Source organism: Pecten maximus, chromosome 14 (assembly GCF_902652985.1).
Source record: "Pecten maximus chromosome 14, xPecMax1.1, whole genome shotgun sequence".
NCBI lineage: Eukaryota > Metazoa > Mollusca > Bivalvia > Pectinida > Pectinidae > Pecten > Pecten maximus.
The window spans coordinates 16,890,449-16,962,537 of NC_047028.1; the positions used below are offsets into that span (position 1 = coordinate 16,890,449).

The following is a 72,089-nucleotide window of genomic DNA, read 5'->3' on the forward strand; positions in this document are numbered from 1 at the left end:
ACGAAACTTCCGGTTTTTAGAATGAAGAGTACCCAGATCGGATCAGCGTGATAAAATAACCTCAAACAGATGCATTTTCTTTATTAGATGGGTATGTTATTGAGTTGTTAGATACATATAATTACTAACAATAAGATCGAACATAACTTCATACTTAACTTCTCATTTTTGGTACTAACTCGAGCGATTTAATGTCACGATTGATTGATCATGTTTACTGATTCATTTCCGGTTGGCCTCTGCCCTGCAGGTAGGGCGTAAGAATTTAACCTGCTGCCCCATTGCATGATCGTAAGAGGCGACTAAATTTGGGATCTTATCTTTTCTCTTTCTTAACAACTTTCTTCTTCCTAACGTCTCCCTCGACACTGCCTCACTTTTTGGCCTTTAGTTGAGCGTTCGCCCCTGTGAGGAAGGCTTCGGGTTCTGTCCCCTCGCCGAGACATACCAGAGTCTTTAAAAATGGTAGTTGCTGCTCCTGCTTAGCGCTCAGCATTTTGGGAGTGGTTTGGTTTGGTTTATTTTGTTTAACGTCCTAGTAACAGCTAAGGTCATTTAAGGATGGCCTCCCGATGACATGCTATGGCTGAGGAGTCATGTGATAGACATCTAGGGGAAGAAGCTATATTGTAAGTTCATAATTAGTTCTTGATTCAACATTGATCTGACTTAATGTTTGACAACTCATCTGTTTTACACCAAAAACAATTACAACAAATTCATTATGAAGTCATAGTGATTGTGATGTCATAATGGTATTATTAGTTTGGTTTGGTTTGGTTTATTTAGTTTAACGTCCTATTAACAGCTAAGGTGTGGTGAGTGCGTATGTGTGTTTTGGGAGGCTGCGGTATGTTCGTGTTAAGTCTCCATGTGATAGGCCGGAACTTTTGCCGATTTAAAGTGCTACCTCACTGAAGCATACTGCCGAAGACACCCAGCAGCACACCCCACCCGGTCACATTATACTGACAACGGGCAAACCAGTCGTCCCACTCCAAATATGCGGAGCGCTAAGCAGGAGTAGCAACTACCATTATTAAAGACTCTGGTATGTCTTGGCTAGGGGACAGAACCCAAAGCCTTCCTCACAGGGGCGAACGCTCAACTAAAGGCCAAAAGTGAGGCAGTGTCAAGGGAGACGTTAGGAAGAAGAAAGTTGTTAAGAAGAGAAAAGATAAGATCCCAGATTTAGTCGCCTCTTACGATCATGCAATGGGGGCAGCAGGTACAATTCTTACGCCCTACCTGCAAGTATTATTAGAGACATGACCAATATAGCATGGAAGAACAGACCAGTTATATGATAAAGTGTGTATGTAAATGACTAGATTTTTTTCAAACAATGTGCAATATTTGATCATTTTTAGGGCTGAAGGAGATGTAACTGCCAGCTTCGATGGTGCATGGCAAAAACGAGGTGCAGGCAGAGGATACAACAGTCTAACAGGTTTTTATTTGTTTTTATATTCAAGGTATATACTTGCAAAATGAATTGTTACTCTGTCAAAGGCAAACGCTGCAGATGTTGCACAGCAGCAAAAAAGAAGGGAGTTCCCCCTAGAAACCACAAATGTAGCCTCAATTGGACTGGCTCGGCCAAGTCTATGGAACCTGCCATGGCATGTGAAATGCTTCACGGAGTTATCGACAAAGGACAAAGGGTATATCATAATCTTAATTTTCTTTGAGTTAAATACAATCAAACCCAGTTATGTTGAAACACTCTGGGGAAGTCAGATGCTTGAAATTAACTAGGATTTCAAATTAACCAGAGAAAAAATTCAAAGAACAATTGGAACAGGGATTTTATTTTCTTTCAAATTATTCAAATTAATCAGTATTTCAGTGTATCGGAGTTTAAATTGTATCAGAGTTCACCATTGATAAAAAAAATAAACAACAACAAAAGTGCCAGTTAATACACATGTGATGGCGAGGTCAATGTAGGTTTTATTTTAATATAAAGACATTGTTGAAAGAAACAATAGAATCAAGAACTGAAAAAACTGATGTTAATCCAAATTTATATGTAAATGTGTTATATTTTCAGGTAAAGATATTGGTTATGGATAATGACTCTACTACAATTGCTAGAGTAAAGGCAACAGAAGATGCCACACAGCTTGCCACAGATTTGGACAGGATAGTTCCACATTTATATGGTAAAAATAACAATCCAATAAGAAAAGACAAGTATATGTACCTGCATGTAGAACATAAAAATGAATTGAATTGTCTATAGAACTGTTTTTACCCAAATGATACTGAAAAGACACAGAAGTGTGCTTACAATGTATATTAATTCTACATTTCATAATTACATTGTAAGATTAATGGATTTTCACCCTATAGTTGCAATTGTAAATATTTCATTTTGATTAAAATATATATACATTTACTGCATGATTACTTTCAGGTGAACATGGACAGTATGGAACATGGTGCAAGAATAAAACATCTTATAAGCCAAAGAATTTACCATATGGTAAACCACTATCAAATAAACAACTACGTTGCGATTTAGAAATCCTGCTCAGGAAATATGCAGCAAAGGCAAATGAGTTGGAGTCTTTGGGCTCAACGCAAAGCAATGAAAGATTCATTCATATGGTTTCAACCAAGGCTCCAAAAAGATTGTAAGTATCATATATTCAATGCTTGGATTGATGTTTGATGCTTATTTTTGATAAAATATTTGATTAATTTTTCTCCTATATAATGAATTAACAATTAATTTATTATTACCAGTGACATTGGTGATGTCACAATTACAATACTATATACTAATGAGTAGATGGCATTTCTGGTGTAATTTAGGCTGCAGTGCAAATGTAAGTTTACATCACATTTCCGAGTGAAACAACAAGCAATAATGATTCAAACAAATTGAATGGAGGTTCATAATGTGCCAAAAGAAAAAAACAGAAAGATCACAGATTCAAATGACTTTCAAAATAAACTTGGATTCCGTTATCATTAGAAAACAAGTATTACTATTTATTACATTTTTACCAGTGAAATATCAAAATTATTCATTCTATAAAAGTGATATTTTTCACTAGTGAAAAATATCACTTTTGATGATTTGACCAATCAAATTAATGATTAGAAAATACCAAAATAATTGACCAATCAGAAAGCCCGACATATATGTCAGCACCTGGACAGGGGGAACTACTTTTTTTGTTTATATTAGGCCTAGCTAGCATACGGGGTAGGTTTTTCGTTGATAAAAAATGTAATAAACATGCGCACTCGTGAAAAATATCAAAATATTAGCGACACTGTTAGATATCCTCTATATTTTATGATTATGACAGATTTTATGGAGGTTCAGAGAGTTTAAAAACAAGAGTCTCTGCCACTGTATGCCAAAAGAATGAAGGTTACAAATATGTTTCAGAGGTATAGCATGCATGGATGGCATTTGGTGGTTTTGATTTATTAGTTTGTTCCTGCAATTATCTGTTTATTTTCAGTCTGATTTTTTAGCCCACCATCATCAGATGGTGGGCTATTCAAATCGCCCTGCGTCCGTGGTCCGTCGTCCGTCCGTCCCTCCGTCCGTCCCTCCGTCCGTCCGTAAACAATTCTTGTTATCGCTAATCCTCAGAAAGTACTGAAGGGATCTTTCTCAAATTTCATATGTAGGTTCCCCTTGGTGCCTAGTTATGCATATTGCATTTTGAGACCAATCGGAAAACAACATGGCCGACAGGCAGCCATCTTGGATTTTGACAATTGAAGTTTGTTATCGCTATTTCTGAGAAAGTACTGAAGGGATCTTTCTCAAATTCCATATGTAGGTTCCCCTTGGTGCCTAGTTATGCATATTGCATTTTGAGACCAATCAGAAAACAACATGGCCGACAGGCAGCCATCTTGGATTTTGACAATTGAAGTTTGTTATCGCTATTTCTCAGAAAGTACTGAAGGGATCTTTCTCAAATTTCATATGTAGGTTCCTCCTGGTGCTTAGTTATGCATATTGCATTTTGAGAGCAATCGGAAAACAACATGGCCGACAGGCAGCCATCTTGGATTTTGACAATTGAAGTTTGTTATCGCTATTTCTTAGAAAGTGATGAAGGGATCTTTCTCAAATATCATATGTAGGTTCCTCTTGTTGCCTAGTTATGCATATTGCATTTTGAGACCAATCGGAAAACAACATGGCCGACAGGCAGCCATCTTGGATTTTGATAATTGAAGTTTGTTATCGCTATTTCTCAGAAAGTACTGAAGGGATCTTTCTCAAATTTCATATGTAGGTTCCTCCTGGTGCCTAGTTTTGCATATTGAATTTTGAGACCAATCAGAAAACAACATGGCCAACAGGCAGCCATCTTGGATTTTGACAATTGAAGTTTGTTATCGCTATTTCTCAGAAAGTACTGAAGGGATCTCTCTCAAAATTCACATGTAGGTTCCACTTGGTGCCTAGTTATGCATATTGCATTTTGAGAGCAATCGGAAAACAACATGGCCGACAGGCAGCCATCTTGGATTTTGACAATTGAAGTTTGTTATCGCTATTTCTCAGAAAGTACTGAAGGGATCTTTCTCAAATTTCATATGTAGGTTCCACTTGGTGCCTAGTTATGCATATTGCATTTTGAGACCAATCGGAAAACAACATGGCCGACAGGCAGCCATCTTGGATTTTGACAATTGAAGTTTGTTATCGCTATTTCTCAGAAAGCACTGAAGGGATCTTTCTCAAATTTCATATGTAGGTTCCCCTCAGTGCCTAGTTATGCATATTGCATTTTGAGACCAATCGGAAAACAACATGGCCGACAGGCAGCCATCTTGGAATTTGACAATTGAAGTTTGTTATCGCTATTTCTCAGAAAGTACTGAAGGGATCTTTCTCAAATTTCATATATAGGTTCCTCTTGATGCCTTGTTATGCATATTGCATTTTGAGACCAATCGGAAAACAACATGGCCGACAGGCAGCCATCTTGGATTTTGACAATTGAAGTTTTTATCGCTATTTCTCAGAAAGTGATGAAGGGATCTTTCTCAAATTTCATACGTAGGTTCCTCTTGTTGCCTAGTTATGCATATTGCACTTTGAGACCAATCGGAAAACAACATGGCCGACAGGCAGCCATCTTGGATTTTGATAATTGAAGTTTGTTATCGCTATTTCTCAGAAAGTACTGAAGGGATCTTTCTCAAATTTCATACATACGTTCCCCTCAGTGCCTTGTTATGCATATTGCATTTTGAGACCAATCAGAAAACAACATGGCTGACAGGTAGCCATCTTGGATATTGACAATTGAAGTTTGTTATCGCTATTTCTCAGAAAGTACTGAAGGGATCTTTCTGAAATTTCATATGTAGGTTCCCCTCAGTGCCTAGTTATGCATATTGCATTTTGAAACTAATCAGAAAACAACATGGCCGACAGGCAGCCATCTTGGATTTTGACAATTGAAGTTTGTTATCGCTATTTCTCAGAAAGTACTGAAGGGATCTTTCTCAAATTTCATATGTAGGTTCCCCTCAGTGCCTAGTTTTGCATATTGGGACCAATCCAAAAACAACATGGTCGACAGACAGCCATTATCGCTAAATCTTAAATTTTATATATAGCTTCCCCTTGTTTGAAAAGTACTAGCTATAAAGGGCTGTTTCTGAATTTACACAGATTAGTAAGACTTAGAAGAAGGGAAAAGTAGAGAAAAGATCAATCTGACATGGAACCTATGAAGATCATTCAATGGTGGGCGCCAAGATCCCTCTGGGATCTCTTGTGACAATTGAAGTTTGTTACCGCTATTTCTCAGAAAGTACTGAAGGGATCTTTCTCAAATTTCATATGTAGATTCCCCTTGGTGCCTAGTTATGCATATTGCATTTTGAGACCAATCGAAAAACAACATGGCCAACAGGCAGCCATCTTGGATTTTGACAATTGAAGATTGTTATCGCTATTTCTGAGAAAGTACTGAAGGGATCTTTCTCAAATTTCATATGTAGATTCCCCTTGGTGTCTAGTTATACATATTGGATTTTGAGACCAGTCAGAAAACAACCTGGCTGACAGACAGCCATCTTGTATTTTGAAAATTGAAGTTTGTTATCGCTATTGTACAGAAGGTACTGAAGGGATCTTTCTCAAATTTCATATGTAGGTTCCCCTTGGTCCCTGGTATCGCATTTTGGGACCAATCGGAAAACAACATGGCCGACAGACAGCCATTATCGCTAAATCTTAAATTTTATATATAGGTTCCCCTTGTTTGAAAAGTACTAGATCTAGAGGGCTGTTTCTGAATTTACACAGATTAGTAAGACTTAGAAGAAGGGAAAAGTAGAGAAAAGATCAATCTGACATGGAACCTATAAAGATCATTCAATGGTGGGCGCCAAGATCCCTCTGGGATCTCTTGTTTTGTCTCGTTTCAGTTTTGTTGATCATTAACACATGACATGTTCATCACTAATATGATACTAATACATAATTAAAATTTCTATGTTGAAAGTCAAAATATATTTAACTTTTAGGCATAATAGGGCCATATTAGATAAATATTGTATTTACAGAAAACCTCCTTCCAAAGTACAAGACTTTAATATTGTGCTTTAACCAGATCAGTGGATATTTCATTTGTGCCAATTTCAATTGGCCTAGCCATCCGAAACATGTTTACGGTTTACGGAATCCTTTGTGTTGATGCTCCATCCCTTATCTATTTGTGCCAAATATGAAAGATTCAACTTAACTAAACGTATACAGTGTTCAGTTAAATCTTAAATAAGGTAATTCACTTGATGAGCACTCAATTTCCTGTATATAATAGTTTGTTAATTGATTTTTCTTCAGCTGAACAAAAAATGTCGGATTTCCACTGTGAAGTATACCATTAAGTTTACCTCTAAGCTTATGCAGTCATTAAATAAAAGAAGAATGAAGCAGTCCCAACGTGAATCCAAACGTCGGCGCCTTGAGCTCAAACATGAGAGGTCATCAAAAGATGCCACTCAAACAGTGTTAGAAGGTACATATACATGAATGATGTTATATTTGTTTAATGACCTTTTGTAAAAACAAAAATTAAAATGAAAATTTATTTTACCATTGCAATTGCTGATGTATATTTTTTGCAACAACATAACTTCGCAATTTAAGATTCAATTCTTAATTTTCTATTTAGGGGATTCTTATGACTCAAAGATAGGCCTTGAACTTGACGAAGAAAGTGTTGACCTTGAGGACTTAACCATAAGTCAACCTCAACTTAAAAAGGAAAGACCTCTGATTTTCTTTGACCTTGAAACTACAGGATTGGGTATGTTTTTTCAGAATATAACAATAAATGGGTTCCTCTGACACCACCAGGTAAATGGTATGGTAGCACTGTCAATAATGTATATAATATTTGTATTGAAACAAAATGAAGCCCACATTTATGGCTTATATTATTAAGAAGGAAACCTTAGGAAAAGATGAATTTCATTTCAACAAATTTTATTTCTCAAAGAAGATATTTCTGAAAGAAAAAGGATTGAACAACAGGCATAGCCTATGTAAGTTCTCTCCATTTAGTAACAATGAGTATATACATGTTAACATCATTCATATAATATATAATATAGTGAGATATCAGTTATGTAGGGACAACTCTGAATCGAGTATAATTTGTCGATTTTATTTAATATATTTCATCCAGTTTATTTTTATAAAAAAAATTTAAAATCCTGTCATCCACTCATAAGCTTTGGGGACCAGTCATGGATACAACATTCTGAGTTTTAATTTGATAATGACAGTTAAGAAAGGCAAAATTAGTTAGATAATATATTTAGTGGATTCCGTAAGGTTGCATAGTTGGAGAGTGATTACTTGAATTTGATAGAAGTACGATTGAGAAATGATTATAAGAAAAATAATTAATATAGGGCACGATTATGAGCAATAGAAATATATAAGCAGTAAATATGCAACCAATTTTAATCCACTAATTAATAAGGTTGTCCATACTATATTTCATCTAGTAAGTGTACTAATTCATAACATTCATACTATCATAATTATAATATAAAATAGAATAAATAATATACGTCCATCGGATGGGGGGGGGGGGCATGTAGTAAATAACTATAACTATATACTTGCTTGCCGGATAAATGTATATATATGGATGAAAGACAAGTATTTTCAATTTTAGGGTTCAGAATCTATTAGTATCTCTGATATATTCAGTAGTAGCTTCAAAGATAGATAAATTAGTTTGATGATCACACTCACCACAGCCTGATAAGAGTATGTCAAGGCTAAAGTGACTGTGATCTACATCAAACAATTTTTCTTTAAGGATATCTCGAGGTTCACTGTAGTTCCTACAACTTAGAAAAAAGTGAAAAACAGTTTCATATTCATTCCCACATGTACATGATGGTGAATCAATAAGATGATCTCTGTAAAGATCAGAGTTTATATTGCTAGACGAGTTTCGAAGCTGACAAAGTAAGATATTATATTTTCTATTACCTGCATTAATATAAGCAGGGTTTTGAGCAATGTCAAGTGGTATATCACTTACTGTGTTCGATAAAATTTGTTTAAATTGGTACAGCGATGTGATATTTGTCAAGTCAACCCTTGCTGCAAGTTTATTATAGTCATTAAGTGTTGCTGGAATAAAGCTTTTGGCATATATATTTGTTCTACTCATAGGAGTAGTGAAGACTCTTTGATTTCGTAACATGTACAAGTCATTCATATTGTTATAGTGTGGTTCTACTAATTCATTTAAATAATTTGGGGCAGTGCCTGTAAGAATTTTGTAAAGAAGAATAAGTCTATGTTTTTTCCTCCTTGCAGCAAGAGTGTCCCAACCAAGTTCATTATATAATTTATAATGTGAGGTTCCTCTACGCAGTCCGGTAATGGTTCGAGCCGCTTCTAATTGAATAGATTCAAGTAGAGTAGCCTCTTGCTGAGTACAATTATCAAAAATGATATCACCATATTCCAATATAGGCCGAATATAGGCTGTATATATAGTGTTAAGTGTTTTACGGCTCATTTTATATTTTACAGATTTCAATAAGTTTATACATTTATAAGCTTTTGTATAAATATAGTTAATATGGTGATGCCATTTACCATCTTGCGATAAGAATACTCCAAGATGCTTATGATTTGGCACATTTGATATTGTTTCATTTTGAAATATGATATCTGGACATACTATATCCCTTTTCCTGCTAAAGGTTACTGATTCTGTCTTAGAAGGATTGAATTTAATATCCCACTTTTTGGACCATATATTTATGTTTTCGAGATCACTAGCTAGACTATTAGCTGCATCAAGTGAATTGGTTTGTATTACCTTAGAAATTGAAGTATCATCAGCAAATAGCCGTTTCTCATTTGTTATACATTCAACAATATCATTTATATAAATTAGAAACAGAAAAGGACCGAGGACTGATCCCTGGGGGACACCGGCACTTACCTGTCTATACGTGGAGCTGTAACCTTCTGTCATCACTCTATGTTTACGATTACTTAGATAACTCTTGAACCAATTAAGTAAAAGATGAATGTTGTGAAAAAATTTCAAAATTATAACATATTCATATATATCTATTTGGATTTTAAAATAAATAAATGTTATATGGCTGCACAGGATTTAATGACATGTAATGTCATAATTTTCAGCACGGACTTCTGATATCATCCAGATTGCAGCTGTTTGTGGTAAGGAGCAACTGAACAGGTATATGGCTCCAACCAGAACCATCAGTTTGGAGGCATCACAGGCAACTGGTTTAACATATATTGGAGGAACCTTGAAACATAATGGTCATGTTGTACAAACCACAACTCAAAAGGCTGGGCTAGAAAATTTCCTTAAATTCCTCAACAAATTCACAGACCCAATTTTGATTGGACACAACATACAAAATTTTGATATTCCGATCCTGATCAATCAGTTGAAAAAGTATGATTTGGTTTCAAAACTGAACACTAGTGTCTCAGGATGTATTGATACCTTAAAACTAGCAAAAAAGATCTGGAAAAAAACCTTAATCAAAAACTACAAGCAGGAAACACTTGTCAAGTTGTTTTTTTTTAGAATTGGACTACGAGGCACATAATGCTATTGCTGATGTCACATCATTGCAACAACTTTTCGAAGAAAATATGTCATCTTCATGCATGCCTGTTGATGTATTTGATATGTTCTATTACAAATGTAAAGCATCTTTAGAACCACTGGTGAAGACGAAAGTCATTTCAACTTTGACAATGAAAAAACTTGTCACTTGTTCCCTGAGTCTAAAAAAACTTCAAGTAATCCATAAGCGTGACCCACATATTGGAATATGGCATGTGTTCACTGAATCATTGGAGGGATCAAAGATTCCTCGAATCACAAAATCAAAAAAAATAATTGGAAAGGTTGTCGGCTATCTGAATAAGTAGTCAGTATAGTCAAACGACACATCCATTGCTGAAAGCTATATCCTTGTGATTCATATGTTTGTATAAGCATACTCATCCTTCACCCATGGGCAAATTACAACCAGGTTTGTTGTGAAACTTCATTGTGGGAGACTATAGATCATACCTTATATAATGAGACTGAAATTTTGCTTCAATTCATACTCCTTTTAAATATAACAACTAAAACATGTGCTGACCAAAACTTCTATGGAAATATATTCTTTGTTGCATTTTGCTAAAAGGTTGATAAGATGACATTTTTCACTATTTGGTCACCTATACAAAGCAAGTCAGATGGCCGTCAAGACCCTAAAATAGCATTCTCATAAATATTATTTTATGATTATTCGATATCTAATTTGGCTTTAAACTTTAATGTCAAACTGAATTTGAATTTATTTGAGAGTAAACGATTGCCATGCTTGTTCAAATAAATGCATGATCACAACCTTTTTGTGAATTGACTTGAATTGTTAAATTATCGAATTACATTGTACAATCAAGTGGATGAGTGAGAAAATAAAATTAGTCTAAATATGTAATCAACACAATATTGGCCCACTTTCATGATAGCCTAGTAGGGTTATAAAGTATGTTAAACTGTTTATAGAAACAAATTGTTCTATTAATTAAAACAATGTTCATCACTCCTATTTAACAAAATGAAATGCATTCTAATGTAAAATAATATTATGCAAAATTTGGTAATTTGTGTTATTTTGTTTGTTGCAATCTATATCTATCTTTGTTATAATCATTAGTAAATGTACACTACAGTATGACACCACATGTACATGTAATTCATAATTTTCTTCTATAAAAATTCTTGATAATATTCCGCTGAAGTTGTATTTTTGTATGTTAATATTTTATCATCAATATGTATATAGACTGGCAAAGAGACTTGTGTTCCTCACAGTACCATATGTACAATATGTAGGTGCTTTGAGGACATGACATATTCTTTTTTATGTAATGCTGAATCATGCATGTGAAATTAAGATTTTTTTCATCTATCTATGTAGACGCAATACTTGCCATAATGCTTGTCATCCAATCACTTGTTCCAATAAATTTTGTTGAAATGAAAAAATGTCTTTGAAAGTTCATTGTGAACGTTGGAGTTTATAGGCAAGACATTGATAAACGTGATAAACATACATTTTTCTTTGTAAAGTATACATACGTGTCGGTTTACAACTGGTCAAATGGGAAATAAATTCCTTCAAAATCAAGAACAATGACGTTAAGCTCGCTGGTTATTGATAGCTACGTCAATGCAAACAGTAGAAGTGTACCAGAAAGGTACTGGAATGATAGTGTCGTTAATTAGCTAGGTACGGCATAGATGCTTATAGCACGTTATAGGACTTATAAACGTGTTATAAGCACCTAGGCTATGGGTACGGTAAGTCCGAAACATATAAGTCTACAACTAATACCAGTCATGTAATGACAGTAAGCGCGGAAGATATGAGACTTACATCACCACAAATACTACACTACCACATAGGTTGGAACGCTCGACACTCGAGCAACAACTCACAACGAAGGTCATGTTGTGCACACGGATTCTGGCATTCTGTATCACCGATACGCTTCGTTTGACATGGCGTATTAGAAGCAAGCGTTTGAAGGACCGTTAGTGTAATGTTCTAATTTTCATCCGGAAAAGAGGAAAATATCCGGAAAATGATAATCGTGTTTGGGAAATCAAACAAATAAAATTCTTAAAAAAAAAAAAAAAAGCACCAATAACATATTACAACATAATTTAGGAAGGAAAATGGTAAAGATTTAACAAAAAAATTCATCAATCTCAGAATCCAAAAATAACTTCTCTAATTTGGTAATTTGAGCCATACTTGAAGCAAAATGTTTGGGGTACCGGCAAAGTAAACGGCCATAGTGTGAAAAGTAATATGGTGAGGGGTTATTTTTATTTCTTAAAGCATACATATGAAATTTTTAATTAAGCAAAAAAAAATGGGTCATTTTTCTGTTCATTTTTTCAGGAAAAAAATAAAAGTGTATTTTTTTAATCAATTTTTCACTAAAAATAACAGTTTTTTCGTATAAAAATAGCCATATTTTGTTAACCACCCAAAGAATCTTCTCTTTTTTTGATAATTATGAATGATATTGCTCATACTGATGATATAAGTAGGATATGAACTTCTTTTTATGCTTTAGGTAAATATTATCGGGGAAAGATAAAATCTACCAAAGTCCTTAAAAATATGGTTCAGCTATTAATTAATACGTATCTTTATGTGGCCCTGGTAGTAAAACGAACGTGGAGACATATGTTTTTTTATGTGCTTTTTGTGATAAGAGCATAATTAACAATGAAATAAAAATAAAATTAAGGAGATCTATCAGAGGAAACCCGAAGGGTCGGTCTACCTTAAGAAAGAGAAAAGATAATATCCCAAATTTAGTCGCCTCTAACGATCATGCAATGGGGGCAGCAGGTACAATTCTTAAGCCCTACCTGCAGGGCAGAATCTTTTTATCAACATTTTCGAACATAAAATATTTCAAGATGTAAATCCACACATTTTCTGAGAATTTTTACTTACCAATATCATTCTTTTCATCATTGTTTGATTTTATTACCTTTGATTAAAAAAAAAGGTGCTTCCTGAAATTGGTATAAAATGTCTGCTAAAGCTGTCAGGATGATGCCCTGGTTGACCAGTGAATGGCCACGGACAAACTGTCCACATGCATGTGAAGAATTATTGATTATGTGTACCTGGGGTTTTCTCATGGAAATGTTTGGGTGCCGTTTCAAAAATCCTCTGTACCACTTGTCTGATGGTCCACTTGAAGATATTTTCATATTCTTGCGCAATGCAATTTCCCTTGCAAATTCCTTGACTATTTTCCTTGTTAGGGGAAAACCTGTTTCGTTGCAATAATCAATGTAAGCAACCAGATATTTTTCCTCATCCGAGAAAAGCCTTCTGACTGGTGGACCTGTCATGCTGATAGACATGTGCCGATGTATAACGGCGAAAGAAATGCTGTGCTTTTTGGCAGCCTCTCAGGGACATTCCCATTCGAACATCTATCAATGCCTTTTCAAGGTCATCTGGAGTATATTGTTTGTATTTCACTACAATAAAATATCATAAACATATTGCTGATCATATTTTTTGTGATTTTATTTGCTTATGGGTGACCAATGCTTTAACTATTTCAGACAGGCTGAATATTTCATTCTCGAATATACATGAAAGATAAAAATATCATCGAACCATCTTGTCTCATGTATAGCTTCATTGCTGTAAAATTTATGAAAAAAAAAATACAAATGACATCAAATTACAGTTAGATATTAACCTTTTTCATTTTGGTATGACTTTTTTAAGAACCGTTGATTATTATTGTAATATGTGTGTGACAAAATGGTTTGTAGCAATATATATTAAGTTCAATTCGGCTATTCAAAACACAAGAAAAATGCAAACAAATATTTTGTTTTTAAATTAATCTTTTATTATTATTTATTTAAAAACTATTTAAAACACGTTTTAATTTTCATTTGAAATCGTTTGGAAAGGGGGTAACATGATAGAGGGGAAATAACTCGTACAAGACGCACACAAAAATCCGGAAAAGTAATGCCCGATTGACATGCGCAATGAGCAAGGCGTCCCAAGTTTAAATGAAAAATGCCGGCAGAAATGAAAAGCTCCCTGTCCCACTGCTCGAAAAAGGTATGAACTGTAATATTTCAATCGGAAACTTCTCAAATTGATATCAAAACCTCATTTGGGATATTACTTAAAATACAAAAAAATGCCCTGTGGTCAATGAACCAAAACAATGGCTACTTACCCATTTCGAAGTCTTCTTTCCGGCAAAAACAGGTCGATGACTGCTTTGAAAATCGGTTTCTCTCACGAGTTTAATTATGACGTCATACACGCAAAATTTCCCATTTAAAGAGCACGCAATAAAAAGCCATTTTTCGAATCTGTGATCCGACTTGGGTACTGATCCGATTTGGGTACTGTCACATTTGAATCCCTGGAATGGACAAAACATTGACCACACCATACAGGTCAGTCTGATGGCATGGTTGAGCGAGCAAACAGAACAATAGGAAGCATGCTCTCCGCATTTGTGGCAGGCAATCTAAGAGACTGGGACGAACAAATTAACCTTTCTTATGATGGCTTACAGGTCATTTTCCATGAATCCACCGGGTTCTCTCCTTGTGAAATGGTGTTTGGTCGAAATATAAATACTGTATCTCGCAAAGATGCTAAACATCCCAACTGTGAGAATAGAATGACATCAATTACAAATAGGACTACGAGGAGTTTATGAAAGGAAGGGCCAAAAAGGTCAGATTATTGAGAAAGGAAAGCAAAGGAACATTTAGTAAGAAGGACCAGTCACCGTGTAAGGATGTGACCAAGAGGAAGAAGACAGCACTAATGAAACCCCATATTTAAAAAGAGGAAAATGGCTAGTATCGAGGAGGGAATATTAACAGCTACAGATGAGATGCAGAAGGATAAGCCAAAAGTAAGCCAAACAGGAGATCTTCCAAGATGGGACAGGTGCGCCATTCCCTGGTAAAAGAAATACATTTATCATCATCATCTTCATCCTCCTCCTCATCAAGTGAAAGTGTATCTGGGAAAAAAACCGTATACCATCAATGAAGGGCTATCTAGTAGAATGCATATCGGTAGCATCTGAATATCACGTGACAATAATCGCCGACGGACCTATCTACAAAGCAGGTACAGGTATCAATGAGACAGACACGAGTGTTGAGGACAGAATATAATTAGGGAGCAACAGAACACCAGAATAATGTTGTGAGCGATACGAACGTGCCATTATCATATTGCAGAATGATGTATCTGGATTGTTAGCGTGGGTAATAAGCAAATCATCAGTAGTGAAGCCATACGACAACAAGCATTTATTTACATATTCCATTGACCGAGAAGGACATTTCAAATATATCTTGAACTATTCATGGAATATCAACAATGAAAACCTTGGACGCGCCGTAGGAGATAATCATATCTTCTTACACCAACTTCATTCTGAGGCAGATTTCTTGGAGTTGGAAGGACTGGTCGAGATAGTCAGAAGCAGATTAGGGATTTGAGCTGTGAGTTGTGAACAGAAATAAGTGCAAAAGGACAAGTGATTAGAGAACATTATCAATATGTGTAGACTAATTTGTATATAGTGGTAACAATGTAGATGAAGACTAATTTGATGAAATGTTTTATTTACTTGATGCATTTTGGAATTGAAAGAAGTGCAGTGATCAGTTATATCTATTTTATAAATATAGATTTTTTTTTAATTACTTTTTTTATATTACTATTGGAAATTTAATTGCTATGGATAACATACTAGTAATATATAAAATTATGAAATTAGAACTTTAATTCTCTGTCATTTTTAGCATAAACAATGCATTGAGTAAGCGAGTGAACAAATGGTTGGAGATACATTTTGACAAATTGTTTGAAACTTCCCTAACAATGGTCAGTTGATGGAACACTGATATGTCAATTGGTTCAAACACCCGATAATAAGTTAGTTGTTACTCCTGCTTAGCGCTCAGCATATTTGGAGTGGGCCAACTGGTTCGCCCGTTGTCAGTATAATGTGACCGGGTGGGGTGTGCTGCTGGGTGTCTTCGGCAGTATGCTTCAGTGAGGTAGCACTCTAAATCGGCAAAAGATCCGGCCTATCACAAGGAGACATAACACAAACATACCGCAGCCTCCCAAAACACACATACGCACTCATCACACGCATACATGTCGCACGCACGGGAGGCCGTCCTTAAATGACCTTAGCTGTTAATAGGACGTTAAACAAAATAAACCAAACCAAATCTTTAAAAATATGTATACTTACCTGCATTTCCATTGCCTTTTCCTATTATGGTGCACACAAAATTTAAAATGTACTGTAAAAATCAAGTGCAACATTGACAGTAACAAAGTCAGCTTATGTAGTGGCCACGTACATGTATACATTGTACATACACAAAATTTTCCGATATGTTTGGGGAATGTAATTAAAACTTCGTTTCCTAAAGGCTAGGTATCAGAATTAAGTTATAATCGGTTTATATCATTCTATAAGATCTTACTGTCCTTATGCATGATCTATCTATCTCTCTCTCCCTATATATATATATATCGTATTTACTTACCTATTAACACTGAATGCCACCGCATCCCATGCAGCCTGTTTTGTCGTATGGGTCACTACGGATGCCCTGCAGGTAGGGCGTAAGAATTGTACCTGCTGCCACCATTGCATGATCGTAAGAGGCGACTAAACTTGGGATCTTATCTTTTCTCTTCTTTCTTGATAACTTTCTTCTTCCTAATGTCTCCCTTGACAATGCCTCACTTTTGGGCCTTTAGTTGAGCGTTCGCCGCTGTGAGGAAGGTTTTGGGTTCTGTCCCCTAGCCGAGACATAACCAGAGTCTTTAAAAATGGTAGTTGCTACTCCTGCTTAGCACTCAGCATATTTGGAGTGGGACGACTGGTTGGCCCGTTGTCAGTATAATGTGACCGGGTGGGGTGTGCTGCTGGGTGTCTTCGGCAGTATGCTCCAGTGAGATAGGCCGGAACTTTAAAGTGCTATCACAAGGAGACTTAACACGAACATACCGCAGCTTCCCAAAACACACATACGCACTCACCACACGCATGCATGTCGCACGCACGGGAGGCCGTCCTTAAATGACCTTAGCTGTTAATAGGACGTTAAACAAAATAAACCAAACCAAACCAAGGGTGTCTTCGGCAGTATGCTTCAGTGAGATAGCACTTTAAATCGGCGAAAGTTCCGGCCTATCACAAGGAGACATAACACAAACATACCGCAGCCTCCCAAAACACACATACGCACTCATCACACGCATACATGTCGCACGCACGGGAGGCCGTCCTTAAATGACCTTAGCTGTTAATAGGACGTTAAACAAAATAAACCAAACCAAACCAAATCTTTAAAAATATGTATACTTACCTGCATTTCCATTGCCTTTTCCTATTATGGTGCACACAAAATTTAAAATGTACTGTAAAAATCAAGTGCATCATTGACAGTAACAAAGTCAGCTCATGTAGTGGCCACGTACATGTATACATTGTACATACACAAAATTTTCCGATATGTTTGGGGAATGTAATTAAAACTTCGTTTCCTAAAGGCTAGGTATCAGAATTAAGTTATAATCGGTTTATATCATTCTATAAGATCTTACTGTCCTTATGCATGATCTATCTATCTCTCTCTCCCTATATATATATATATATCGTATTTACTTACCTATTAACACTGAATGCCACCGCATCCCATGCAGCCTGTTTTGTCGTATGGGTCACTACGGATGCCCTGCAGGTAGGGCGCAAGAATTGTACCTGCTGCCCCCATTGCATGATCGTAAGAGGCGACTAAACATGGGATCTTATCTTTTCTCTTCTTTCTTGATAACTTTCTCCTCACTTTTGGCCCTTTAGTTGAGCGTTCGCCGCTGTGAGGAAGGTTTTGGGTTCTGTCCCCTAGCCGAGACATACCAGAGTCTTTAAAAATGGAAGTTGCTACTCCTGCTTAGCACTCAGCATATTTGGAGTGGGACGACTGGTTGGCCCGTTGTCAGTATAATGTGACCGGGTGGGATGTGCTGCTGTGTGTCTTCGGGCAGTATGCTTCAGTGAGATAGCACTTTAAATCGGCTAAAGTTCCGGCCTATCACAAGGAGACTTAACACGAACATACCGCAGCCTCCCAAAACACACATACGCACTCACCACACTCATACATGTCGCACGCACGGGAGGCCGTCCTTAAATGACCTTAGATGTTAATAGGACGTTAAACAAAATAACCAAACCATAACCAAATGGGTCACTACGGACCTACGGAACTTGCCGAATAAGACATCCTCCCTTTTTCACAACTTCCTCCACCAGGATCACCTTCTTCTCTGTCCAATTCACGGCTCTTTTTGTTGCCATTATCACTACATGTACACCAGTGCAGACGAAAACTGCAGACGTCCGTTGACAGGAGTATGGGGAAAATAGTGATACGAAAAATAGCGCGACATGTCTTTTCCACCTCCATTACAAAAGATCTACTTTCACTTTCAAAAACAGTCGTCTCAGCTGAGACCGGACTAAAACTGAGTTGGGATTTTTCGTGAAAGCCATATTTGAGAAAATCTCGAGTGAGAAAACTCAAGGATTTGAGATTGATTTGAGTTTGAGATTTTGCTCAGTTTGAGATGTTTTGTGCAAGCGGGGCCAGATCCCCACCCCATAACCATATATATATATAGCATTACTGGGCATCAAGAGATGAACACAGCCCTGATGTAACAATAAGGCCAGGCCCCGCTTGCACAAAACATCTCAAATTGAGATTTGAACTCAAACTCAATCTCAAATTTGAGTTTTCTCAACTTAGCTTTCACAAAGTACTAATTGCAGCTGAAGTTTTGATTTTTTTTCTCAAATATTTGAGACAGCTCAAGTGCCGTTTCAAATCCAAGATGGCGGTCGCCTACGCGTTAAGGAGACTACGAATGCGCCGGGATTACTGTACGTTCAGACCGCGTTTGAGGGTGAATTCATTCTGTGACCGGGAATATTGGGCATCAGCTGTGGAGTTGATACAGCAGAGATTGGTATGTTAAATGCACAATTCTTATTCATATGGTTCTTAACATTATTGTAGTAGAGCTGTTGCTATACCTCCAAGGTGTCCATATCCTGACATGGTATTAGTTATAAGTAATTCTAAAGATGAGGGTTCTATAATATGGTTTTTGAATCCACACCACAAGTTGTTGTGCATGATATATACATGTATATCCAGATTAAGTGAAACTCCAATTGGCCATAATACAGAAAAAATGTTCAAAAAGCACAGACATTGCATGACTGCATTAGCTCACTCAGCCCTTCATAATTTCTTAAAAATAGCCTTAAATAAAAAAAAATAAAAAAAAGGCAAAATCACCACTGGTTTATTTAATTATAGACCAAGTTGTGTAATGCAGTCAAATGAAAGACTGTTTACAAACTGTATATTGCAAATATATATGTGTGGAAATTATCACCATATTCACAAGACTATTATCAATTGAGAAAATCAAATATAGCCTATTTTCTCCTTTATTAACTTTTAAAGTATGTCCTAATTTTAAAGTATTTTTAGATTTGGGTACATAGTTATTCATGTTGTGATTTCATAGACAGTTGCGTGTTATCAGTGCCCTGCAGGTAGGGCGTAAGAATTGTAACTGCTGCCCCCATTACGTGCATTACGTGACTGCCCTGCAGGTAGGGCGTAAGAATTGTACCTGCTGCCCCCATTGCATGATCGTAAAAGGCGACTAAATTTGGGAACTTATCTTTTCTCTTCTTTCTTAACAGCTTTCTTCTTCCTAATGTCTCCCTTGACAATGCCTCACTTTTGGCCTTTAGTTGAGAGTGAGGAAGGCTTTGGGTTCTGTCCCCTCGCCGAGACATACCAGAGTCTTTAAAAATGGTAGTTGCTACTCCTGCTTAGCGCTCAGCATATTTGGAGTGGGACGACTGGTTCGCCCGGTGTCAGTATAATGTGACCGGGTGGGGTGTGATGCTGGGTGTCTTCGGCAGTATGCTCCAGTGAGGTAGCACTATAAATCGGCAAAAGTTCCGGCCTATCACAAGGAGACTTAAAATGAACATACCGCAGCCTTTCAAAACACGCATACGCACTCACCACACGCATGCATGTCGCACGCACGGGAGGCCGTCCTTAAAAGACCTTAGCTGTTAATATGACGTTAAAACAACAAACCAAACCAAACCAAACCAAATGGGTGTTATCATTATAGTCAAAGAATGTTCATCAACTCTAATGCTCTTTCTTCAACATTTCTTGTACGACAGTTAGCTGAATTGTACCGTTCTTCTTGACCTGGTCCTGGATGGTTAATAGGGGTCATTAGCCGCTCCTTTGAAGGATAACCATAATCTCCCAACAACCAGCTCTGGTAAAAAAAAAACTGTTTTGTAGGATATATGCATCAGGGGTAGATCATGGAAACTTGCACACATCATTTGTAAATCTGCAATTGATAGATATGTAGTCAATTCTTTTTAAGCCAATGAAAGTGTTTGTTACAAGCCAGATTGACTTTGATCGTATGTAGATATTAACCTAAAAATGTTTGCTGCCATACCCTAAGTCAGCCCTTGTACATTTATGGAGTGAAAATTATTCCGGCATATGTATACGTGCTCACCAGCCGATGACATTGCTTGTATAGGGATCTGAGTACCATCTATAGCACCAACCACATTTGGAAATCAAGCTGTTTTGTGAATTCCTGCCTTCACTCTTCGTATACCATCTACACTGGTGGGGAATTCAATGTCCCTCAGGTTGTCACAAATAGAATTCATCACACGGTTGATGATAAAACAACCAGACGACTTGGATATACCGTGAATATAGTCTCTGAGAGGTAATCTCCTTTAGCAAGGAATATCAGACAGGTCAATACCTGAAATTGACGATGCAGACTTAATGTGCGTCTTTAATTATATTAAAGCATCGATTGTTTTTACTTAAATACATTTCTCTGATGTCTGGGAAATATATCCTCAAATTTATACATTCCATATTGCCTAAGGATAGTTTCTTTCTCTCATTTGTATTATCATAATTGAATAGATGTACTCAAGCCATGACTCAAAAGGAGAAAAAACAGCCAAAAATACACAGTACACGATACATGGTACGGAATACACGAAACACGGTACAGTATACATAGTACACGATACATGGTACAGTATACATGGTACAGTATACACAGTACACGATACATGGTACAGTATACACAGTACACGATACATGGTACGGAATACACGAAACACGGTACATACAGTATACACAGTACACGATACATCGTACAGAATACACAGTACACGATACATCGTACAGTAAACACGATACTAGGTTTGGTTTGGTTTTATTCGTTTAACGTCCTATTAACAGTTAAGGTCAAAATACGATACAAGGTACGGGATACACGGTTCGGTAAACACGATACAAGGTACGATTCACGGTTCAGTAAACACGATACAAGGTACGATATACACAATACATGGAACGAGATACTTTGGTTTAATTTGGTTAATTTTGTTTAACGTCCTAGTAACAGCTAAGGTCATTTAAGGAAGGCCTCCCGTGCGTGCGACATGCATGCGTGTGGCGAGTGCGTACGTGTGTTTTGGGAGGCTGCGGTATGTTCGTGTTAAGGAGATTCAACATGGCTGCCGAGTAGTGTACACACTGCACTTTCTTGCTCTTCATTTTTTGGATTGGTGTATGTTGATTTTTGGCAAGCAGAAGAATTGTTATCTCAATAACAGGTTGAGGAACTTGAATTTCTGGATTATTTCGTGAAATTGTGAATTTGAGAAACTTTTATTGTGAATGTTGAAATTGTGAAAACTGTTCACTGGATTAACATGGTTTACATGGCTAATACAGCATACCTGGACCCTATAGGCTAGACTGTGACTGATTAGTATTACAGAAGAGTTTACTCACTGTTTGGAGATCTCAACAATGCAGTCTACAGGAATGAGTACAAGAAACACCAAGCCTGTAAGTTTCACCAGCCACAGTGGTAGAAAGCCATTTACCAACAGACACGGGGCTAGATGAGCAAATAAAGACCGACATGGAAATAATTTTTAAGCAAGAACTGGATAAAGTTGTGAGTAAAGAATACTTGAAAAAATGACAGCAGAATTGATGAAAAAATCTGATGTCAAAAAGATGGTGTCAAAATAGCAGCAGAGATTATGGAACAGCTTAGGAAGGACATTATGAAGGACATGGAAAGACAGATTAGTTCTAAGACAGCTAAATTGAGAGAAGAGATGGACATTTTGAACAATAAAAACTAAAGATTACAGGAGTAGCTTAGAGACTGAGAGAGAGAGACAAACACTAAAACAGGAACAGGAACATACATGTAAAGAACTAGATGCCAAGAGGAACGAACTGGAGAAAGTGAGGTCTTTGGCTATAGAAGGAGTCAGGAAAGGAAACTACAATGAACAATATAGTAGAAGAAATAACTTGAAAGTTATGAATATGAAAGAACTATATTCAAGAGAGAAAATCAAAGAGATCTCGCAAAGGATTTATGTGAAGCCATTAATGGCAAGGTATCGGGAGGAAAAATAAGCCCGGATGATCTGGCTGCGTTTCATAGAATACCCGGAAGAGACCCCAGTAGACCTAGACCAATTATAGTTAAGTTCTGGAAAAATGACGAGAACTTTTGTAATGAGACAGAGGAAAAACCTGTCAGAACTCAGAATTGTGGACGATATTACTAGAGACAATGTCTTACTGATCAATTCCCTGAAGGAAAATCCAGAAAGAGACAATTCATGGTACTTTAATGGGAAAGTCTTCGCAGAAAAGGGCGATGTGAGACATCCAGTTGACTTATTTGAACGTGTGGAAAATGTGTTCAAATAGTCAGTAAAATGTGGGACGGACTGACCGTACTCATATAATGTATGGTATTATTCCTGGCAATATCTGTAAGAATAATGTGTAAATATGTGTTTGTGTGTATAGTTTAAGAATTTCTGCTGTTTGAGTGGAATGGATATAATAATGGCAGACTACCGCATTATGTCCCCTGGTAATTGCGACTTAGTCAACTAGATGGCGCTGGCTGTCTGGGTATACACAGACCAACCACGCCATATTGATACAACTGTTTAGCCTTTGTCCAAATTAATCTTCTAATTTTACATTTCTATTGCCACGTTAAATATGCCAGATGGATGATCAGATAAAGACGAAAGGTAAGTTAGTTAAGTTGTTATACCGCTTGACTGTCTGTAAAAAGTAAGATAAAAATGTGCGATTCCAGCCGTAAATTACGAAGCTGGTTTTGTTGTGCATGGCAGACCACGGCATTGTAACGATTGAATAACTGCCTCTACATGTCTAATAATATCAGTTAATACTTGCTTTGTTCGTTTTTACTATTGCTAACATTAAAAAAAGGACATTCATCATGAAGACGATTTTATTTGAAGTTTGTAAGCATGTCGCCTATTGACCTATTTCCACGCTGGTCAATTTTAAAGGCGATCATTAGTTTACGTAAACAGTTGTTGTTGGCAACCAGTATCCACCTTTAGTCCTATAGTATACAGACAGCACATTTATGAAATAATTTCGTTAATTTTCTTAGAATTTAATAACAGACGTATATTATCTCTAATATACGTCCCTGTGTTGTTTAATAATTTTAGGTCAAATTAAACTGGTTTTCATAAAAATTATATTATCTTTCCAGTTTGAGTGATATCAGTACAGAGTTAGCAGAGCTAAATGATGGTCTGTTATCATTGGAGGAATTAAATTCCTGGTCAAAGAAAAGGTTACAGCAGTGGCTGATCAGGAATGGCCTTGAAAAAAACGGGAAAGAAGGAGGTTCTGGCCAACAGGATATACCGCGCAGAACATTTCGGTGAGAGTGACATTTCAAGTTCTGATGAGGGCGACTCCGAGCCTGAGAAAGATGAACTTCTTCCGATTGCGAGTGAACAGTCATCATGGGAAGATTTGACAATGACAAACTGTCCCCCTATTCGACATGAAGATGTTGAAAATTATTTTCTCTTTGAGAAAATCCAACAAACGGCAGAACCAAAAACTGCCATCGCCAACTCCGTAAATCAAGAAATATTTCAAATGAACATTATGTTGGAAATATTATGTACAGTGAAGTGGATAAGTCATCGTTGTTCTGTATTGTGAAAGCTATGTGTAATCCTAGCATGAGAATAAAAGTTTCAGTTGAAGATGGTCATATCCGAAGTTATTATAGCCTTTCTGTAATCCTTGTAAAACAGACTGGTAAAGTAATACAAGGTTCTTGTGACTGTAAAGCTGGGATTTCTGGTGTGTGCTGTCATGTTGGAGGGCTGTTATTAACATTAACGAAAGTCAAAAAGTGCATGTACTTCGAGCACTTGTACATGGTTACAACCTAAGGCTCTGGAGGTTTGAGCACTTGTACATGGTTACAACCTAAGGCTCTGGAGAAACCTCCAAGTCCAAAGCGAATTGGTTATATTACCTTTAACTATACCGGTACGGAGGAAGTGAAACCTACAAAGCCATTTCCAAATGTATATCAGGCTGGACCATGTAAACAACCTGATGTATTTTTTGCAGATATTTTAAAAGGACTAGCCTTAGTGTGTCCGTCATCTGTCCTGTACAAAACACTATGCGAGTCGTCAGGCAATATTTCTGATATATTGTCTCGGTACGTTCCGGAATATATGATCACTGATGATACCTGTGATTTGTCATCATTTGTGTTCCAGACAAAATTTATAGAATTTACGAATAAATTCACCATATCCGAGGAGGAAATAGAAACTTTAAATAATGCGACTAGGGGTCAGTCCAACAACAATAACTGGAAGGAAATGAGAAAAGTTATTTTGACAGCATCCAACTTCGGACTCGTGTGTAAAAGGAAAGAAACTACTCCTCCAGAAAACTTAGTAAAACAACTTCGTGGGTACATGCGTATTCCAGTTACATGGAGTTTACGACATGGACAACGGAATGAAAATCGTGCTAAAAGAGCGTATGTGCGACATCATATGAACACATGTTCCACTGATGTCAGTGTTAAAGATATGGGAGTCTTTGTTTCTAAAGAGTTTCCATTTTTAGGAGCTAGTGTGGATGGATTGATTTCTTGTGCGGTTTGTGGAGATGGTGTTCTGGAAATAAAATGTCCTTTTGGAAGTAAAGGGGACAAGTGGCGGATGATGACGCCAGAGACATGTGCACAAAATAAAAAGTTTTGTTGTAATGTAATCAATGGTAGTTTACATCTTAGACCAACCATAATTATTATCACCAGGTTATGGGACAAATGGCTGTACTTGGTCTGTCGTGGGTGGATTTTTTTATATGGACAAAAAAGGGATTTTCTGTTCAACGGCTACGTTTCGATGATGGATTTTGGACCGGGGGTATGCTTCATAAACTTAAGGACTTCTACAGTCATAGTTTTGTTGCCGAATTACACACTGAAAGAGTGAAACGAGGAGAGATGCTCTACCGCGGTGATTAACTGTATGGCTGCACGATTATTTGTATTTTGTTTGTTATAACCGACCAGAAATTACTTTTTTTATATATGTCACAGGAAGAAAATGCGGGACATAATAACAAACTCCCAAATTCCTGCTGGTTCTTTATTTATTTACTAACCGGAGACATTTCCAGACGTACAAACATAAAAAAAAACCTGAAACAAAAAAAAACAGCCGGACTAAGTACAATGTATATACGGTATATATCAATAATACTACGTGCATACGAATACGCGCTTAATGTTGATATTCAATTAATATCTATTACACGGTAAATATCTATTCTGTATAGTATATATACCTTCCAAGACTTCAGCAGTCTGGTGAAATAGTGTCACGTCGTATACATACATCGTAAGGTAGTAGTTGCTGGACCCCGGAGGATACGTCTCAGCCAACGGTTAAATGGCAACTGCGATGATTCGCGCGAGTTATGGAGTTTTATCTAACGTTCTCTCACTCTTGCACGCTTTTTCACACTTCCACACCCTAATTTACATATAAGACATAAACAAGACTAAATAAGGACAATCACGAGACGACCACCTGAACTACAGACAAGATACAGACGTTACTATAAATAGACAAGGTACTTTCCACAATACAAGTAACTCGACGACACATACATATTTGTAAATCATATAAACAAATATTGAATTAGCCCCATACTTGTACCGGTGACATTCTCTCCCTGTCGGGTAAATGTCCCGGCATTTCACCTAGGAAACTGACAAGTAACCTCAATTAATTACAAAAATATCAAAATTAATTCAACTCTGAAACAAAGTCGAAACAATTATCTAGTTAATGAAACCCTGAAATTTCAGAAAGAGATCAAAATACAACAAAATATGAATGCTGTAGTATCCAATGAATCAATACTTATAAATGTAGTGCAATTAATCAAATAATTGTCAATACTTTGCTCCCAAGAAACCTGAAACAAAACAAGATTAAGTCTGTATGGTTAAATATCCTGAAATTCGTAAACATTACTTTGTATCAACACATTTCAATGTATTAAAGTCAAATCTGCAAGGAAACTCATAATGATTAATAAAACCAATAAGGGATATTCAAATATTCAGACGACCACCTGAACTACAGACAAGATACAGACGTTACTATAAATAGACAAGGTACTTTCCACACAATACAAGTAACTCGACGACACATACATATTTGTAAATCGTATATACAAATATTTAATTAGCCCCATACTTGTACCGGTGACATTCGTATGTAACCCTGGTAAATACTAGCTGCAATATACCGCTCGGCTAGAGAGATTTTCTCTTCAGCTCGATCGGTTGAGCGTAAGACTAGTAAGCCAGAGGTCCCGGGTTCGATTGCAGTGATTTAAATTTAATTGATCATGCGCTCTGTTACATATATATTACATTACCCTCAACTTGTCTCGAGTGTCAGAGTCAATGTACAGAGTACAAAGACAGTAATTAAGTGGATGTAATATTGTGTGTCGTTTACTAAAAAAGTCATATTTGATTCCTTATAGGAAATTCATTATATACCGTGTACATCAGCTTCATTTATATATGACATTGACATTTCACAATGATGTTGATTATAATTACCATCAGATTAGAATTTCATTTATTTTAAATTAATTATATGATTTAATTTTGTATGATGCACATATTTTTATGGACCTAAAAAATTATGGTCCAAATCCATGATAAGTTCCCTAATGTTGAGCTTTATAACATCACTTTTTAATAGCTGATGGCTTTGTATAATACATATTTACTGAAAAGTTAAGTTACAAAACAATAAAGCACACTCACTGGACAAATCATTGCAAATGTGTTTTCTTGCTTTATGGAAGTGAAGTATCTTTGTGAAGTATCCATTGATCAAAAGACAAAGGCAGTGTTTTGGGGGAAATATTTTACCAGATCCTGGTATTTTTGCTTAAAAACTTCGAACTTTTATGGAAAAATTATAAAATTAAATCAAACACTCGGCTATATATATATCAATAAATACAAGAGAATAAATGAAAATAAAACAAATTTAATATTGCAAAATTTCATTCCATACATGTCCGTTATGAATGTTAATAAAAACTGTCAATTTTTTAATGCTTTGTGTATTAGGCCAAAAAAAATTTCTTTAAGGTTACATGAGCAAATAAACTAGGTAAGGAAGGTCAGGTTTTTAAAAAAAAAAAAATTATACATCATTGCATCATTGACTAACACTTAGAACATGTTATGGAGTATATATAAAACCACATTATATGGGGAAAAAAACTGCATTTTAAAACAATTTAAATACAACTAAATATGTTTTGTCTATTTAAAGCCTTAAGCCATTCCAAACATGTTTTGCATTATTTCTGAATATTTTTGGAAAAGTAAAAGTTTAGGGTCGGGTCAGGGGGGGGGGGGGGGGGTAAAAAAGCTAGGTAGGGTCAGGAAACCTTAAACAAATATTTTTTTGGCTTTAATATCACACCTTATGGGTATTAAAATCAAACAATTCTAAGTCATTGGTATGTGTAAAACAAATTGTAAGTGCATTTTTATGGACAGAAGGAGCTAGAGGAAGCTTCTATTGATTTAGTTTATTTACATATAATCAATATGATCAATATTTTAATTAGTTTTTATTTATAATCACTTATAATTACAACGTCACACCATTATTCTGTCGTATCGCTCACATGATTCTGTTCAATCTAGTGTTGTTACAATCGGTTAAAAAATGCCAACCGATCATCGGTTAGAACTGGATGGCCTTAATAACCAAATTTCCGATTATAATCATGATCAGTTAGTAATAAAAAACTGAGCAAAATTAAAGCATAATTATCATGTACAAATGCTTCTTGTCATCAATATTGCTTAATTTAGACATTTTGAATACTTTCAGATAAGTTTCCACTTCAAAATCCTTAATTTCAAGCTTAAGTAAACACATTAAAACTCTAATATGAACCACATACATTTATAACAACACCAGCTATGCCAAAAACAAAATTCTGCTGGTTTTGACTTCAAATCACCGTATGATGTTAGTAGAAGCCTGCAGGAAAACAGACATACTATATATACCTATGAATTAATTTGTAGTGGACAATAAGTAAAAATTGTAGTCAATAAATAAATTCATTTCAAGAGTGGTTCATATAAATTTGTCATAGCACAGCAAATCATAACCATTTGTTCAGCTAGATGAACTTCTGTAAGGGGTAACACTGCCTGAAGAATTTTGAAATTTTTAATCTGCTCCATTTTCATTTCGACCACTATTCGTGGTGCAGCAATTAGTTTTTTCTTAAAAAATTCTTCAGATGACATCTGACCTGATGCACTTACAAATGGTGGCATGTTGAGACCAATGTGGGCTGGTAAAAGGTCACCCACAGTAAAACCTTTGTCGGCAAGTATAATGTCACCACTTTCTAGTCTGGGCAAAAACATGTCGCCATCTTTCTGGACAATGTGTCGATCAGAGGTTCGTCCACCCCAGAGACGTGACACAAATGTGACCAAACCACTAGTAGATACACCGATTAAACCTTTGAAAGTGTTGTGGTGTTTATATTCACTCCAGGTGAGATATTGTGAAACTAGGCTGTCGCATCAACCACTATTCTAACTTGTGACATCTCTGCGAAATTTTTTGGTAAATTACTGAGAATCTGTTCTCTACTCGGCCACGGAATCAGGGATTGAAAATGATCATACATAAAGTTTATCCATGTGTTCATGATTCTAGACACAGTCATAACGGACACACGGAAAAGATCAGCTAAAAATTCCTGTAGGACACCGTGTCGCAGTCTAAAACATACCAAGAAGAATTCATCCAATGGCCGCAGTGTACGTCTCTTTCCTGGTTTTTCCACATATGGATCGGTATACTTTCTATCCACTGCATCTTTGGTTGTTCGTTTTTCGCCTTCCCAATAGGTCGATTTGTTTGCACCATGCTTTATTAAAGTATCAAAAAATAATTTAAAAGTACCATAATTTGGAAAGCCGGTATAGAACCGTGTTTTTTCATCATTGTTCTATATGTCTTCTGGTTTAAATATTGTTAAAAGTGTTTGAGTTGATGAAGTTTTGGTTTCACCTGGGGTAAAGTTTGAGTAATTTCATTTTTTTGACTTATTGGAGTTGATTCACACTGCACAGATGCAGAACATGTACTTACTACTTCTGTCTGTGTCTCTCTGTCCTTGGCACTCTCGATCTCGTCTACTGGTGTAGTATGTTCAGAATCATTATTCTTGGCCAGTATAACTCGATTTAATGGTCGACGTGGTAAACAAACTGGTTTTTCAATGTTCAAATTTAAATTCGATGGAATTGAATCTTTGGTACATATATTATTTTCGAAATGGCGATTGCAAATCCGTGTATCAGATCCTGTTGGGGCATTGGGTCGGACTAATTTAATGCGCTGTAGCCAAATGGAACGCCTTTTTTTTCTGGTCTTGACTCTCACCGGAAGGAATTCTATGAAAAGTTAATTTTGTAACACCATCATCCAATGTCTGTCCTTCACGCTTCGAACAAAGCACACAAAATCTTTTTCCTCCTCTCGCAATCTGACTCATTTTCGAAATCAACTGTAACAAAAAATAATCTGCTTTATTAAAATGTTGAACAGCTTTGCAGAGGGTAAGGGGTAACACTGCCTGAAGAATTTTGAAATTTTTAATCTGCTCCATTTTCATTTCGACCACTATTCGTGGTGCAGCAATTAGTTGTGTCTTAAAAAATTCTTCAGATGACATCTGACCTGATGCACTTACAAATGGTGGCATGTTGAGACCAATGTGGGCTGGTAAAAGGTCACCCACAGTAAAACCTTTGTCGGCAAGTATAATGTCACCACTTTCTAGTCTGGGCAAAAACATGTCGCCATCTTTCTGGACAATGTGTCGATCAGAGGTTCGTCCACCCCAGTAACAATAAATAATCTGCTTTATTAAAATGTTGAACAGCTTTGCAGATCTACATCTTTATTTATTGTTGATAATGATATTGTAAAAGCGGTGGGTTCTTTTAGATTCTATTAACATAAATCGTAAGCCTGTACAAATAACAGATCCGATAAAGCATGTAGGTATGTGTCCAACTTCTGTCGTTTGTTGGGGAAGGGAGGAGGGGGGGGGGGGGGGGGAGGTGGCTTCGTGTGCAATTACAACATGATAAATCTAGCCGTCGATTACCGAATAAATATAATCTTCATTTTATAACAAACTTGCAAGGCATCATTTATCATTAAATCATAAAAAAAAATGTATATAATGGCAGGCATTACGAGAAAACTCGGCGGTCTAACGCATGTAATATGATCAGGTAACCGAGAGCACATGCCCCGTGCTTTATTTTTACTGACAGAATACAATATGTTATCGTAAATCTCCTGGATACATTCAAATCGTACTTACCCCAAGTTATCATGATGTTCATCATAAAGGCTTCTCACATTTTGTTATTTCTCGTATCATTCATAAAACTCGTATTATTTTGCTTCAAAGAGGCACTGTTTCACTGTCAGTTTGTTTATAATCAGCCGCGATCAACCGGAACTACCCAGCCAAAAAATTCCGTGTTTCGTTGTAGCGCCACTTGTAGGATTAGTGTTCAGGGGATGTAATCCGGTAGTCTCCCATTCACTGCGGTGGAAGGTGAGTCAAAAATGTTCAATTATTCAATTAAATTATTATTATTATTATTTTCCCCTTTCTTTTGTGTAGAGATATATTCTGAAATAGTACTGAATATATATAATACATATTAAAATGAGGCCGTAATAAGTGTAAGGTATAATTCCGGATATCCGAGACAGTAGTTCTATTTTCTGAGACGCTAGTAGTTATACGGCTCGCACTTCTGGTTCATATCTCCGGCCTCAAGCAGAAACGTGGTATCATGTTTATTAAGCTGTAGACATTCATGTTGAGTAGCGGTTTACCTTTTTAAGCAAGGATAAGTGAGTAGGTAAGTATGTAAATTTTAACAACCCTCCTAGAGGTAGAGGGTATTGGATCAGGAATATATCGAAAAGGTAAAGATATGTATTTATGAGTCAATAGATGAATACTCTACATCAGATGACGGGGGAAATTTGGATGAATTGACTTTTAGAGTAAATGACCAAATGTTCTTTGAAATTTTGAAAATGAAACTCAGAACCATGACTATTTCTTACTCAATTGCCAAATCCAAATTAAGTAAAATTCAAGAAAAAAATTAGAATCTGAAATAGAACAATTAGAAGATAGAATTAATAATGAACCAAATAACACAGTCTTTGAAATTCTAGAAGAGAAGAAGATTCACTTAGAAAACTTTCGTAGACAAAACCCAGAGGGTCTTATTTTAAGATCCAAAGCAAAATGGTATGAATTTGGGGAAAGAAACACAGTATTTCTGTAATTTAGGGAGAAGGAAGTATGTAAATAAAACAATCAATGAGTTGATATCTGATGATGGTAATGTATTAGATCAACCAGAGAATATTTTACATCAAGAAGCATCCTTTTATTTAAAAAAAACTATATTCCTCTAATGTGTATGATTCGGAAAGACTAGATAATTCTACATTTTTGTCAGCACAATATTATGTTAAATGAAGAGCAAAAAGAGCTGCTTAGCGCTCAGCATACAAGGAGTGGGACGACTGGTTCGCCCGTTGTCAGTATAATGTGACCGGGTGGGGTGTTCTGCTGGATGTCTTCAGCAGTTTGCTTCAGTGAGATAACACTATAAATCGGCAAAAGTTCTGGCCTATTACAAGGAGACATAACACGAACATACCGCAGCCTCCCAAAACACACATATGCCCTCGCCACACGCATGTATATCGCAAGCACGGGAGACCGTCCTTAAATGACCTTAGCTGTTGATGGAACGTTAAACAAGTGAAACCAAACCAAACTGTTTTCTTAAATTTTACAACCTCTTTAACCTTCTCAATGGATGCATCCCTCCTTTCAAATTTATTTTTTTTCTGTCAATTCCACAACTTTGTCCCTCCTTTCATCTATCATTCTAGTTACACTTTCCAATGTAGATGTTTTTGGAGTAATAGGAATTTGATGAGCACCATCCGGTCTGACTTACGTTGGTGTTGAAGTTGAGCATGGTACACTAAACCTTTCCATTTTATAGTCAAATTTGTAACTTTTTCGTTTACTTTTAATATTTTTTTGAATGCAATATATCTTGGATGCGTGCATTGTGGTTAATGTCGGGATTGTTAGTCAGTTCTCTTACAATTGAAGCAGTCAGTTGTTTCATAATTCAGGGATTTGCAAAAATTCCAAATATCTAAAACACCACCTATTGTGATGAATTTGGTTTGGTTTGGTTTATTTTGTTTAACGTCCTATTAACAGCTAAGGCTTGTTTCCAGAGAGTTAAAATCAATTTTTTACAAAATTCTGACATTTTCTAGTTAAAATTTGAAATACAAGTTAGAGCTGTAGGCCAGCAAAGTTCCAACAAGGGCCCAATGGGCCCAAATCGCTCACCTGCAATGCAGTGATCTTTTCATATATGGATCCTGCAGTTATTTGAAAGCATGCTACAGGACCAATATAATGTCTCTCTGCACTTTGGCTTTTCACTAAAAGTCATTTAAAGATTTAAGCATACTTGATCGACGTGACCTTGAATGAAGGTCAAGGTCATTCATTTGAACAAACTTGGTAGCCCTTTACCCCAGCATGCTACAGACCCAATATCAACTCTCTGGGACTCTTGGTTATTGAGAAGAAGTCGTTTAAAGATTTTAGCCTTTTTGACTCCTGTGACCTTGAATGAATGTCAAGGTCATTCATTTGAACAAACTTGGTAGCCCTTCACCCCAGCATGCTACAGGCCAAATATTAGGTCTCTGGGACTCTTGGTTATTGAGAAGAAGTCGTTTAAAGATTTTAGCCTTTTTGACTCCTGTGACCTTGAATGAAAGTCAAGGTCATTCATTTGAACAAACTTGGTAGCTCTTTACCCCAGCATGCTACAGGCCAAATATTAGGTCTCTGGGACTGTGGGTTATCGAGAAGAAGTCGTTTAAAGATTTTAGCCTTTTTGGCCCCTGTGGCCTTGAATGAAGGTCAAGGCCATTCATTTGAACAAACTAGGTAGCCCTTCATCCCAGCATGCTACAGACCCAATATCAACTCCCTGGGACTGTTGGTTATTGAGAAGAAGTCGTTTGAAGATTTTAGCCTTTTTGACCCCTGTGACCTTGAATGAAGGTCAAGGTCATTCATTTGAACAAACTTGGTAGCCCTTCACCCCAGCATGCTACAGGCCAAATATTAGGTCTCTGGGACTCTTGGTTATTGAGAAGAAGTCGTTTAAAGATTTTAGCCTTTTTGACTCCTGTGACCTTGAATGAAAGTCAAGGTCATTCATTTGAACAAACTTGGTAGCCCTTCACCCCAGCATGCTACAGACCCAATATCAACTCCCTGGGACTCTTGGTTATTGAGAAGAAGTTGTTTAAAGATTTTAGCCTTTTTGACCCCCGTGACCTTGAATGAAGGTCAAGGTCATTCATTTGAACAAAATTGGTAGCCCTTTACCGCAGCATGCTACAGACCCAATATCAACTCCCTGAGACTCTTGGTTATTGAGAAGAAGTCGTTTAAAGATTTTAGCCTTTTTGACTCCTGTGACCTTGAATGAAAGTCAAGGTCATTCATTTGAACAAACTTGGGAGCCCTTCACCCCAGCATGCTACAGGCCAAATATTAGGCCTCTGGGACTCTTGGTTATTGAGAAGAAGTCGTTTAAAGATTTTAGCCTTTTTGACTCCTGTGACCTTGAATGACGGTCAAGGTCATTCATTTGAACAAACTTGGTAGCCCTTCACCCGAGCATGCTACAGACCCAATATCAACTCCCTGGGACTCTTGGTTATTGAGAAGAAGTCGTTTAAAGATTTTAGCCTTTTTGACTCCTGTGACCTTGAATGAAAGTCAAGGTCATTCATTTGAACAAACTTGGTAGCCCTTCACCCCAGCATGCTACAGACCCAATATCAAGTCCCTGGGACTCTTGGTTATTGAGAAGAAGTCGTTTAAAGATTTTAGCCTTTTTGACTCCTGTGACCTTGAATGAAGGTCAAGGTCATTCATTTGAACAAACTTGGTAGCCCTTCACCCCAGCATGCTACAGACCCAATATCAACTCCCTGGGACTGTTGGTTGTTGAGAAGATGTCGTTTGAAGATTTTAGCCTTTTTGACTCCTGTGACCTTGAATGAAAGTCAAGGTCATTCATTTGAACAAACTTGGTAGCCCTTTACCCCAGCATGCTACAGACCCAATATCAAGTCCCTGGGTCTTTTGGCTATTTAGAAGAAGTCGTCTAATTTTTTTTTAGCCTTTTTGACTCCTGTGACCTTGAATGAAAGTCAAGGTCATTCATTTGAACAAACTTGGTAGCCCTTCACCCCAGCATGCTACATGCCCAATATGAGGTCTCTAGGCCTTTTGGTTATTGAGAAGAAGTTGCTTGAATGGAAAGTTGACGCCGGACGGACGGCCGGACGGCCGGACGGACGACGGACGGACGACGGACGCCGCGCCACGGCATAAGCTCACTTGCCCTTCGGGCAGGTGAGCTAAAAACGGTTGTTCTGGTCGACTTACTTCTTCCGCTCACCAGTTCAACATACATCAAACAGTTAGTTTTAGTTATGACAATCCCACAATTTCAGTTTGTGTGCTATGGTGTCTTATTCTTCAACAAAGGCACACTAAACAGTCTTGCCAACTGAAATGAATACAAGGTAGACAATTTCGCAAATAAAACAAGAGCGGTCAGCTGATACGCATGTGAGTTCCGTTTGCAGCATTTTATTTTGTTTTGTAAATTTTCCCAGTGGTCCAGGAGAAGAATTTATCTCATGACGAGAGTCATGACGGAAAGCAAATGATAATCAACAATAATTTCATTATCAAATATTGGAGTTGACTAAATGATCTACAGTTAAAAGTGCATTTGTTATTAACTCTTACTTTAGACAAAGATAGTTTCTATTTTTTCTAGGCGGGCTTGGGGTAGACACCTCCTCATACTCGCTGACCCATTCAAATGTATAATCCCCAGACTTTTGGCTGTGTTGTGGTCGCTAGGTCTCATCCGAGTCTGAAGCGGACTGTAGGAAATAAAAGCAAAACAATTACATTTTACGTTTTTTCTTCTATCTTTAAAAAAAAATGTAATGCATAACAAACTGTTGTAAATTGTATTTATTATTTTAACCTTTCCATATATTTTCTAAACAATCTTTGTATGCATATGGTAGTGGAAAAGGAATTTTTACTTATAGTAATGAAATAGCACACTCCAAAATTGGGCAAAAATACTAATTGATTTAAATAATTATTATAAATTATGATATTAATATAATCCTCACCCAAATGCAGTGCATAATGCTCATTGCAGTTCATTTTCATTAAATTATTTTGATAATAGGATATTGTACAGTTAACTGTGTCTTCCACTGTCTTGTCAATATGACAATAGACGCTAAGACGGCCTTGGTAATTTTGTATTCAATATATATCTATTATTATATAATTCAATACTGACGAACCACACACTAGTAGGTTTACAAGTTTCCATTCTGATAAAAATACATTGGCAACTATATATACAGATGTATAGGTAGCACACCACAGTAAGACAGCCTGGCCATGGGCAATTTTTTTGTTAAGCAAATAACTCCTGTATTATGATATGCATAAAAAATGAAAAAATAAATGTACACTATAATTGGTATATTCAGTATGAAGTAGTACATACAGGCTTCACATTTATTAAAACAAAAATCAATAAATTGGTTCCGGATTTTAAATATCCGGATTTTCCGAACGTGTGTTTACACAGGAAATTTAGTTTTGCCTACAGCGCAAAATGGAAGCCCACAGAAAAGGTAAGATAGCGGAAAAACTTAATTTACAACATATGTCCAAACAAGATTAATTCTGTCTTTGGGATAGAGATATCTAATTTTAAATAGGTTTCAGAAAAAAAATTGTGTAGAGAATTGTGCCATTTTGGGTCAAATATCATAATATTTAGCAATTTTTGAGAATTTGTTAAGCTGTTACCATGGTATTCACAGCTCTAAAAATCACAGAAAATATCAGTTTACTTATCCTTCAGAGCTCTATTAAAATTGCAAATGTTGTACAGATTTCAAATATATATACTTTATTAGAGGTTATATGTAAGGTTAACTGGCAATGTTTACATATCTAAAACATGTGCCATATTTTTCAGAATTTGGCATTTTTACTGTACACTGCTACCATAAGGAATATAAATGCATTATCCCTTTATGTTTTGCAATTGTTTTTCCTTAGCTAAACCCCTCAATACTGCATAAATCAGTGTCAAAATAAATCGCGACAATTTGTAAACAAATATGGCGCGAACAAGAGTTGTCGTTTTTGTCGCCTTCCCCCACTACACTTTAAAAGGGGACCCAACTTCCTTGCCGTTCGAAACTAGAATCGTGCTGTTCCGGAGACTGCTCCAACTGTGCCGGCTGTTCCGTATGTTGTTCTGCTATGTCCAGGGTGCCGTTTCACAACGCACACGTAACTTTACGGGTACCCGTAAACCATACGTAAGTTTTTTTAACCGTTTCACAACGTACACGTAAGTTACGGGTGCACGTAAATAAGTTACGGGTACCCGTAAATTACCTCCGAAACCACACGTAACTTACGTCAACAAATACCTCCCGTAAACCACACGTAAGTTGTGTGAGCGTAACAAATGTAAACAAATATGGCGGCCATCGCACTTTTGTTGCACAGAGTTCAGCACCAGCGGGCAATGAGGAGAGAGAGAGAGAGAGTGTTTCGTGACCGTCATAATTTGATGGAAATGCTTGATGATATATCTTTAGTTGAAAGATATCGGTTGCCGAGAAACGTAATCACTGATATCCTCAATACCATTTCTCCGAACATATCTCCTCGCACCAAGCGTTCTCACGCAGTGTCACCAGTTACACAGGTTCTTGTTGCATTAAGATATTATGCTAAAGGTGGGTTCTTGTCTGAAGTCGGCGACTTGCATGGGGTCAGCAGGTCAACAGCATGTCGATGTATTAAATCTGTTACAAATCAGATCTTTGATCATTATGCTCATTTGATAACATTACCGTCGTCTGCGGTAGAAATCCATGCTATTAAGGAAGGATTCCATGGAATTGCCGGAATGCCGAATGTTGTGGGGGCGATCGACGGAACTCTGGTTCCTGTTCAAGCACCGATCTTAGACGAACATGTCTACGTTTGCAAAAAAGGATATCATGCCATAAATGTACAAGCTATTTGTACTCACTCCATGAAGTAAGTCATTATGAGTGTCCGAGTAAACAAACCATGCTTATCGCGCCTAGGTTCTTTATGTGAACTAGAGTGACGCCCCCTATGTTGATGATAATGAAATATTTTGAGAAACCAAAAGGCGGGTCGGGAAACAATCTTTGATAATTTAGGGATATAATTATTTTGTCATCTGAAGTCAGTGATAAACCATGTTGAATTGTTTTTAAAAACTCCATTCAGTCATTGTTAAATCAGTCATATACCCCCTTTTTTAACAATATTATAGTGTTAAATAATATTTAACAGCTATGTCACGTATGTGGTAATTTTCATTTACAGTATGACAGCGTATGGATACAATTTATAGTTTCATCATCATCATCATCATCATATCATCATCATCGTTATGCAAGCTAAGCGATGTTGGTTTTTGCCTATTTAATTCAGATCTTTATTTAAATAGAGATAACTGATATCTGCATTTTAAATAGGAATATAAATATCTGTATTTAATTACAGTTTATCTATTTAAATACAAATTTCTCAATTTCAATTATTTCTATTTATTTGATAATTAGCTATCTCTTTATTTTAAAATAAAGATATCTCTAATTTGAATAAATAGCAATTAATTTAATAGAAAATACAGATTCATTTATAACTAATATTATTAGAGAAAATAGATATCCAAAATACAGATACAATGTACCTATTTTATACATAAAATACAGATATCTGCTGTTTGTATCAGTTAATAAAAATAACACTGAAAAAAAAAATATCTGAATTAAATGGGTAAAAACACAAACGGCTTGCCATATATTGTCACCATCACACCATCATCATATATATAGTGACTAAATATGATTTAAAACAAATCATCATTGTTGTCTTTATCAACACCACAATCAAGTGATATCATCATGGCAAAGTACAAAAATGGACAAGATCGGCTGGATACAATATTAGCAATATTGTTTTCTCAGATTCATTAATGTCATCTGCAAGTGGCCCGGATCTGTCCATGACAGTTTTATTCTGACTAATAGTGAAGTGGGTGATATCATGGAACAGCAGATGAATGGGTGGCTGTTGGGCGACTCAGGGTACCCTTTGAGGCCATGGCTTTTAACACCAGTTGGCATTCCTACAACAAGAAATGAAGAGAAGTAGGTCAAACTGAACCCATTTGGATACATGTATACTTTACCAACACAATGTATTATAAATATAGTATAAAAAAAACAGTACAACATGCTTGATTCAAATTAAATTTATTCCACTGTTGTATATCATAAAATCATGTTTTTTTTCCTCGTTGTTGTTTTCATATCAATAGAAAAAAAAGCAGCCAGAACCAGTAGGCAAGGGGTAATTAAAATTGGTTAACAATTTTGATGATGGCTTTATTGATGAAGACAGTTTGAAATAATTGATATATGTATGCAGGCATTCTTTAATATAACATACAAAATATAGATCTTTATTAATATATTGCAGGTACATATTTCTTATTAGATGAATTACATTTTTAATGCAGTATTGTATTGATTTAAAATAATATTTTGTACTATACATAGGACAATGTTACTTACCAGGGATGATGATGAGAAAATAACTAACCAATAATGTAAAAATCACATCAAATGACTATTATTTATTGACTAGAGCAAACTGTCATCACCAAAGTAGGCATAGTAATTGTGATTAAATTCCATTGAAAATATTTATATATGTCATTATCATATCATAATATGTTATTCTACCCGTGTATCTCAAGCCTGCCTGTATACAACCATGATTAGTATCTCTAATGGGTGATAATTCAATTCAAACAGATACAAAATTTGCATCAATCAAATTACAGTAAATGTTTCCATAAATATATCAAAGTCATTCATGGATTTAATCATCAAGTAATTAAAATCAAAACCTAAATTTTGCTCCAACAATAAACATAAAAATCTCATAATTTCAAACTCTGCTGTTTAAAATTAGTTCCAAAAAATCTTGTGAGATGATTTTGCATTCCTGTGACCATAAGAGAGTCCAGTTCTCATGATGGATGCATATAGCTAATATTTAATATTGAAGGCGAGAATTTGATAACAGAACAAAGATTGTTTTATAATTGATTCAACTATGAATAAAAAAAAGATTTAAGCTTTAACATTTAACTTATATCATGTTTCATAAATGTATACTGCAGCACAAGATAAAAAATCAATATTCCCTTATCATTTTACCATGTTAGGTACAACAGATCTCACATGAAGACAAGAAATGTGGTTGAGAGAGCCTTTGGAATGTTAAAGTCAAGATTCAGGTATTATGAATATTCACCTTTTTGTCTATATCAATAAAACAAACAAAAAAGCCAACAAGGCTTCTTGATATAACATTGCACTTATTGCTCAGAGAGCATATGTTTGTAGTCAATAAGACATATTTTTGCTGGTTAACACTGACATTGTGCATAAGTAAATGTCCATCATATATGTTTTTTTTATAAGATCTAGAGCAATGGAGGGTATTATCGTCAGGAGGCAGTTATCGTCACTTTTTCCCTATTTTTTAAATATTTTAATAAATGGTACCGTCCGGTTGCTAACGGTTTCATCGTAAAATACCATCGATCATTCGGAAGCTCTCTGACGAATATTCACTCCGAACAACCTTCAATTCAAATTTAAAATGAAGTTTTAATATTTTAATAAGTTTGCCGCCAAGCATATCCGGTTGTCTTACGTGATTGGATAAGGTAAGTCAAATACCTTTTGGCTTATAACACACAAATCTTGAAACAAACGCCAGAAAATACGTTATCTCTGTCAAGTTCTAGAGCGTCTGCTAAGTCTGCCAGCGTTCCGTGTACATCCGGGCTACTTCAATGCCGCAAATGGGTCTGTCGATAACTGACCCAATTTTGTACACTGGAGGCAGTTATCGTCAGTTTTCTAAAAATAGGAAATATTTGTAAAAACTCGATGGACTTAATAATAAATCCACCAGATTTTAATGTTATGAATTAATTCTGTAATTAAAGATATTATTCATTATCGCGTATCATTTTCCTGACATGGGGAAATGTTGCTATTTTTGGAGCCCTACTTTCACTTTCATATAGTCTAGATCTAGTCTTTTTTATATAGATAATGGAATGCGAACTGGGATTTACTATCATGAATACATTTGGTATATACATATTACTATTTATTCTATAGCAGCTAATGTCACTGGTATATTTATCAAAAAGACTAGTCTACCAATATATATGCTAAAATGCAGATTATAATTGGGACAAAGCCAAGGATGATAACTCTGGGAGGTCTGCAAGTAACATGTGCCTTTTTGTTGTATAGCATCAGTATTAGCACAATGTTTTTAATCAAAGTTATTGTTTATTTTAAAGGGTGACATGTACCAATGAGGACACAGGAAACTGGATGGAATTTGGTATATGGGTTACAAATTAAAGAGAGGTCCATATGTCATGATGTCCAGGAAGCTGTTACTTTTTAAAATGCCATGTTACAAAAATAGTTTTAATTGGAACATGGAGTGGATTTTGGTGACTAGACATGCCCATAGCATTGCCGGATGTACATTGAATGCAGCAATTTATGCTGAAATTGACATTTTGTAAATGACAAACTTTCCTGCACATCAGTTCCTTATAATATACATATATATATATATATATATATTGAATAAAAAGAAATCAATTAATAAATTCTGAACCAAGAAATTTATTTACAAAATTGAATAATAGTATTATAGTAACAGAATGTAGTAATTCATATTTAGTTGAAAGTGCTGACAGGTGAAAATAGATTTAAATAAATTGAAATGAAATAAAAAAAAACTTGTGATGTTTTCAATTATTGAATACCTCAAGAATATGTCCTTTCTTATTATTTACAGAAAATGTCTAAACAAATAGGTGCAAAGAAAAAGCGGGTACAGTACTCGACAGAAAATATGGCTGCAGCTATCAATGTAGTTCGCAGTGGCAGTATGTCAAAAAATCAAGCTTCGCGGGTATACCAAGTACCACGAACAACTTTAAATGATAAATTATCTGGCCGTGTACCAGAAAACCCCACACCTCCAGGTCCATCTCCTGTTCTAACAAAACAGGAAGAATCTGTGCTGGTCAATTACATTGATCTTATGCATGACATTGGCTATCCATTGACCAAAACAGAGTTCCTCCTCGAAGTTAAGCGTATTATGGATATTGATGGACGCCCCAATCCATTCCCCAATAACCTGCCAGGAAAAGACTGGTATTCAGCTTTCCGTAAAAGAAATCCCTCCATAACAACAAGGGTTCCGCAGTCTTTAGGACATGAGAGGGCAGCGATTACAGAAGGGATGATAACAAACTGGTATAAAAAACTTTATGAGTTTCTTTCACAGGAGGTACCAGATTATGAAGATTTAGTCAAAGATCCTCGGCGGATTTTTAATGCGGATGAAAGTGGATTTCAACTGTGTGTGAAGTCCCGACAAAGTCCTGGCCCCTGTAGGTTCGAAACATATCTACCAAGTTGTTGTAAGTGATAAAACTCAAATTACTGTTATGGCCTGTATGAATGCCGTTGGCAACTATATGCCACCTATGATACTGTATCCAGGAGAACGCTTCAGAGACGTTGGTATTGCGAAATTCCCAGAGGCAATTTTTGCACACACACCAAATGGATGGATGGATACTGATTGTTTTGTGGAATTTTTAAAACATTTAAAACAATTTGTTTCTAAATCGAACATAGCTTCACCCATACTTTTGATTGTTGATGGCCACTCTACACACATTTCCCTGGCAGCTTCAAAATTCTGCAGGGAGAATGGAATTGTGTTGTACTGTCTTTTGCCAAATGCCACCCATATCCTACAAGCTTGCGATGTAGGGCTGTTCTCGCCGATGAAGGCTGCTTGGACAAAGCATGTTAAACAGTGGCAAATGCAACACATAGGAGAAGTCCTGACCAAAAGAATGTTTCCGGAAGTCTTTCGGGGTACTTGGTACCAAGTTGCAACATTTGCTAATGCATGGAAGGGGTTTCAGAAATCAGGCCTTTTCCCTTTATCAAGTGATGGTATTGATAGAACAAAGCTGGCTCCTTCAAAGTGTTTTAGCGGAGAAGAAGCAACTACACAAGACATGGAGGAGACCAACTCAACCATGGATCCTTCCGGAGATGCCTCCATTGTTCCAGCCAATCAGTCAGTGGAAACAGTTACCTTTTCTGCTCCCACTGATCCTTCCGTGGAAATCTCATCTGCTCCCGTCAAATCCTCCGGAGAATCCTCATCTACTCCTGTCAAATCTTCCAGAGAAACCCCATCTGCCCCTACTTCCAATCCTTCCAGGGAAATATCATTTGCTCCGACCCTTCCTTTCGGGGAAACCTCTGCTGCTCCTTCCAGGGAAACCTCGTCAGCTTACTTAACAGCTCCTTCCGTAGAAAATTCATCTACTACTTCCACCCATCATTTCAAGGAAATCTCCTCAGTCCCCACCATAGAGTCTGTGTCCATTAACTCCCAAAATTCAGAAGTGTTTACATGCAGTGACCCGAGTCCCATGAACCTTTATCCTACAGTCGCTATCCTTCAACCTCCTCAAACCCAAGTGTCTGCAAGCAAATGTCTCGTCTGCATTTGATCACCTTAGAGTTCCTGAAATAAAAAAGAAAGTGAAAAGGAACAATAATATTAGAGAAAAACTTCCAAAAGCCTTATCGGGTGTAGAGGCTATTGCCCTCTTAGAGGAGCGAGAAAAGAAAAGAATTGAAAATGAGGAGCTAAAAATAGTACGAAAAGAGGAGAGAGAAAAGAAGAAATTAGAGAGAGAGAATGAGAGGCAGAGAAAGAAGGAAGAGAGGGAAAGAAAAAGGCAAGAAAGAGCTGATCAGAAGATCAAGAAAATGGAAGAGCGAAAGAGAACAAAAAAGAGGTCTAGAGACAGTAGTGAGAGTGACTATGAAGGAAGTGAGAAGGAAAACATTCCTTTTATGGACACCAGTTCGGAAGACGATGGTATTTGTTTTATGTGTGGAAAAATGGGTGGTCGTGCGAATGAATGGGTGGGGTGTGAAAAATGTCCGAACTGGTGCCATATCAAATGCACTGGTGAAGAAAGATTAATTAATATTTCATCTCTTCAGGAAATTCAGAAGTTCCCATTTGTTTGCCAAGAATGTTTTAAGGAATAAGTGTTTGGATATCTTGGCAATGTATTGCCTTGTGTAGAATAAATGATTGGTCATCTAAGATAACCGATAATTATACCATACAACATTTGTTTGCAAACATATGGGTATTCTTTAGGGCTGCAACAATACACATAACTCGCTTTAATATCTCAATACAATTCATGCGATAAAATCTGCAGGCCTACAAGATACATGCGTTTCAACTAGTTAGTATACATTACTGTCTGTATAAAAAGTACAATTTAGCATATCAAGAAAACAATTATTCACAACGATTCAATGTGAACCATCACACGAGTGTCGTAGTAATATACATTAATTTGTATATTGTGATACATATAATCTGGTGTATCATTGCAGCCAAACTTATCTTAGAAACCAAACATGTTTTCCTGAAATCTGTTTACTTTGTTATTTCATAATTTGAAGTTAATGAGTTTTCGTGTTTATTCTCACCTATTAAGGAGAAATATTCTAGTTACTTTTTAAAGTAATTAAAGATACATATTTAATGATATAGACAAAAGAATGTCATATACAATGACATATAATATTGAGTAATTTAATACCATCTCTATCATAATAATTCATAATTGATACGTCCTTTGGTGTCATATACATGTTACTACACTGTATGTCAGAAAACTAGTGTAAGACACACAGTAAAAAACTTAGTCACCATTAGGCTAACTGTCACAGTTTGTGATCCAAAAAAATAGCATGATGATGACATGTAATTGTCATGTTATTAGATCTAATGTTCTTAAGTATGCTATTCTCAAAGAACACCATAAATTTTTCATATATACATAAACTTATATCATTCTCAAATACAACTTCACAATATTTATATAACAATTAAATGATCTATATAACAATTCAGCATTTAGATCAATAGTACCAAGTCTTTTATATATATATATGTTAAATGTTAAGAAATTCTATCATTGTTTAAAAAGATGAGTCTATAGTTTTAATTGCATGGATGTCAAAATTTATTCAGAACTAATTACTTTATCTTTTAAAAACTTGTTAAAGTTGTTTTATGTGACCAGAGGCCTATAAACTAAATATATATTAATATAGGTCTCTGATGTGACAATGTTTTCTCTTGCCATTGAAAGCTTTTATAGGCAAGCCGAAAAAATGAACACATCTCTCATGATCATGTGTATGTACATGTGTATGTACAAGAACTGTGCGGCTGAATGCATGATGTAGACTGGAATTAAATGAATGGCAGAAAAATTAAAATGTTTTAATATGCTCAATGCTGCATATTCTTAATAAATTCCATTAATATGTTGCATTAAAAATTGTGTGCATATTTGTCATAATTGCACATGCAAAGAAACCACAATAGGGAATTGTACGCAACAAGTTGGGCTGAAATAGTGCGATCTCTGATCAGCTTCACTTTAGAATTACTTACGTTGAATCTGCTATCACTAGAATTGCGTGTTTCCGGGCTTAAATATACAAAAAAAGTGTATAAAAACATGAAACATTTCGTTAATATGCCCCTGGTCTTGTCAATTAATTACAAATAGGTGAAATCAACTGAGGTGACGATAACTGCCTCCACGTGACGATAACTGCCTCCATTACACCGGAAGTGGAGATAATGAATTCTCCCTTGTATGTGTAATTAACGGTAAAAACGAACACGGCAACAAAGAAGACGAATAATGGTATAAATAATCGTTGTATATTTTTCAGACTATCACGCGACATAAAAACGCAACAAAGCGTGGATGCTTAACCTGACGATAATACCCTCCATTGCTCTAACACGATTTGAATATTATTTTACATGGATATGTAAAATGAATGTAGTTCTAAAAAATAATATTAGAATTCAAACATATTAATAGCATGAATTTAATAAATGCAACACATTCATTTCAGATGTCTACACAAGTCAACTGGATGTATTTTGTTCTCCCCAGCCAAAACATGCCAGGTTATTTATGTTTGTTTTCTGTTGCACAATATGTGCATTGATCATGCCGTCGACCCCCCAGAGAACTTCGAGGAACAAGAACCAGATCATGTACCGTACAATGGTCATCTGGAAGATGGGCGTAATGTCCGATCAAACCTCATCCAACAACGATTTTAACTGTCAATTATCATATGAGCATATTCAACAAAATATTCAGATCAACCTGTATCAGACCAAGTCAATTACTCTTGTGGTCACACGTGTAATGTTCACAATTGGATATTAATAGGCTCATCAGTTATTTATGAACTTGAGTTAATATGAATACACATTAATATGTTTTCCGTAAGCACTTAGTAATGCCAAATTATAGATGTGTTTTAGCAGAGAATATTACATTAATATTTTCAACAAGTCGAAAAGTTCCCATACAAAATGTTTATGTTAATTTTACTCACTACTTCCAGTTATTTTTTATCCCTTACAAATCCCCATATATTAACATATGACTTTTACACACACTGTGATTCAGTGGTTGAACATGATGCAACAAAGTTATAGAATGGCAGAAGGATGCAGATGGATCTCAATTTCAAGGTATCTTATTTGATACAGCAGCCTATACTAATGACATTGTCTACTTAAATGAAATTTAATGAAATATTTAAAAAGTTTGAAGGTCAAGTGTGGTAAAATATTTGATACATATATCATATCTACATCTAAAGAAATTGAATAATAGGAGAAAGTGACATAGGAGGTGAATTTTGAAATTTATTTTGACACACCAAAGACTATAAAAGTTTCAAACGTTGCTGCTCCATCTCTAATTTGCTTTTTTCTATGTCCAGTCTCTCCCTTTCCATCTCCTTTCTTTCCTGCTCAATGCTGAGTCTCTCCTTTTCAAGATGAAGTCTTTCCTTCTCTATTTCCAATAATGCTTTATTCGAATCTGAAACATTATTATTAAATTGAATACCTCACCAATTTGCCATTGACAGTAAAACAACATTAGTATTATGACCAGTGCCATACAGTAGGAGGATATTAAATGGTAGATCAGTTTAATTTTCTTCCAAATACCTGGCATTTGTCTGTATAGTACTGATCTTTTGGATTCTGTATTTTGAAGAAAACATGGTCAACTTTATATAATTCCAATATTTATTCCTGGTACTGATAGATGATGTTTGCTTTTAAACCACAACTATTTGATATATTGACCCCAGCTGGGACCTTGAGAGTAGGCCAAGTCAATTCATTAGAATATAATTTACTTTGTAGTCTGTAAAGAGCCATATCTATAACTATTACATCAGTCCAAATGAGGAAACTGTTCAAGATTTTATTTTGATAATAAAGCTAAAAGCATCAAAATGAAATCATATTGACCAAAGATATGCTCACAAGGTCCAATGGTAATAAAACAGCAAATTAAGGACCAAAACTCTAAGTCATGACCAAATAGGTCCCATTGTTGAACTTGTCGGGGATCTTATAAATATAAGGCTGTATACCAAGTTTCATGAAATATCTGTTCATATTTACTGAAGTTATTGAGTTCACAAGTAAAGTTACCAGACATGCACGGCCTTCGGCTCAGGTGAAAGAGCTGACAGATGAGTAATTGACTAAAAATCTGACAGGTCAGTAAGGACTCTGTGTTGTGGGGATTTTTCATATATATATAAATTTTGGTCCTTAATTTGCTGTTTTATTACCATTGGACCTTGTGAGCATAATCGTCTGCTAATATTGCTGAGATGTGACTTGTTGCCTTCCTTCATAGTTGTTGGGTTAACAAAAATGTATAAAGGTCCGAATCACATTGTTTTCCCATTGAAAAGTCTTCATTAAAATTCTGAATCAAGTCACACATCAGTGAAGAGGTACAAATATGACCTTGACTTTATTTGTTGACCTTTGACTTAATTACCTTGACTTTTGGTTAGTAGTCGCCTTGTTTAATTTCTGAATAACTTTGCTCGATCATGTCATACAAAATGTTCATAAGTAAAAATATGCAAAATGTGACCTTGACCTTTGACCTGATGAGCTTGACCTTTGACCTTGACTTTTTAGCTGAATGTGCATTTTTGCAATTAAACATCTTAACCAAGTTTCATGTGAATCGGTCAATAATTTCCAAAGTAATAGCCAGTAGTAAAGTTTGTGTCAGACAGACATACAAAATGATTATACAATAGAGCACCCGTATCTAATGAGGGGCCATAATGAGCACAAGGCACCTGCATCTCATAAGATACCTTCGCAGTGATATGTCTGAAGCCTTCTCCCTTTCTTCAACTTCACATCATGCTCGGCCTCTGTGCTGCTAGTGTCCTCAAAGTCATCTATAAAGGAAATTACACAGGGCAAATAGAGTGGAGTGTTTATTCAATTCATGAAAACGTCATGATTGAAAAAAATACTGAAACAAGAGGCCTACATGTATCACTCACCTGGCATTAATCTGAGAACTGGGTTGAAGGTGAAACATCTTTGACTTCAATGACCTTCAATATATACTGAGGTTATTCCTTTGAATATCAATATCAATGTCCTAAGGTGACAGCCACTAACCCAAGCATATCATTGACCAAATGTTATCACTCTTCAACTTTTTCAGTTTTCATAAGAACTTGTTCAATATCTAAAAATAAATTTAACCCCTGTGACCCTGGATGTAAGATAAGATTATTTATGTACACAACATAAGCTGGTCTCTGGGCCTCTTGGTTCTAAAGAAGTTGTTTAAATGAAAAGATGACAACAACAGACAACGAATGCTGCACTTGCCATATATACACGTATACGCCCACTTGGCCCCTTGGGCCAGACGGTTTTAGAATAACAATTGTGGAAGGCTGCTGTATTTAACATGGTTTATAATGATTAAAGAGTATATGAATATGTGGTAAATGGCATGTTTTACTTTTAATGAATAAAATCAAAACAATGCCTTACCACATCACAACATCAGATGAAAGATGAACGCAGGCCATTTACCTTAATAAATTCATAAAAAAATGTCAGTCTATGATGCAGAATATAGGCATTTCTATTTTCATTTTTATCAAAGAGCAGGCCAGTGCATTTCAGCTATCCTTTTTTTAATTATTTAACCCAGATCCCCTTTTTTACCTGATGTAAATGTTCTAGACATTTTCTTCCTCTTCTGTCGAGGGTTGGTGACATCATCTAATAAGACATAACATATTGTCTGAGTAAACAAATTGATATGATGCAACCCAATTAAATGCAATTACATGATCATGATGGCAGTGCCAGGAATTTAAACATGAAACATAATGCAAATGTAATTTATTCATATCAGCTCTTAAGGAAATCAATTTACCAACTCAAATTTTATCAGAGACATAATTGTGCTTTTAACAAAGTAACTGTTAAGTAGAAATTAAAAGAACCAAACACCTACCATTTGAAAAACACTCAGGAGTTGGTGCAGTTTCACTACTCTCAGAAGGCTCAAGTGGGAGCATGGGGGTATATGGAGACTGACCTGTAATTTCAAATGTCTATTTTTACAGAACATTTCAATATATACATTCTAATAGCCTCTTTATTTCTACCAAATTTAATTCATATCTATAGAAATAAGTCTGAATAACTTTAAATTTGTATATTGTGCACATGAAATTTACTAACAATCTATCAAACATTAATCAATTCATTTAAGGATAGTAACTGATTATCAATTAACGTATTCACAAATTAGTTTACCTACCTATAAGGGATGGCTGTACTCCACCTTCTACTTCCCCAACTCTGTCTTTTAAGTGGCTGTTTCGCAGACCTGTTTGGGTGAAGTTTATATCATTCTTCAGACAATATATGAAAACAAATAGTAATTACGTACTTGTGTTCTTGAATTTTGTTCCGTTAGTAATTAATTGTTTTTGCTCATGCTGCAATAATTTTCCCATTTGAGACCTACCTCTCAGTAGGAAATAGTGAATATTTTGTTGATTTGATTGATTTCTGATTCAAAAATAATTCATGACATATTCAATTGGAAAATGAATTTAGGATATTAAGTCCACATTCCACATTTCCCAGGAATGACCAAGAGCATCATGTAACGAGTTGCAGTGGTGTCCATATTAAATAGACTTAAAAGTGTTAATAACTGTCATTTGTTATCTAATTACAACAACATCAGTTTAAGGTAATACATACCATTACTGTCAATACCACCTTCAATTCCAACAATGGTACTCCTTGAAATAATACCCAGAATCTGTTATAAATAGAATGACAACAGCTCAAAGGTGTACATTGACAAATGCATTATAATAAACATGTAATGAAAAGAGTAACTGTTCACTGTTTGAAGTTGAAATGAGAAATATACAAATGCCAAAATTGCTTTGGGGAAAGTTCAACTTCAATTTTGAAAAGCCCTACACATTACTCATTAGGATTAACTGGTTTACCTACACCTAATGTATACATATATGAACCCATTCCAACTCCAAAGCTGTGATCTCTCAGTAGTGATCTCTACACATTATATTATCCTTGCAGATTTCTTTTATATTTGAATCAGTGCCATGATATGTACCTGTTCCTGCATTGCAGAGAGGGGTTTTGGGGCTGCCCCACCACCAGTCCCTCTCTGGCTGGTTATGCGAGCAGACTCCCTCTTCCTCGTGTCTCCCACCATGTCCTGCCATTTCTTTTTGATTTCTTCCTTTGTCCTTATAGTGCAGCTTATTGCATTGATACTGTTCATGAAAAGGGTACAATGTGTGTTTAAGCCAAAACAAATGTTGCATGCTGGTTATATGGATATTTTTTTTCTCATTAGAAAATTCAAAAGTCCATTGCAGTGATTTAATAGATTTTATTGATTGTGGATTGACATTGGAAACTTTCTTTGAGGTCAAAAACTGTCCATACATGTAGCTCTATATCAGTATATGGTTGGTATATAAACCTGTTAGATATCAACAGTCTGGTACCTGGGTCAGAAGGAACTCCAGCTTATAATTGATGTTCTCCAATATGTTCCTTCCCTTTTCTATAATTAATATGTATTTGTGAAATTATCTCTAGTTGGTGTCTCATTACAAGACATGTATCTATAATGGCATATATTTAATATATAAAACAGTCAAAAATTATATAATTCTAAGTCAATTAATTTATAAACTTTTACTGGTGTTCATTACCCAGAATAAAAATATTATTATGGTAGCATCTCATGTGAAAGGTCTAGTTTGGTTATTGTTTTTTTATCTATTTTATTCATTTGATTAATGATTGATTGAAAAAAGTTTTTCTTTATTCATGTTTTTCAAACCAATGACATTTAAGTAATTCCGTATGTACATGCTTGCTTTCAGGAGGAAAAAGTGAAGATGAATTGGCCAGTAAGACTTAGGCTTAATCCTTGTCCGTAAAATATTTTATATGATAGTAGCTTTGATTTGATATTGCCTTTAATTAAACAGATACAGTAGGGGCTTGACTTGCATACATATTGATATGTGAATTGGAAACGGTTCATTATGGATCATAAAAAAATTAAGGACATTTTTTCAAGCCCCTGTGGTAAAAAACTGTCTACAAGACAATCCAAAAATATTTTGCAATTTCCAATTTTTCTTTCTTTCTTTTTTTTCAGATTTTAAAAAGTAATTTAACTTGTTTTGTAACACCATACTCCGTAGCTGGACCAAAGAATTAAACCTTTGATTAAAAAATTAATAAATAATGCACAGTTCTGCATACAATTTAGTCTGTTACAGCCATAATGTACAGTCTGTGTGCATGGAGTGATTAACAACAAACAGTCGTATTTTGTACATACGTATTGGATGTTTGTCTTAAGTATTACGACTGTCCGTCTTACCTGTCTGTGATCCGCTGCCACACCTCTGCTTTCTTTTTTATCGTAACTATGGAACTAAATTTACATTGAATAGTATCAATGTTATCTACGGCCATATCAACAAGGAGTTGACACTCAGCCTCCGTAAAATTGGGCCTCCTTTTTCTTCCGTCGCCTTCCATCTTCGCTGTTGGTTGACGCAATCTGACAGCGATTTGTTTACGTGTCGTCTGCGCAAACCTCCACGCTGAAGAGTTCCGAATTTTTCACGTTTTTATTTCGGAGCGTCTCTCGTAAAGGTAGAAATTTATAAGAATATGGGGTAACAAATCTATTTTTATTAGTGTTCTACTGTATGTATTTCATTACATTTTTTTATGTCCACTTCCGGTATAAGTTACGTACACGTAAATCTGTACGTAGCTCTGAAAAGTTACGTACGGCTTTGTGAAACACCCCCTATAAAATTTACGTACACGTAGCTACGTGCACGTAAATCCTACGGGTACCAGTAAAGTTACGTGTGCGTTGTGAAACGGTACCCAGATCACCAACTCTTAAGTTGTTTTTTTTCCCGGCTTTTTACGTTTTGGGCCTCTGGCATTTTTCGCACATTTGTCAAGTTTCTCATCCCATTTTCATTTCCCTCAAGCATAATATTCAAACTGTGTTTGACGACCAGAATGTGAATACAGCCTGTTCGTATTGGACAGCTGCACTGCTCGGGGTATAACGGAATTCCGTCCGTAATCATTCCTGCCGTAGATGACACCAACAACCTCCAATGATGAGACTAGTCTTGCCTTTTATAGCTTTTAGTATTCCTTGCTCCATATCAACAACAAAAGGTAGCCCGGCCGTGCGTTTTACTTGAATTGTAAACACGTGAAAAATAATTTCACGCACAAACTGGGTTTTCCGTTCGTGTAAAATGAACAAAGCCGGAACAACAGGGTTTTCCTGGAACAGCGAACAGGAACAGAAGAGTGGGCACATCGAACTCTCCTAAGCAAAATGCGGTATCGTAAGAAAGGAGTATTACAGCTCTCTTCCACGACATAGTTTCAATCAAGATATCCAGCACGGCCTTCATTACACATACAACAATTAAATCAGGGAAAGTTTGGATATGCCAAATGAACTCACTGTCTTCAAATGCCATTTCATGTAGGTTCATTATTGAGTCCTTTGACAATATGTTTTCCTCGTCACTGCTGCCTCCCAAAACATGCATATCGCAAATACGGGAGGCAGTCCTTAAATGACCTTAGCTGTTAATAGGACGTTCAACAAATGAAACCAAACCAAACCAAACCTGTTCCGAAACATTTTCAATTCCTGCTGCAATGTTTTGCATTACAGAAGGCTTCGTCCGGAAAAACAGTTTTGTTTGTTTCAAATTGTTTCCGTGTGTAGTCCTTATAGGACAACTAATCATCGCCGATATAATAAATAACGGCGATATGTTCAGTGTTTTCAACGAAATGCTTTTATAGACTTGTGGTCCTCTCATTTTGCATAAAAGTAAGTTTTAGGGAATGATCCTTCTGGGGTAACAGTTTAGAACTTGCGTTATTCCATCGATGTCCACCAGCTTTCCAATCGTCCTATTCTAATGGACCTCCTGGTTTAAAAACATATATATCACCATCTTTGGGACAGAAGGGGATTGACGATGGTTTGGTACCATTTTGAAATAGTGCTAATACTTCATTTGGCAATAATGTTGTTTGCTTTTCCTTTATATCTCCTTCATTATCAACCATTACTTGCGCCATCATTGATAAAGTATACAAACAACTGATTTTTATTATGACGTCACAATTAAAAATCAACTGTTACGTAACTTTGATTACGATGTTAGTTGTTAGTAGCAGTGAGGTGGCGCTATAGCCTAAATAAGGCAAAAGTTCCGGCCTATCGGGTAAGCAGGAGTAGCAACTACCATTTTTAAAGACTCTGGTATTTCTCGGCTAGGGGACAGAACCCAAAACCTTCCTCACAGGGGCGAACGCTCAACTACAGGCCAAAAGTGAGGCATTGTCAAGGGAGACATTAAGAAGAAGTTGTTAAGAAAGAAGAGAAAGGATAAGATCCCAAATTTAGTCGCCTCTTACGATCATGCAAGGGCATTCAAAAGCGCTGCTCGGAAATTGTCAGAGGAAGACGTCTTTCAGGTTAACAGATCATCCCACAAGCTTAAGATTGTATGGAAGGAAATGCTACCATCCAATCTTTCTACATGGCTTTAACAACAAATTGTTCAAGAAGTATGATTATTTTCCAATTTTACTTTCTACTGACGGCAATGCTGTGTGGACCTAAAACGACAATATCCTCCAATGATTCTTTCGTCAGTCATCTTTACAATTTTGTTATCGGTGCCCCGGGCGGAGTTAAAAGCAACACATACGACAGGGTTGTGGAACCAGTTTTGTCTTCAATAGAGAGAAAAAATGAAATCAAAATTGGATTGGAATGTAATACCACGGCAGGTATACATAAACACCAACAGACGTCAAATGACAACGGTCTCATCACTGGTGATGAAGGAGAACGATTTCTGGCCAGTATTTATGCCAAGCAGAAAATGGCGAGTCGAAGAAAGCACTTCTGAACAAAATGAGGAATTCCAAACGGGACTGCTGAGGTTCTCGCTCTCCATTGATTGCTTTGATTTGGTTTTATTGGTTTGACGTCCTATTAACAGCTAAGGTCATTTAAGGACGGCCTCCCGTGCGTGCGACATGCATGCGTGTGGTGAGTGCGTATGTGTCATGGTTTAACAGATATTTTTTTTATTCTATTCTGTTAAACCATTATTCCACGAAACAGAGAAAATTAAAGGACTCCAACAAATAGCCTTATATGATATGAAAGACTTCTGTAACTTATTTACAAATTTGTTTGAAGATTATTTGAATGGAATAAGCTACAAACTGAACGAACAAGCTCAATGTAGATATGACTGTTATGTGGATAATTATGCCGCGTTCCTAGAGGCAGGATATAACTCTGACAGTGACAAGGAGAATGACAATATGCTGACAACACAGCACAACACTGCAATCGCTACAAGCAAAGGCAAGTCATGTGCTTGGACTAGCAGCGAATATCCGTATACTATGTCAGTATTGGCAAACAGAGATGTCTGGCCCAGGATTAGATGACAACACACTTAAACAACAAAAGGCGGTTTATTTGTAGGTAGTTGGTGCTGTTTTCAAGTTAACTGAAACGCAATGTAAAGACCAATCGTCATTTCAAAGAAAGCAGATACAAGTACACATGCACTTTTAACATTTAGGATTGGAATTGGAATACTTTGTAGGTATCGATATAACAGCAACTAAAAGTAGGGCCCTAAAAATACACATGTATGTACTTTTAATATTGGGCCTAGAGGAAAACGTTAAGATCATCGTGTGTTCACCACTAGCAGCATTCTTGAGCGATCAAAGTAAGCGACTGAAGACAATTCCTAGAATTCGTGCAGAATATAAAGGCTTGCAATATATAAAATTATTCGTTTTTAATGTGTTAGCCACTAGATCGACATCATTTATAACCTTACAAAAATCACGTTAATGTTATTTCTACGTCACTTATAATATTTTCGACGTTTTTCCAAAAACAACGAACAGAAAATGTTAATTGGTTTGGTTTATTTTGTTTAACGTCCTATTTACATTTAATGTCATTTAAGGACGGCCTCCTGTGCGTGCGACATGCATGCGTGCGGCGAGTGCGTATGTGTGTTTTGGGAGGCTGCGGTATGTTCGTGTTAAGTCTCCTTGTGATAGGCTGGAACTTTTGCCGATTTATAGTGCTACCTCACTGAAGCATACTGCCGAAGACACCCAGCATGTTAAAAATCCACGTGAGAAATCGTTAGCCGAAGACAAGTTAGAGTTGAGTTAGAAAAGCAATGTTCTTATTTTGGATGTAAATTTTCGATCTGACGGCATATAGATGTATATCAACCACTAACGGACGAAACCGTTACGTAACGTTATATTTACGTGTTGGAACGTGCTTATTAGAAGTACACGTAAATATAGCCAGAGATTAATGTGGACATTCAATGCATGTTTTATGTATATCCTAAGCATAGTGTGCAATAATTAGACCTATTGGCCTAAATCGATATTTTTTTCGGTAATTCACCTACTCGAAGCTGGAGTGTGCTCTCAGCCATCTTCGAGTAGATTATGAAAACAGATTACCACTAAAAACTGGACTGCCAGGACAAGAAAATTATGGAATGAAATGACAATAACATGTCAGAAATGAACTCTTTTTTAAATATGAATTACCTTGTTGCTATAAATTAGGGGAAATGTTCATGATCTTTATGTGTAAAACTACAATCAATCAATTTGGTATAAAATTGCGTATTATTTTGTTAATCATAGATAAATATTGCCATGCATGATGCATATAAAACATTACTAATTATAGGAATTCTCATGCATGTTTTCCCATACTGGAGAAATTCAGTCAAGAAGATCTGAATATTGAAAAAGGACTCTTGATTACTTGTATGCTTCACCAGACTCTTGTTGGAGACAAGAATTTGAGGAGTAAATTGAAGGCATTTTCTGTGTCAACAGCTGTTGTGGATGAATTTTGAAGGCATTTTCTGTGTCAACAGCTGTTGTGGATGAATTTCACACTATTTCAACATGGCAAAAAAATGAATTGGTCAGATAGTTTTGCTATAAGGTTTATTATCTGTAAGCTTTCCTTTCAATTAATCTGATTGAAATGTTACAAAACAAATATTGGTTTTGAGAAAGGTGCAATTATAACAATGTAGTACCAATAATAACTTTGACCACTTCCATTTTCCATGCCCTCGAAATCTTAATAAAATGACAAGAAATAGTTATGACAGAAATAATTGCTCTTATCTTTCAACAGGTACATTATTCTAAATATTAATTGATAATTGCTTGTACATTTTCTTATTGGCGCAATGATAATGCCTATAACATTTACATACATGTACTATTGTAAGGCAATCAATTTCAGCGTTGTCAACACTTGATTTGCAGCTCAAAAACTGTTTGATATAACGAAATAAAGCATTATTACTCTAAGCATTGATGTCTTGTTTAGTTCCCTAGTACTTTATTTAGTTTGTAATCAATTGCAATATTAACCTTAACAAGAACGTTTTGTATTTATTTTCAGGGGTGAAGACGAGGAAGAAGACAAGAAAGCTTTCCTCAAATGGTTTTCATACATTGGTATGATTAGAGCTTTATTTCGTCATGCAACTCTGCTGGCACTCAGTGCTACATCCACAAAGAAAATTTCAAGACGTATAAAAGTTCTACAGTTGCAAGATGACATGGTTCAAATACGACTTTCCCCAAATAAGCCAAATATCAAAATAGTTGTCCAAAAAAGCCCAAACTCTGTGGATATGGCTATGGTTTGGCTGGTTGATCCTCTTTGTAATAAGGATTTCTCGAGAACAATTATTTATTGTACAACTATTAAAGCTGCCTCTGACATTTACATGTATATCACCACTGTGAAACCTGAAGCTTCCTCTTCAGTTGAAATGTACCATTCCGAATCACCAGAAGCTAATAAGCAACATATTTTGGAGTCCTTGAAAAATGAAGACAGACGTTTAAAAGTTGTGGTAACAACAAGTACTCATGGAATGGGTGTTGACTTTGTAAATATCTACAATGTTATTTTATATCGAATACCAAAGAGCTATGTAGATCTGGTGCAAGAAATAGGCAGAGTTGGGCGTGATGGTAAAGCTTCAGTGGCAGTTTTATTGTTAAACTGGTATCATTTGCGTGACGTTGACAGTGACGTAAAAAATGTTCAAAACTTGAGACTGTCGTAGGCATGCAATGTATGGCAGCAGTATGGAGAACTCAGAGGTAGCAGAAGTTGCAGCTAAGGATAAGGTACGAGAAGCCACTAGCAGATATTAGGAGTTACTAGGAGTAAATAGGAATTGTTTAAAAGAGTAGGAGGAGGAACATTTAGGAGAAATTAGGAGCCATATATAGAGAATCAATTTTATTCTAATAAATGCGAGACTTTATGTTGAAATGTATACCCGTATCATTTTGGCCATTTACGATGTGTGTGTGTGTGTCAGGTGAGATTCTGATCGTTATTTAGAGCTTAGTTTACCCAAATATTGTATATGGGAAACGTTTGGAAGTTTTGGAATTAGTGCTGGCTCACTGAGAAATTTGTATCTATTATCGTGTGAAACAACTGCAACCGTGATTTATCCTATACAACAGAGATGTAGAAGGACGTTTCCTATGGAAAATAGAATTGAAATCTGGGATTGATTCGGTAACTACACTTTAATCACATATCAAACGAACTTTATTTCATAATGAACTATAAGGATTTGTTACGTACTTGAAATACAGGATTTTCGTCCTTGGATTACTTTGGTTTGGTTTGGTTTTTATTTTGTTTAACGTCCTATTAACAGCTTAGGTCATTTAAGGACGGCCTCCCGTGCGTGCGAAATGCATGCGTGTGGTGAGTGCGTATGTGTGTTTTGTGAGGCTGCGGTATGTTCGTATTATGTCTCCTTGTGATAGGCCGGAACTTTTGCCGATTTATAGTGCTACCTCACTAAAGCATACTGCCGAAGACACCCAGCAGCACACCCCACCCGGTCACATTATACTGACAACGGGCGAACCAGTCGTCCCACTCCAAATAAGCTGAGCGCTAAGCAGGAGTAGCAACTACCATTTTTAAAGACTCTGGTATGTCTCAGCTAGGGGACAGAACCAAAAACCTTCCTCACAGCGGCGAACGCTCAACTAAAGGCCAAAAGTGAGGCATTGTCAAGGGAGACATTAGGAAGAAGAAAGTTGTTAGGAACGAAGAGAAAAGATAAGATCCCAAGTTTAGTCGCCTCTTACGATCATGCAATGGGGGCAGCAGGTACAATTCTTACGCCCTACCTGCAGGGCAGATATTAAATGGGAAACAATTCAGTATCCTTTATATATTTATATTGATTTGGACAAATGATGATAACAGAATATTTTTGTTTAGGTTTACACCTCCTAAAGGTTTCCGCGCCTTCAGAAGCCTGGAGCAGGGAGACTGCTTCTTTTCTTCGCTTAGCCAAGCTTTATATGGCTGTGACAGTGCCAAGGATCAAATTCGACTTGGAACAGGCCTTTTTGGTTTTGTTTACGTTAATGACTTCGTGGAAAAGGTCAGTTTGCACTATTAAATGAGTTTATGTGCATAATAGGTTGAAAGCACCAGTTCAATGTTGGAACATGTATTTTAGAATACTTGTGCTATATAGTTTTCAGGTGGTACCTTTTTAATGTCTTCATTATTCCTGTTGCGATCCAATTTAGTGACTTGTCAGACATTGTGTGTAGTGTATGATATGTTCACAAGCAATCAACAAATTTCTAACCCATGCAGAAACCTACATTGCCAAATGTCAACTGAAGTTCTGAATTTATTGTCCCATCCCCCAGAGTTAAGATAGTTTATCAGATACATGTATAAATAAAAGAATACTGATTCAGAAATGTTCATTTCTATTCCCAGGTATGATGGGATTTTTTTTAAAGTATACCCATTAATTTGGTTTGGTTTGGTTTATTTAGTTTAACGTCCTATTAACATCTAAGGTCATTTAAAGATCATTAAATAGTGGATCTCCTTAGGACATCTTATCAAAAAGGATATATAAACAGATATATCATTCATCTACCGTAACATTTCTTTGCCTTGAATTGAAAAATTCATACTAACTTTCACCACATACTTATAAATTAACTTATCAGAATTGATAATTGAAGAAAGACAGGTGAAGTTATATTATGCACTACAAACATGTAGAGGAATGGTTTGGTAACTTTCAGCAATGTGTTTATATTTGTTATCAGTTCCCGTATTTAAACCTTGTGGTTATTTTGTAAACCAGTTCATTGCAGAAGGTGTTGATTCTTACCAGTTCCTAATGGAGGTGGCACGGGACTCTGTAGTTTCGTCTTTGGCCCAAATATCGGACCAAAGGGAACTATTAAAACAAGTTCTACTAGCTGAAGCGCAGCAGACTTTGAAGCCCTCATCATATTCTGGTAACCTTTCTGCATAACTAAATTAATTCTTTATAAATGAAGTTTGTTTTCTCTTATATTTCATTTAAACCGAAACGGGGGATATTAATTGATATTCTGGTCAGGTGGTCTATCCGGCCAGCTGTGTTTCGATCAGTCCGTCCACTCAGTTTCAGTTATTTCTGCACTTTTCTCAACAATTCTTCAAGGCATGTTGGTTACAGTTGGTTTGTAACTTCAGTATTAGTACCTATTGATCAAGTTAGTTTCTTGGTTTTGGGGTCAAGGTCAGTGTTACTATTTTTAGCAGGCTCGTAAGGGATATTAGGACTAAGACCACAATTAGCTTCGCTATATGTTTCATTGTAACATTAAAATTCATAATAAATTCCCAAAATCTCATACGCAACTTTCCATCTCACCTGGCCAAGACCAACATGTGAGAAGCAAAATATAAAAGTTTCAACCCAGCATGTTGGGTATTTTCTGCTGTCAAAATGTGCCACCAATATGGATTATATCCATCCGGGTCAGGGGTAGAGGTCAAATCAGGACTCATCACACAGGGTCCTAGAGCACATAATACATTATCAATATTATTATCTTACATCACAAAACCTTGATTGACATCTCTATTATATATCCACATTAAATTCATCAACAAAAATGAAGTTCAAAGAGGCATTTGATTTGTTTTCCTGAAATACATACATTTTTGAGGGGACTTCATTCATGTGCCCTGAACCCGGAAGTACTTAATTGTGGTCTCAGTCCACATGTATTGCTTTAGCAATACCTAGCATGCTTAATACTAGTCAGATGAGAGGAAACTGCACATTTTGTTCCTATTACATATAATTAAAATGACTGTTTTGAATAAACCCAATCATTGATACTGCTTTTGTAGTAAATGTAATTAATGATTTCTAATATAAGCTAGAATCCAAACTGTTTAAAAGATAGCTGTATTATAATTTAAAGCATTTTGTTTATTCATTAAAACTGTCATCTTTGCTTTCTGTTATAGTTTGTAAACATATTCATTAGTTATATGTAAGTACATGTGTATATATATTTAATAACAACACAGGTTTCCTCCAAGTCTTGTTTTCTGCTGGCTACCTACAGAGAACAATCAAGCAGTACCAAGAGTATGTCATATGCTCACATGCAAACCCATACACCACTTTGGTCAAACCTTACCCAAAGTGGTGTGCAGGCCAGGAGGAAAATGTGTACCTAATGTGGGTGAGAACTGGCGACAGCATCATACCTAACCATGTTATTCCTCTTCAAAAGATTATAAGAGGTGAATTACATAAATGAAATTTATCTTGGTAAATAATTGAAGCACCAGTTCTGTTATTGATAAGTCTATCTAATTGTCAAGATTTGTAATGAAAATATACTGATTACATTGGTATTGATAAAAAAAGGGAAGATTTAATTCAACATGTACGTGAATTATTATGAAATATCTTTCTCATGATGTCAGTTTATCTAACTTCTCATGTCTTATACCAATGAAAGGCCGAGTTGTGGTGGATTCACCATGGGATTGGACGTCATTTGGAAAAGATTGTAAGGCCCAGAACTTTGGTTGGTGTAACTGCAACCAATCACACCATGACACATTGCAGAAATGTGTTACTTGCAAAAAAACAAGCACTCCTGAATGCCTTGGCATCAGCCTGGATTTCGTCCCTTACATCTGCTGTGGGGACATGTCAGATATTCCCAATGTTGTGTAAGTACCTGTACCAACATGGAAAAAAATACTTCTGTAAAAATAGGAGAACTACATTGTCAACTGCATGGTAAATTTGAATATATGTTTGCATACATATACATCCATATATTGGAACAAGAGATCCCAGAGGGATCTTGGCGCCCACCATTGAATGATCTTCTGTGTAAATTCAGAAACAGCCCTCTATAGCTAGTACTTTTCAAACAAGAGGAACCTATATATAAAATTTAAGATTTAGCGATAATGGCTGTCTGTCGACCATGTTGTTTTTGGATTGGTCCCAATATGCAAAACTAGGCACTGAGGGGAACCTACATATGAAATTTGAGAAAGATCCCTTCAGTGCTTTCTGAGAATCAGCGATAACAAACTTCAATTGTCAAAATCCAAGATGGCTGCCTGTCGGCCATGTTGTTTTCCGATTGGTCTCAAAATGCAATATGCATAACTAGGTACCAAGGGGAACCTACATATGAAATTTGAGAAAGATCCCTTCATTACTTTCTGAGAAATAGCGATAACAAACTTCAATTGTCAAAATCCAAGATGGCTGCCTGTCGGCCATGTTGTTTTTCCGATTGGTCTCAAAATGCAATATGCATAAATAGGCACCAAGAGGAACCTACATATGAAATTTGAGAAAGATCCCTTCAGTGCTTTCTGAGAAATAGCGATAACAAACTTCAATAGTCGAAATCCAAGATGGCTGCCTGTCGGCCATGTTGTTTTCCGATTAGTCTCAAAATGCAATATCCATAACTTAGCATCAAGGGGAACCTATATATGAAATTTGAGAAAGATCCCTTCAGTACTTTCTGAGGAATAGCGATAACAAACTTCAATTGTCAAAATCCAAGATGGCTGCCTGTCGGCCATGTTGTTTTCCGATTTGTCTCAAAATGCAATATGCATAAATAGGCACCTAGAGGAACCTACATATGAAATTTTGAGAAAGATCCCTTCAGTGCTTTCTGAAATAGCGATAACAAACTTCAATTGTCGAAATCCAAGATGGCTGCCTGTCGGCCATGTTGTTTTCTGATTGGTCTCAAAATGCAATATGCATAACTAGGCACCAAGGGAAACCTACATATGAAGTTTGAGAAAGATCCCTTCAGCACTTTCTGAGAAATAGCGATAACAAGAATTGTTTACGGACGGACGGAGGGACGGACGGACGGACCACGGACGCAGGGCGATTTGAATAGCCCACCATCTGATGATGGTGGGCTAAAAAGTCACCAGGTCAAATTTTGTGTATTTTCACTGATGTGCATTTATTTTAGAAATTTTTAACCCAAACTGGTCATTTGGAATTAAACAAACAAGTATTCATTTAAATAATCAAAGGTCAAGATCAACGAGTTTGCACTTTATCATTAAAATGATTGTGTGATGGCTGTGGGTGACAGATTATATTTTTCATTACTTAATATATGCTGTAAGATAATTTGGTTTGGTTTGGTTTAGTTTGAGAAAGATCCCTTCAGCACTTTCTGAGAAATAGCGATAACAAGAATTGTTTACGGACGGACGGACGGACGGACGGACCACGGACGCAGGGCGATTTGAATAGCCCACCATCTGATGATGGTGGGCTAAAAAGTCACCAGGTCAAATTTTGTGTATTTTCACTGATGTGCATTTATTTTAGAAATTTTTAACCCAAACTGGTCATTTGGAATTAAACAAACAAGTATTCATTTAAATAATCAAAGGTCAAGATCAACGAGTTTGCACTTTATCATTAAAATGATTGTGTGATGGCTGTGGGTGACAGATTATATTTTTCATTACTTAATATATGCTGTAAGATAATTTGGTTTGGTTTGGTTTAGTTTGAGAAAGATCCCTTCAGCACTTTCTGAGAAATAGCGATAACAAGAATTGTTTACGGACGGACGGACGGACGGACGGACCACGGACGCAGGGCGATTTGAATAGCCCACCATCTGATGATGGTGGGCTAAAAAGTCACCAGGTCAAATTTTGTTTATTTTCACTGATGTGCATTTATTTTAGAAATTTTTAACCCAAACTGGTCATTTGGAATTAACAAACAAGTATTCATTTAAATAATCAAAGGTCAAGATCAACGAGTTTGCACTTTATCATTAAAATGATTGTGTGATGGCTGTGGGTGACAGATTATATTTTTCATTACTTAATATATGCTGTAAGATAATTTGGTTTGGTTTGGTTTATTTTGTTTAACGTCCTATTAACAGCTAAGGTCATTTAAGGACGGCCTCCCGTGCGTGCGACATGCATGCGTGTGGCGAGTGCGTATGTGTATTTGGGAGGCTGCGGTATGTTCGTGTTAAGTCTCCTTGTGATAGGCCGGAACTTTTGCTGATTTATAGTGCTACCTCACTGAAGCATACTGCCGAAGACACCCAGCAGCACACCTCACCCGGTCACATTATACTGACAACGGGCGAACCAGTCGCCCCACTCCTACCATGCTAAGCCGGAGCAACAACTACCACTTTATAGACTCTGGTATGTCTCGGCTAGGGGACAGAACCCAAAGCCTTCCTCACAGCGGCGAGCGCTCAACTAAAGGCCAAAAGTGAGGCATTGTCAAGGGAGACATTAGGAAGAAGAAAGTTGTTAAGAAAGAAGAGAAGATATAATATCCCAAGTTTAGTCGCCTCTTACGATCATGCAATGGGGCAGCAGGTACAATTCTTACGCCCTACCTGCAGTGCAGCTGCTGTGAATCCCCAGTCCGATGGAATGGTGGAGAGCTAACAGAAACATCGTTACAATGATCTATCTTTTGTCTCAAGCATCAGAGGGATTGGGATGAATATGTACCTCTATTGATGTTGGCATATATAGGTCGTCAGTTCATGCATCCACTGGAGTCTAACCATCTAGAACGATGTTTGATCGCGAAGTCAAACTTTCCAATAGACATCATGTTGGGAAGACCTGAAAAGCATGAGATTAAAACAGAAACTGAATATAATATGATCTGGCAAGAAAGAAGCTTACACTGGCCAGTGGTGTTATGAAAAAGAACTATGATCATCACATAGTACAGAACCATTTTGAGATAGGAGAGCTAGTTTGGTACTTCAAACCAAAGCAACCAGGCAACCATTGACACCTAGGAGAACGGTCATCAGGAAGGTTAAGACTAGGATAATGTCTTCTTCCTCCTCTCCTCCATCATCATCATACTCTGACTCATCCACGAATAGATCCCCTTCACCTGTACGGACTGTCACCAGTGACCATCGGTGACCATACTGTCGTAAATTTAACTGATGTACCATCTTCCAATGGGCAGGATTTGGCACAGCCGAAGGAGGTTATACCGATCTTGTCTGTGATGATGAAAGAGGTCAAGGCACCTGACAAAGATTTGTTGGGAGATGCAGGGGGCAATGCTATGCCGGTTGGTTTAAATATAATTTAATTGAGGAATCTTTGTTATGATACGACATGTGTGGACGATTGTATATACACGCATGCATCATATTGCCAGTTGTACTTGTAACTGTCAATTGTCATTAACCGTCAAATGAAACGATGAATTGTTCGTGCCCTCATTGTTGAAGGGATTTCATGTTAAAATGTTCTTATTTTTACAGGGATTAAAACATCATGGTAAATGTATATTATCCAAATAAGAATATATATTGATGATATTTTGAGACTACTTAATCGACAATCATATGTGATTACGACACGGTGTTTTGGTATTGAACGATTATGAGGAGACGATAGGTTTACCGCCATGTGTTGTATTATATATTACGGTTGAAACAGTTTATTTATGAAAATTGTTCAGCATCAAGGGATAACATCATACCCGACATGTATATTCCATTTAATCTCTCGTGCATAGGTTTTATCCGACGCTACAGGCTTTAGTTTATCTCAGTAAACACGGTTCGTCTTTACCGACAGCCACCATTCTTTATCTTTTCAGAACCTCTTAGAGTTACAGTATCTGCATGGTGTCAACTAGGATCTCTCGGATCTTATCATTTAATATATAGCGGCGCCGAAGATCTCTCGTGCTGGAATTCTTAAAGTAATTTCATTGGTTCGCACTCCCTATATATTGCGCAACGGGAAATATGAAGTTCAGTAAAGGTTTGACCTTACTCACGTAAGCTGGTCAGCAGTATGGAAAAATCAGAGGTAGCAGAAGTTGCAGCTAAGGATAAGGTACGAGAAGGCACTATCAGGAATTATTTAAAAGAAAAGGAGTCACTAGGAGCATTTACAAGTTACAAGGAGAAATTAGTAGTCAAGTATGGCGAATCAATTTTATGTTAGAAATTAATAGTTTAGTAGTGAATTAGCGTCACTAAGATATATGAGGAGTTATTAGGAGTATATAGGAATTATTTTAAGAGGGTAGAGGTTACTAGGAGAAATGATGAGTTACTAGGAGAAATAAGGAGCAAGTTATTGATAATGTACTAGAAATACATACTATAGTAATTGAACTTTTCAATCACTTTTGACCACCTAGTTATTTATTGTCTGTTCACATCAACATTTGTAAAGGGAGACAATTCATCATATTGCTACATAACTGAAAACATTTCCACTTTATCTGTATATAAGTTGTTGAGTTTTTCTTGAGAAGCTCGCCACAAGCCACCACCAGACTCGAGTTATTGCATGGAAACCAATTTTCTATTAATACTAACAGTGACCTTGACATTTGAACCTGAAAAGCAATCCCAAGCAAGCACTTTTGGTAAGGAAGCTCTGTGTGAAGTCTGCCCTGCAGGTAGGGCGTAAGAATTGTACCTGGTGCCCCCATTGCTTGATCGTAGAAGGCGACTAAATTTGGGATCTTATCTTTTCTCTTCTTTCTTGACAACTTTCTTCTTCCTTATGTCTGCCCTGCAGGTAGGGCGTAAGAATTGTACCTGCTGCCCTAATTGCATGATCTTCGGCAGTATGCTTCAGTGAGGTAGCACTATAAATCGGCAAAAGTTCCGGCCTATCACAAGGAGACTTAACACGAACATACCGCAGCCATTGTACCTGCTCCCCCATTGCTTGATCGTAGGAGGCGACTAAATTTGGGATCTTATCTTTTCTCTTCTTTCTTGACAACTTTCTTCTTCCTTATGTCTGCCCTGCAGGTAGGGCGTAAGAATTGTACCTGCTGCCCTCATTGCATGATCTTCGGCAGTATGCTTCAGTGAGGTAGCACTATAAATTTCTAAAGTTCTGGCCTATCACGAGGAGACTTTACACGAACATACCGCAGCCTCCCAAAACACATATAGAATCTACGCAATCAACAGTCAACATACGCATGCATGTCGCACGCACGGGAGGCCGTCATTAAATGACATGACCTTAGCTGTTAATAGGATGTTAAACAAAATAAACCAAACCATCTTCCTTCTCTAGGTAGCACTATAAATAGGCAAAAGTGCCGAACTATCACTAGGAGACTTTACAGAAACATACCGAAAGCCTCTCGAAACACATGCACGCACTCTCTACACGCATGGCGAGGAGTTCCTTAAACACATCAATGTCGGTGTCTGGCGAAGTAGGGGACTCCATAGCTAGTAAGATTAGCTTATAATTCCATGCGCTAGATTGGACGGTTTCACTCAACACATTTCTTAAGTAGCTGCCAATAAATGAAGTACTGTGTGTGTACTAATTATCCAGTCGGTATGTGTCAGAGTATTGAACAAAAAACCTTTAAATTAAAAAAAAAAATGATGATTTTAAATTTTGGCGGGAAAAGAATAAACTTATCGGCCAATGAGGTGGTGTTTCACCAGAACCAAGTTCCTTAAAGTTATAATCTGCTGATGTTTGTGTGGATTTATTTGATGAATTAACGTTTAAATTAGGTACTTCATTGATACCAGAATGAAGAGTTATAGCTAAAGATTCGGAAAACAAATACAGTGTATAGTAATTAATGCGCGAGGTGCAAACAGGAAGGAATTCCCCATCTGGGGTTTCCCAGCCCACTGTTCAGGTCAAATCACTGCTCGAAGGGAGAGAACGAACCCCTCCCCCCTCCCAGCCCGGCATATTCACATTCTTGTGAGTGTATATGTTGGGGGAGGGGGTGGGGGTGGTTGGTATGTGAAATATTCTCATTCTGTGCTTTAATAGGGATGTATACTTAGGTTTCTCTCTTTATATGCCTATTTATGGGGAATAATTATCACTGCTCTTAAGTTTGCGGGGAAGTCGTAATTATCTCTCTATTAAGTCGTCTTGTGGGAAATATTACCCATAATTATTCAAGCCCACTTCTACGGCAGGGTGAGAGAATGAAATTTGCTAGTTGTTCTAAAAATAGCACATTTTCAACTTTTGGCGGCAACTTACACATTTTCGCATCCGGATTCTTTTCAAATAGTGCTTGGATTTGTGGGGAATCAGAGGAATCCCCATAAAACCGATTATTCCCCACAAGTGGAGAAACATTAATTTGAAAATTGGCGGTACTCGGCCGCCCCAGAACTCGTGCCGTCACTTCTCACAGGTTATAAGTCGTAGGGTAGACAGATTAAGAGTTTACAAAACGATACGATAGTGACGTGGCCCTGTGGTTGAGTCCAATGCTCTTCACTGGCGGCCCTGTTCATCATTATCATGTTCAGCACTAAGAAGTACAGGATTGCAACTGGAGTGCAGATATAATTTATTTTCTTCCGGCTTTTGACCTCTGTCTTCTCAATCAGTCCAGTGAAGGGAATAATGGTCTACCTGTCCGAAACATTTGCTCATTACACCCACTCGGTGACATACTAACAATGGGCAAACCAGTCGTCTCCCTCCCAAAATGCTGAACGCTAAGCAGGAGCAACTACCATTTTAGCAGACTACAATGGTATGACGTCTCGGCCAGGGGACAGAACCCATAGCCTTCCTTACAGGGGTTGAATGCTAAACTGTAGGTCAAAAGTGAGGTACTGTCAAGGAGGACAGAGGTCCGTTCGTATCGACTGTTCTATGTCTCCGGTACACTCCGAACAGAGAGAATTGCTTACGAATGCGCCGGAACAGGTTGTTCCGGACTGTTCTGTCTGTTCCCGCCAGGTATATAGTGTAGACAACAACAGACAGAACAATTACGTCAGACAACATGGCCGACAACCAGCCGACGTTTTACAACTGCTCGCACTGCGATATATTTTTTCGCCACTTTAGCCGCTGCAACGGCACACGTGTGCAAACGTGAAGGTAATTTTTCTTCCATGTTTAATTGTATGTCAGGTGTTGAAATTAGGACATGTATTAAGGCTTCTTAAAATTGTTTTCGTCCCAGATAAATAGGCTATAGGCCTCTAATCCTATAGGTTGTGTTTTCAATTGTACATGCCCTGCATGCAAATGTCATACGATTTAGCTCCCACACACCCCTAAACAGTTGATTACAAATCGTTACTTTTAAAATGATAACCGTACACAGGTGCACATACAAAGTACCATGTTCATGCAGAAAAAAATGTTATTAACATGAAATACGATGAAACAATGTAAATACCTGAAAGTGCAACTTAGTCTCCTATGTTATATTTACATATCCCATGTAGTACATTACTTTCCCATAACAATATTACAACACAACAAATTTACAGAATAATGTCCAATTTCAATAGATTTTTAAATTATTTTTTTCTAGCTGATTGTTGCAATTGTTATGTTGATCTATCATGGTTTGTTGTCATTTATTTTACAGATCATCCCACATCAGTCAGTCCTTCTCAACCAGAGAACACCTTATTTACTTGCGAGACATGCAGTGGCTGGTTTGAAAGCAGGGAGCAATATCGCCGACACCAATGTTTGAGCAAACAGTTGACAAATGCCTCGGGATCCACCAGTAGTACACATACAGCTTCAAATGCCAGTCCTGACGACCAGGCAGAAAGAGGTACGCATGTTTGGGATAGAGCTGCAACTTTATTGTTGATTGACGAGTTCATCAAGTTAAGAAAATGCGTTGAATCTGGAACCATGAGGAAAAAACAAATGTTTGAAAAAATAGCTGTTACATTGAAACAGAATGAATATTCCTTTAACGGTGAGCAGGTTTGTGGTCGCTGGAAAACTCTTGTAAGAGGATAAAAAGCAATACGGGATCACAATGGTAAATCTGGAAATAGCAGCAAAACCCATGAATATCAAAGTGAACTTGATGAAATTTTCCAAAATGACCCATGCTTTGTGCCAAATGTAACCCTTTCTTCAAAGAGGCCTCTTCAGGAAACTGATACATTTGGTTTGGTTTGGTTTATTTTGTTTAACGTCCTATTAACAGCTAAGGTCATTTAAGGACGGCCTCCCGTGCGTGCGACATGTATGTGTGTGATGAGTGCGTATGTGTGTTTTTGGAGGCTGCGGTATGTTCGTGTTAAGTCTCCTTGTGATAGGCTGGATCAGATCAGGATGTCCCCAATGATCTAGAATTGTCATCCTCTACACAATCCTCCATCGTCTACACAATCCTCATCATCCCCATCCCTAGGGACATCTCAAACAGAGGGCACAAAGAAAAAACTGATAACCAAATCATCATCTGCCCAAGTTGCAGACATGCTTCAAACTTACCTGGGTGAACAGAGAGAAAGACACGAAGAAGAGACCAAAAGAAAAACAATGCATCAAAATCGGATGGACACTCTTAAAAGTTTGATAGAGGCTATTAAGGGTTCAGGCAGTGAAGCAAATAGCAACCAATCAAATGCTAAGAAATAGGTTAGTTAACTCAAATCATAGATCTCGAATTACAGTTGAACCTTGTAATCTTGAAGAGACAAAGACCCCATTCAATTTGGAGTATCAGTACATTTCTGCCTTTCTGCTAAAAATAAAAAGGTATTAAATTAATATTTGTGTCCTGTCCTGTTCATTTATCAAAATTATATAAAGGTAAATAAGTTTATAGTTTTAAAAAATGTCTGTCTGTATTAAAACACTTGTTTTAGTCACCTGCGAATTTCATGTCAAACAAAACATAACATGATTACTTGATTAGTTACTTATTGCAATGAACAGAATTTGTTATACATATTATACCCCATCCGGTCACATTATACTGACAACAGGCGAACCAGTCGTCCCACTCCTAATTTGCTGAGCGCTAAGCAGGAGCAGCAACTACCATTTTTTAAGACTCTGGTATGTCTCGGCCAGGGGACAGAATCCAAAGCCTTCCTTACAGGGGCGAACGCTCAACTAAAGGCCAAAAGTGAGGCATTGTCAAGGGAGACATTAGGAAGAAAAAGTTGTTAAGAAAGAAGAGAAAAGATAAGATCCCAAGTTTAGTCGCCTCTTACGATCATGCAATGGGGGCAGCAGGTACAATTCTTACGTCCTACCTGCAGGGCAAGTACTCTTCAACGTGATCATTGTTGAAAATGCATATGTTGTGCAAAATACAACACGACATGATAATTTTCACAGCAGTTTCAACTGTTTGTGTGTCAATATACTTCAGTCTACGAAATCTGGAGAATAGCAAAAGCTCTTTCTATGATCACTCTATTGCTGGAATGCAAGTGATTATACTTCTTTTGATGAAGATCTAAATGTCCATTATCACAGTATGGTGTCAATACCCATTTTTTATATGCGCCATCCCCAAGGATATGATGCACCATGTTGCACTTTGTTAATCGATCACCCCACAAATCAGAATTTTTAAGTAATCGAGCATCATGAAAGCTGCCTGGGTATCCTGTGAACACATGGGAAAATGCCATGTTACACCTACACACACACTGCAGTTGTATGGAATGATAACCCTTTCTGTTGACATAAGACTGTGGGTGTGATGTTGGTGCTTTAATCTCAATATGGGTCCCATCAACAGCCTCTATAATATTGGGAAAACCATTTCTTCTCTCAAACTCTTGTGATTCATCTGCCATCTCCTGGATACTTGGCCAGCGAATAAAACTGTCAGTCATATTAATCAGTTCAGAGAAAATATTATTCCGACAAGAAATAACAGAAGATTCTGACATGCCGAAACGATCAGCAATCTTGGTTATACTGTCTGTACCACCAACATACCACAGAGTGACCAGTAATTGCCGGTAGATGGAAATAGGTTCCCTCCTTCCATGACCAGCAGGGTAAAAACTAGGGCAACCCTCCATGTATCCAAGAAGTATCTTGTATGTTTCTATGTCAATTCTAAACATTCT

The 72,089-nt window shown here is 36.6% G+C and overlaps 4 protein-coding genes across 4 annotated transcripts in view; 2 read left to right on the forward strand and 2 right to left on the reverse strand.

The window, feature by feature from the left end:
* Positions 1-582: 582 nt before the first annotated feature.
* On the forward strand, positions 583-23,042 carry LOC117341782. The gene is given in 11 exon segments (XM_033903645.1): positions 583-629; positions 1,371-1,452; positions 1,455-1,664; positions 2,054-2,165; positions 2,420-2,639; positions 6,565-6,580; positions 6,845-7,019; positions 7,176-7,310; positions 9,689-9,971; positions 22,469-22,565; positions 22,854-23,042. Coding segments are annotated over 11 exon segments (1,566 nt in total).
* Positions 23,043-37,911: 14,869 nt separating this feature from the next.
* LOC117342485 (putative nuclease HARBI1) lies at positions 37,912-46,526 on the forward strand. The gene is made up of 4 exons (XM_033904656.1): positions 37,912-38,069; positions 39,035-39,217; positions 40,303-40,374; positions 46,181-46,526. Exons 1-4 carry the CDS (start codon positions 37,936-37,938, stop codon positions 46,392-46,394), a joined length of 603 nt encoding a protein of 200 aa, XP_033760547.1. The 5' UTR covers positions 37,912-37,935; the 3' UTR covers positions 46,395-46,526.
* Positions 46,527-47,011: 485 nt separating this feature from the next.
* Positions 47,012-52,256, reverse strand: LOC117341783 (myb/SANT-like DNA-binding domain-containing protein 4). The gene is made up of 7 exons (XM_033903646.1): positions 52,096-52,256; positions 50,803-50,965; positions 49,966-50,059; positions 49,657-49,740; positions 49,362-49,418; positions 48,485-48,571; positions 47,012-47,169 (listed from the first exon to the last, which is right to left on the reverse strand). The coding sequence occupies exons 1-7, from the start codon at positions 52,254-52,256 to the stop codon at positions 47,012-47,014; spliced, it is 804 nt and encodes a 267-aa protein (XP_033759537.1).
* Positions 52,257-71,378: 19,122 nt separating this feature from the next.
* The window catches only part of LOC117341784 (putative nuclease HARBI1), a 1,513-nt gene continuing 802 nt past the window's right edge, over positions 71,379-72,089 (reverse strand). Inside the window, exon 2 of the mRNA XM_033903647.1 lies at positions 71,379-72,089. This exon is cut by the window's right edge and continues 73 nt beyond it. Coding sequence (XP_033759538.1) covers positions 71,379-72,089 — 711 coding nt within the window.

Coding starts and splice junctions, on each gene's coding strand:
- LOC117342485 (XM_033904656.1), top strand. CDS start 37,936: ATGCCGAATGTTGTGGGGGCGATCGACGGAACTCTGGTTCCTGTTCAA. Junction 38,070..39,034: donor ATTTGTACTCACTCCATGAA/GTAAGTCATTAT, acceptor TTGTTTTCTCAG/ATTCATTAATGTCATCTGCA. Junction 40,375..46,180: donor ATGTTAAAGTCAAGATTCAG/GTATTATGAATA, acceptor CATTCATTTCAG/ATGTCTACACAAGTCAACTG.
- LOC117341783 (XM_033903646.1), bottom strand. CDS start 52,256: ATGGAAGGCGACGGAAGAAAAAGGAGGCCCAATTTTACGGAGGCTGAG. Junction 50,060..50,802: donor TCTCTGCAATGCAGGAACAG/GTACATATCATG, acceptor TATTGTCTGAAG/AATGATATAAACTTCACCCA. Junction 49,419..49,656: donor TCCTGAGTGTTTTTCAAATG/GTAGGTGTTTGG, acceptor ATGTCTTATTAG/ATGATGTCACCAACCCTCGA.